Source organism: Rhinoderma darwinii, chromosome 8, assembly GCF_050947455.1.
Source record: "Rhinoderma darwinii isolate aRhiDar2 chromosome 8, aRhiDar2.hap1, whole genome shotgun sequence".
Lineage (NCBI taxonomy): Eukaryota > Metazoa > Chordata > Amphibia > Anura > Rhinodermatidae > Rhinoderma > Rhinoderma darwinii.
Window position 1 is genome coordinate 94,314,891 of NC_134694.1, and position 72,089 is coordinate 94,386,979.

Below are 72,089 nucleotides of genomic sequence, written 5' to 3' on the forward strand. Positions count from 1 at the left end.
AGTGTCCAGAGATGCTAATTGTCAGCAAATTTACTGACAGTAAATCTAATGCCTAAGTAAATATAGTGGTCAATAATATGAGACCATTTACCCCAATTACAATGATGCATTTGTTTAAAAATAATATTTCTAAAACTGTGTAATATTGCCATTCCCTTATCATTGTTTTCTACCTGGTTGCTTTTATTTAGGCATCTTGGTGATAGATATTGGTAATATATATAATCAGATTTATTTTAGAAAATGGTCAGCAAATTTGTAAGCATTGGTAACAGAGAGGAACCCAAAATTGCATATCTCTGTTGTGTAGAATTCAGGCTGCTTTTGTATGCACTTTATACTAGAACTAAAGGGTTAACCCTAGAGGACAAATATCTATTTGTACTGAATTATTCAATAAACAAAACATTTGATTTACCAAAAAATGTAAAAGTTTTATTCACAACAATTTCCAATTTATGACAAGTTTTTTTTATTTTTTATGATTATGTCTCAATCACCATCAATTGTGGTTTTTTTTTAAGCTAAAACCAGAAACGGAACCCAAACAGAAGAACTAAATAAAGGAAGGTCTTATAAGTCTGCTATCCTGGATCCAATCCTGGTTTTGGCTTTAAAAATGCATGCAAAATCTGCCGCAAATTTGCACTGTGTGAACAAGGCCTTAGGGTGTAAAATTCTGAGACTGAAAATCAATTCAAGTTATGTGAACAGGATTGATTCTGCAGCATGCACAAGTTCCATTCAAATAAATGGGACAGCCTCAGAAATTTCTGCAACAGATCTGCTTAATATACCCTTATTCTACTGGAGAAATGTGTGGAAAATTCTCGTAAAGGGGTTGTCCAGGATTAATAAAAAATAAATTAAAAAAAAGGTTTTTTTACCATATGTTGCCATGTTAAAGGGAATTAAGCAGCTTTATCATTCTTTTTGATGAAAAATTCTATCATCTTTAGAGCATGTTCACCCAGGGCGGATACACAGCGTAAAAGCACACAGCGTATCCACCCTGGGCGCCACTGGGAATTTCGGCCAAAAAACGCACCAGATTGTAGTGCAGTTTTTCGGCCGGAATGTCCGTTGCAGAAAACTGCACATAAAAAAAGTTTGATATTTACACAGCCACGGCGACTTGTCCATCTGTCGTCCTGCAGGGCGGCCTCCTGGGATGTCGTTTAATCCCATGTGACCACTGCAGCCTGTGATTGGCTGCAGCAGTCACATGGAATGAAACGTGATCCCAGGAGGCCGCCCTGCAGGACGAAGAAACAGAATTCTGGGTAAGTATAAGTTTTTTGTTTTTACGCTGCTTTTTTGCCATCTGCTATTTGTTGTAGGTTTTACCTCCCCATTGAATTCAATGGGGAACACCCGCAACAAATAAGTGGCGATTACACAAATACAAGACAAGCTTCGGATTAAAAAAACGCACCGCAGGTCAATTTCTGAGCGTTTTTTTCCGCTTATCATTTACGCAGCACTTGCTAATGTATTATGCTGCGGATTTTCGGCAACGAAATTCATTGCGGAAAATCCTCAGCATTTGCGCTATGTGTGAACCTGCCCTTATTGTTGCAAATGCTTCCCCTACCTTCCCCTTAGGGTATGTTCACACGGCAGCGTCCAGTACGCCTGAAATTACGGAGCTGTTTTCAGGCGAAAACAGCTCCTGAATTTCAGACGTAATTGCTCGTACTCGCGTTTTTCGCGGCGTCAATTACGGACGTAACTGGAGCTGTTTTTCAATGGAGTCAATGAAAAACGGCTCCAATTACATCTCAAGAAGTGACATGCACTTCTTTGACGCGGGCGTCTTATTACGTGCCGTCTTTTGATAGCGGCGCGTAAAAAAAAAGCCTGTGTGCACAGAACATCGTAACCCCATTGATTTCAATGGGCAGATGTTTGCCGGCGGTTTGGAGCCGTATTTTCGGACATAATTCGAGGCGTAAGACGACCGAATTACGTCCGTAAATAGGGCGTGTGAATATACCCTAACAGGCCACTTATGGCCAATTTACAAATCTATCCCGAGCATCAACTTTGAGGTACAAACAAAATGGGATTTACACATAAAAATAAAAAAATTGGGGATATTAAACATGGCTTGTATGACATTAAAATTAAAATCCGCTATTTTTCCAGAATGAGCGCCACTCTTATGCCAGCCATGGCAGCTGTGCTGCATTCACTTAAATGGGTCGGAGTTGTAATACCAGATGCATCCTATGGAAAGGAGTGGCGCTGTTTCTGAAAGGAAAAACAGTAGATCTTTTTTTTTTTTAATCTCATACAACCACTTTAATTTTCTAAACATCTAGAATGTAAAATACTATCACACAATGTTGCACCCTATTGAGTGGTCTGTAAGGGATTTGTATAAATAACATGTCATGTAAGTATGTCACTCACATTTATTCCACAGATCTTGTTAAATACTGTGAACAGCAACTGGGCCATCTGGAGAAGTCTCTGTAGTAATCCCTTTGAATTATCACCTGTAACCCTCGTGTCCGTGATTAAGTCACGGTCACGCCACATTTCCATGAAGTGTAAGGTTGGAAGGTTGCGGTAGGTTTCAGATGATAATAAAAATGAAAACACTCTGGTCAGATATAACGTAGAGACTTTCACACTATATTTCCCACAACCAGCGGGACAGCACTGAGAAAAGAGCATGTAACTCCCGCTGTTCTTGTGCGGAGCAAAAAGCGTTTGCGTGACACCAGCCTCATTGTTGCTCGCCAAGATCCATTGTAGCGAACGAAGGAAAAAAAAAACAGGGACGTGAGGGGCCAGGCTAATATCTTATTCCAACTTACTAAAAAAAAAAAAAGCTAAACCTTACCAAAGATTTTAATCAAATTCCCAAAATTAGGAGTCAGAGTTTAATGGTCATACTGGTGCAATAAGGTAAAAACAAAACCATATTCTATATTAGGCTGGGGTTAAACAGCGACATTTGTGACTTGTGGTATAATCACAGGATTGCCGTGACGCAACTTCAATATTTTCATATAGGAAAGTGGTCCGCGACTTTGTTTCCGATGGGGAATTTTTTTAAGTCATGATGCGGTAATTCCGCGATTTTACAGGCACTCATGTGAACGAATGTCCCCATGTAGCCACAGCCTCACATTTGTGTATTCGGAATTAAACCATATGCAAAGAAAACCTCAGAACTTACTCCCAAAAACAGGATGCCTCAGTTGCATAGTTAACTGTGAATATAGAGAAGATGCTCAATTGGGGCTACGTAGAAAATCTTGAGGCTATAGGGCCGGTATATTAGGTATAAGAGCAGAGATCAGTTATGATCCACTTGGCAAAATGCAGCGTTAGCGCTTTTCGTGGTGTTTTTATTTATTTATTTTTTTAATGCAGTTTTAAGTGTGACCAGAACTCTATAGTAAAATATAAAATGCACTACACACAACTGCGTTTTGGTTTGTGGTGTTTTTGAGGCAATTTTCCCATAGGCTTCTCTATAGGACTTTATATACGCCAGAAAAAAGCATGCACAAAATGACATCATATGAAAGACGCCACAAAACCGCATGTTACATTTGAAAACTAGCAGCGTTATTAGAAAAGTGTTTTTGATGCAGTTTAAGACGCCTGAAAATTTGTGTGTGTGGAGGATGCAGCCTATTTTGGGCTTTCAGGACTAAACATTTTGGGGGGGGGGGGGTTCATTGCTGCATTCCCACTTTTTTTAATGTTCCCAGCGATGTAGCTGTATGAGGGCTTGTTTTTTGCGACGCGAGTTGTAGTTTTTATTGCCACCATTTTGGGGTAGATCTAATTTATTGCACAAGTTTTATTTATTTATATTGTGGGGGGGAATGGAAAAAAACACTTTTTTTTAATAAACTGTTTACCATGCGGTATAAATAACACTTTTTCTTTATTCTTCTGGTTGGTAGGAATACGGTGATACCAAATTTATATAAGTAGTTATTTTACTGTCGGGGCTTTCCAAGAGCCATAATGGTTTTCATTTTCATCAAGGACATGAAGCTATATGAGGGATTGATTTTTTTCGGAATGAGCTTTGGTTTGTATTGCTATTTTGGGCTATACATAATGTATTTTTATTGAGGTGGTTTATCTTTTTATCGAGAGGATGGCCTGGGTCTGCCAAAGCAAGAGCCACCCTTTGTGTGTCTCTCCCTCTGGCTTATAAAGGGGGCTCGGGGCCCAGGTCCCAGCTTTATGTCTATATGCCTTAATATGGCATATGAAAATAGGTTGTGCTCATGAGACATCTGCTAATATTTCATCACCATTTACCATGATCTCAGTATCCACCAGGACCAGAAAATAAAGAGCTATTTTTGGAATAGATATTTAATTACTATCAACAATGCTGTATTCTAGGCTCTGTTCACATCTGTGTTGGAGGCTCCGTTAGTGGCCTCAGTCAAGGACTCAGCAGAAATTACCGGAAACAATATTGCAGCATGCTGCGCTGTTGTGGTTTCCGGTAAAAGTACGGACACCCGATGGAAAGCCAACGGAACCCATTAAAGTCATTGGTGTCCGTGTTGCACTTCCGGTTTCCCCTTGTGCTGTTCCTCTGACGGAGCAGAACAACTAAAAGCAGTGACGCAGGTTGGAACTCTAAGGGTATGTTCACACACACTAATTACGGACGTCAATCGGGCGTTTTTGTCCCGAATTACGTCCGAAAAATGCAGCTTGAAAGCGCTGACAAACATCTGCCCATTGAAAGCAATGGGCTGACGTTTGTCTGTTCACACGAGGCGTATATTTACGCGCCGCTGTCAAATGACGGCGCGTAAATAGACGCCCGCGTCAAAGAAGTGACCTGTCACTTCTTGGGGCGTAATTGGAGCCGTTATTCATTGACTCCAATGAAAAGCAGCGCCAATTACGTCCGTAATGGACGCGGCGTTCAAGCGCCTACACATGCCGTTACGGCTGAAATTACAGGGATGTTTTCTCCTGAAAACATCCCCGTAATTTCAGCCGTTACGGACGCGGTCGTGTGAACATACCCTAAAGGGTATGTTCACACAGCTTATTTTCAGCTGTTTTTCGGGGACTAAACTCCTTGAAAACGGCTGAAAATACGGAAACCGAAAAACTGAACACCTCCAAATATCTGGCCATTGTTTTCAATGAGAAAAACAGCGTTTCGTTCCGACAGGGCGTTTTTTTTATGCGGCTGCTTGAAAAAAAAAAGTTGCGTACAAAATGCCCCGTAAAAAGAAGAGCATGTCACTTCTTGAGCAGTTTTTCATTGGGTCAATCGAAAAACAGCTCCAAAAACGGCCAAAAAAAACGTTGAAGTTTAGGAACAGCTGAAAATCAGAGGCCATTTTCCCTTGAAACCAGCTCCGTATTTTACAGCCGTTTTTCATGTGAACATCCCCTAACAGTATATAGGATGGAATAAATGGGAAGAAGGAAAGAGGCTGGCACTGCCAAAACCGCACAGTCGGAATAGGAGTTGAAATATGGCTTGCTTACTGTTGGATGATTGCAGGTAAATTGCCACGGAGTTGCTCTTCGAAAGAATAGCACAAAAAGCTGGATATATATATAGTAGAGGAATGATCGAGGCACTCACCGAAACTGGCAAAAAATTCGTTCTTTATTACAAAAGAGGATCTAGGTCAGGATGTGGAAATGCCTACGGCCGTTTCACGTGCTGGTACACGCTTTCTCAAGGCCCTAGCGTCACTTCCTTCACCTGCCTTTTTATACACAAATTAGTACACATTGTTACATAACAAAAAATTAAAAAAAGACAGGGAAATGCACAGTATACTTTGATGGTTAATACAACTGGTGCATTCTAATCTTAGAATATCAAAATTACAATACCAAATACTCTAAAAACAAATAAGGTTCATGTTAAAAACGAACTCAGATCATTCCGATCATTAAGACCGAGCGGTCCTAGTGCACCTGTCAGAGAAATAATCTCTGCCTCTCTCTGCAGCAAAGATTTGTGTCTGTCTCCTCCTAACACCAATGGCTGAATGTGAACAATACCCACAAATCGCATACATCGAGCGTTATTTTCATGTTTCTCCTGCATATGTTGTATCAACCTAGGGCATCCCTCACATGTATTTAGTGATCTTATATGTTCACGAAATCTTACATACATAGGTCGTATAGTTTTTCCTATATAAAATCTACCACAATCGCAGATTACTGCATAAACAACATATTGAGTCCTACAGGTTATTAATCCATTAATTTCAAACGTAATGCCCCCTAAATTCAGGTTCCTTGTACGTATTATGGAATTGCAATAATTGCATTGACCACATCTGTGGTTACCCTTTGGACTATTAGCTGTCAACCAATTCTCTTTGCACTTCTCTTTTTGGGAAAAACGTCCCCTGACTAAAATATCTTTTAAATTTTTACATCTACGAAAGGATACAATTGGTTTCCTAATTGCGACTTCCATAAGTAATGGATCATTCTCAATTAGGTGCCAATTGTTTCGAATACTTGTTCGGATAACATCACTCATTGGGCTATAACCGAAGGATAGAACAAATCTCTGATCTTTTTTCATAGGAGTTTTTCGACTATGTTTTTTATGATGGAATAACGATGTTTGTTTAATTTCACTAGCTCTATTTAAAGCATCTTTTACCAATTGTACCGGATAACCTCTTGCTTCCAACTTTTGACTCATCTCATCTGCCTGTTTATAAAATGTCAAGTCACTACTATTAATTCGTCTTAGACGTAAAAATTGAGCATAAGGTAAAGATTTAGTTATATGTCTAGGGTGATAACTATCATACCGCAACAATGTATTAGTGGCTGTTGGTTTTCGATAACCTTTAGTCTGAATTACTCCCTCCTCTATTGTTACATATACATCCAAAAACTCAATTTCTTGATTACCAAATTTATGTGTAAAACTCATATTTGACGAATTTGCATTCAGGTATTTTACAAAGTCTAGAAACTCCTGCTGGGTACCAGACCACACTACAAAAATGTCGTCTATATAACGTAGGTATAACTGTAGGTATTTGGCATAGGGATTAGAAAGATTGTATATCATTTGTTCTTCAAAGTCCGCTAAAAATAAATTCGCAAAAGTCGGAGCTACGGGAGTACCCATCGCCGTTCCTGACTTTTGTCGATACCAGATGTCATCAAATTGAAAGGAATTGTGACTCAACACATACTGTAATGCCTCACATATGAAGTCAATAAACGCATGATCACTTTTAGTATACTGCAATTGACGTCTAACGGCCTGTACACCGGCATCCTGAGGGATACGGGTGTATAGGCTTTCGACGTCAATACTAGCCAATTTGAATCCTTTTTGCCAACCAAAGTCCATAATTATTGACAAGAAATCTTGTGTATCCTGTAAATAGGAAGGAATATTTTTTAATAATGGGCGCATAACCCAATCCAAATAGCGTGAAAGTGGCTCAGTAACTGATCCAATTCCCGCTATAATGGGGCGGCCCGGGGGAAATTCCATTGATTTATGTACCTTTGGGATGAAATACCAGTATGGTCTATTGGGAAATGGTATAATTAATTTCTCTCCGAATTTTTCAGAAAAGAAACCACCCTCAACCCCCTTTCTCAATAGTGATCTCAATAACCTTAGGTATAATGAAGTTGGTTCCTGTTTGAGGATTTCATAGACCGAATCGTCATCTAACTGACGATGGGCCTCCTGAATATAATATTCTTTGGACAGTAACACTATATTCCCTCCTTTATCTGCCGGTTAATTTTTTAATTTTTTGTTATGTAACAATGTGTACTAATTTGTGTATAAAAAGGCAGGTGAAGGAAGTGACGCTAGGGCCTTGAGAAAGCGTGTACCAGCACGTGAAACGGCCGTAGGCATTTCCACATCCTGACCTAGATCCTCTTTTGTAATAAAGAACGAATTTTTTGCCAGTTTCGGTGAGTGCCTCGATCATTCCTCTACTATATATATATCCAGCTTTTTGTGCTATTCTTTCGAAGAGCAACTCCGTGGCAATTTACCTGCAATCATCCAACAGTAAGCAAGCCATATTTCAACTCCTATTCCGACTGTGCGGTTTTGGCAGTGCCAGCCTCTTTCCTTCTTCCCATTTATTATATCCAGTGTATTTGGGCTAGAGCACGCCGATAGAACCAGCCATGGAAAATAATCCAGTGGATCATGTGGAGCCTTTGGCTACTTTGGATTCAGCAGCGCTGATCGCAGGTCGTATGGATGTGGATGCGTTTTTTGCACAATGCAATCTCCAAGATGAGTTGCAGGTGATGGGCACAAAAGCTCTTGAAAATAAGGTCATGTTTTTGTCCGAAAAAGAAGTCAAGTTGTTTTGGACTGTTAACTCCTTACAATCTTACAAGGACTGTAATAGATCACCTAGAGGCTTGCGTATATATAAAGAAATTTCGCAATATCATGATGATATGGAATTTGCTGCACAGTGGAAACAGCTGCATGTACAACATTCACTCAATTTAACTGAGTTAATACTGACCCGCACTGAAAAAGAATATACATCTATAAAGGAACAACTTGGTAAAGCCAAAATGGAATTAAAAACGAGATTAACCGAAACACAATTCCAAATGTTTATTAAGAAAGTTGATAAGAAGGTTATTCCTATCCAGTCAGAAACAAAAGAAAGGAAAAAAGATAAATTTATCCGAGATAAAGGCGATTTTGATACCGGTCATATCTTCAGTTGGGGTAATCGGAGGATACGAAAATTTAGACGTCAAAGGATCCAGCATAAATCAACTGATTACTGGACTACTGATTCGGGATCGGATTCTAGTTATGGAGAAGAGGTGACCAGGCATGGTCCGTTGATGGACATTTCTACCAGTTCTGTAATTGAGGGGAATAATAACCCTTTAGGAGGAGCATCAGAAGGGGTCGTCAAAGGCAGAAGAGGCAATTATGCAGGAGTCAAGCGAAAGCAGGTCTCTTGGAGACAGTAAGAGACTGTTCTTCTAATAATGCAGTTTCTATATCTGATTTCGATGTACCTGTTTCTACCAATGTAACAACTGTGATTAATCTGTCCGATCTTATTTTGACTCCAGATTGTTTGTCTCTGCTTTCAAAGGGCTTTAACTACTGTATCAATTCTGAATTTGATTATACTAAATTTGAAATAGATCTTTACAAATCAATACGTAAGATGAATTTGCATCGGGTTTTTTCTGGTCATGTTTCTGAAAAGGTGCCTCCTATTGGAGAAAGGAAAGTTACTGTAGGTAATCTTGGCTTTAGTTTAAATGATAATTTTTCTGCTGAAGATAGAAAAATGTTACATATTTTAATGGATGTCCCTATTGAAGAAGTGGACTGTGAATCACAATCGTACAATATTGAGAAGTTTCAGGGTGGGAGACCATCCACCTTCAACCCTCCTTTACCTGCCGGTTCACAATTAGATTTATTTCAAAAAGAGGTTTTACGTGATGTAAAATGCCTCATCTATCCTTCAGCCATTCCTAATCTATCAGTAGAGGAAAGAAAGGCATTGAAATGGTTAAGTTCTAATAATAATAATATTATTTTAAAACCGGCAGATAAAGGAGGGAATATAGTGTTACTGTCCAAAGAATATTATATTCAGGAGGCCCATCGTCAGTTAGATGACGATTCGGTCTATGAAATCCTCAAACAGGAACCAACTTCATTATACCTAAGGTTATTGAGATCACTATTGAGAAAGGGGGTTGAGGGTGGTTTCTTTTCTGAAAAATTCGGAGAGAAATTAATTATACCATTTCCCAATAGACCATACTGGTATTTCATCCCAAAGGTACATAAATCAATGGAATTTCCCCCGGGCCGCCCCATTATAGCGGGAATTGGATCAGTTACTGAGCCACTTTCACGCTATTTGGATTGGGTTATGCGCCCATTATTAAAAAATATTCCTTCCTATTTACAGGATACACAAGATTTCTTGTCAATAATTATGGACTTTGGTTGGCAAAAAGGATTCAAATTGGCTAGTATTGACGTCGAAAGCCTATACACCCGTATCCCTCAGGATGCCGGTGTACAGGCCGTTAGACGTCAATTGCAGTATACTAAAAGTGATCATGCGTTTATTGACTTCATATGTGAGGCATTACAGTATGTGTTGAGTCACAATTCCTTTCAATTTGATGACATCTGGTATCGACAAAAGTCAGGAACGGCGATGGGTACTCCCGTAGCTCCGACTTTTGCGAATTTATTTTTAGCGGACTTTGAAGAACAAATGATATACAATCTTTCTAATCCCTATGCCAAATACCTACAGTTATACCTACGTTATATAGACGACATTTTTGTAGTGTGGTCTGGTACCCAGCAGGAGTTTCTAGACTTTGTAAAATACCTGAATGCAAATTCGTCAAATATGAGTTTTACACATAAATTTGGTAATCAAGAAATTGAGTTTTTGGATGTATATGTAACAATAGAGGAGGGAGTAATTCAGACTAAAGGTTATCGAAAACCAACAGCCACTAATACATTGTTGCGGTATGATAGTTATCACCCTAGACATATAACTAAATCTTTACCTTATGCTCAATTTTTACGTCTAAGACGAATTAATAGTAGTGACTTGACATTTTATAAACAGGCAGATGAGATGAGTCAAAAGTTGGAAGCAAGAGGTTATCCGGTACAATTGGTAAAAGATGCTTTAAATAGAGCTAGTGAAATTAAACAAACATCGTTATTCCATCATAAAAAACATAGTCGAAAAACTCCTATGAAAAAAGATCAGAGATTTGTTCTATCCTTCGGTTATAGCCCAATGAGTGATGTTATCCGAACAAGTATTCGAAACAATTGGCACCTAATTGAGAATGATCCATTACTTATGGAAGTCGCAATTAGGAAACCAATTGTATCCTTTCGTAGATGTAAAAATTTAAAAGATATTTTAGTCAGGGGACGTTTTTCCCAAAAAGAGAAGTGCAAAGAGAATTGGTTGACAGCTAATAGTCCAAAGGGTAACCACAGATGTGGTCAATGCAATTATTGCAATTCCATAATACGTACAAGGAACCTGAATTTAGGGGGCATTACGTTTGAAATTAATGGATTAATAACCTGTAGGACTCAATATGTTGTTTATGCAGTAATCTGCGATTGTGGTAGATTTTATATAGGAAAAACTATACGACCTATGTATGTAAGATTTCGTGAACATATAAGATCACTAAATACATGTGAGGGATGCCCTAGGTTGATACAACATATGCAGGAGAAACATGAAAATAACGCTCGATGTATGCGATTTGTGGGTATTGTTCACATTCAGCCATTGGTGTTAGGAGGAGACAGACACAAATCTTTGCTGCAGAGAGAGGCAGAGATTATTTCTCTGACAGGTGCACTAGGACCGCTCGGTCTTAATGATCGGAATGATCTGAGTTCGTTTTTAACATGAACCTTATTTGTTTTTAGAGTATTTGGTATTGTAATTTTGATATTCTAAGATTAGAATGCACCAGTTGTATTAACCATCAAAGTATACTGTGCATTTCCCTGTCTTTTTTTAATTTTTTGTTATGTAACAATGTGTACTAATTTGTGTATAAAAAGGCAGGTGAAGGAAGTGACGCTAGGGCCTTGAGAAAGCGTGTACCAGCACGTGAAACGGCCGTAGGCATTTCCACATCCTGACCTAGATCCTCTTTTGTAATAAAGAACGAATTTTTTGCCAGTTTCGGTGAGTGCCTCGATCATTCCTCTACTATAAGTATATAGGATGGTTTGGATATTTGGCTTCTGTCCCAGAAGAACTGTTGCTTTTCAATTATTTTATGCTATTTTATATCTATTCAATACTCATCCCCACCCATCTCTGCGGTGATAAGTCCAGTATAAGACTATGACGCACCGACATTTGCATGCGCTGTGTATTCAGCTTCCAATAAAATGTTCAGTCACTGGACATCTTGCCCAAAGTGTAATGTTAATCTGTGTTCCTGGCAAATCAAACACAAATCAATCACTATTTACTCCGACGTGTCAAGTGCACTTTCCACATTACATCTGGAAAATATTTTTTTTGGCAGTCTTCCATTTTAATATCATGTATATCCATGTCTCCACAAACATAATCTGATACACGTTTCCTTTACAGACAGCGGACATAGGGGAGAAGAGAATTCAGAAATAATTTTGTGGGGATTAAAATTAATCTGTGAGCTAAACATGCAGCAATATGGCCGATAAGAAACAGACTAAGATCAATAAAACTTGTGAAATGACATTTGTCATCATTGCTTTTGCTAAAACAACATTGTACACGGATTCTTCATACATTGTAACATAATATCCCAGCAGATATTGGGCAACAAACCTCATGTAGTCATGTAAAAAAAAAAAAATAATCCCTCAGCACGGAGATCACATTAAACAGGATAATTTTTTTATTTTTTTTTTGTCCAATTCAGACATTAATCCTGGGATATTGTAGTCTTAGGACCTGTTGACATCAGCATTGCTTTCAGTTGGTGGTTTTTCCGGCCAGAATTCCCTGCGTGGACCAGGGCGGATATGCGGCGTCCTTTTATGCAGAATATCCGCACTGTGTGAACATACCCTCACCATTATTCCTATACTTTCCCATTTTTGTATGCTGTACACCTGTTTTTTGCTTCGGTGTACGTTATGATCTGCCTTTAAATATTTTTTATGTATCGTATGTTCTTAAGTGAATCAATAAAAAGATTTCATTACGTACTTCGCCTGATCGCACCAATGTGGTTGTGTAGTTTCACATTTTTGCATGGCTGCAGTCTAATGCCACATTCACATCATAAACGTATCCCACTGTGTGGCATACGTGGCCAGGGACTGGCCCTGGGAAAAATCTTGCCGTCGCTGTCTATATATGTACAGCGACGTCAGGAGCTTTCCCAGGCCAGAGTCCTTGGTACCGCATCTACTAGTGCTCCGTTCAGGGAATACTCCAGCCAGAGATTCCGGACCCGAAAAACCCCGACATCACTGTCCACATATAGACGGCGATGTCGGGAGCTCCCCGAGGCTTACATTTAATGTTTACTTGTGAAGGATACCATAGAGTAGCATCGGTCACTCTTGGGCTCACATATTAAAAAATGCATACCATGTACGCATTACATTACAGTACGGGACAGTTGTCCCGCAGCGAGGTAGGGACTCCTAGCGTCGTACATAACTATGCTGCTAGGACCCCGGCTCCCTGCAGTGTGTTCTGTCCGGGACTTGCAGCCGAAATACGTTCCGTCCTTTACGGACCGAACATGCTCGTGTGAATCCAGCCTAACCATTATCTATAACCACATACATGCAAAGATATCCTGATAGAATGTGAATGATTTTCTCATGGAAAGAATATGGTCATCTAGCAATTCAATTTTAACATTACCCTTGCCTCATATAGGAAATTCTATGTAAGGAACACTACAGCAGTACAAGTTCAATGTATCCATGACAACCAGCTCATGAATGTATAGGATCCAGTCCACATGCTTCATTACCCTACTAGAAACAATCAGGGCGTGCAAACTGCAGTAGTGACAATTCACCAACTACTAGTATAAAAGAAGAGATTCCCCAAATTCAGAGAATCCCCTTTCAAGATTTTGATAGGGAAGAATATGGCATGGACCAGAATAATCCTTTATTATACTACATAACTCCCATTCTCTTCAAAGCGGAGACCAATGTTTATTTTGATGTCATGTAAAGAATGCTGGGCCTAAACTTTTTGTATTATACAGATCTATGCCTTATATAAAATATGCATGTTCCCTATGATTTAAAAAAAAACAAAAAAAACAAAACTTACAGGACATTGACATTCTTGAAATCCACAATGGAGGGCGCGCGCGCGCGCGCACGCACGCACACACACACACACACACACACAGACACACACACCTGCTGGTTCAGATAAAAATCCATATGTGATTGCACCAACGATGAGATCAACTGATCATAATTATTTAAATTATGGCCCCCGTTTGTAAAGTCCATCCGGTAAAAGGTAGGGCAGGTCATCATCTTACCAGGCGCTGTGTTGCCGAAATATCCGGGATGCAATTATGTCATGTGATCGCACTGTGATTGGCCGATTCTTACAGCGTCTGTGTGGATCGGTAGTCTCTTGTCACTATGCATTTCTATGAGATGTTCCAAAAAGGTTTGCTGCACAGAGTTGCATATGTGAAGTCATGCCCCTTCCCGCTGGACCATGCCCCCTTTCTAGCTAAGCTACACCTCGTCAAGCCTGGCATAAAGTGTCTAAAACAGGCTCAATTTAAGCCAGAAATCGAGCGCATTTTGAACAGTAAATCTGCCCCATTGATTTCAGTAGGCACGGTGTTGTGCAACGATGTCCCACCCTTCAAGTGCTCCTATATAAAATGATCAGAACTGTGCTCTGCCCTAAAGAACAGAAGAGTTCCTCTTTTCTCCTGTTATGGGGCACTGTGGTATCATTCACATCTCCATAAAGTTATGAAAAAGTATGTGCCATGGCAAATCATAACCATGGTAAAGACCAAACGTTCCATGGGACACTTGAATGATTATGCTCTGGCATATAACAATTCATAGTGGCTTTCGAGGTAGAGGAGCAGATATCAATTATTTAGATCAGTGGTGGTCAATCAGCCGCACATGAGCCCACATAATGTCATCGGTTCACCCCCACCGATTTAGATGCAGCATAACTTGGCATATCAATCACCAAGACAAAAGTCAAGTTGTACTTTCATAAAAGATTTTAAGAAAGGTTATTGGTCTTAGTAATTTTATTGCACAAAACAAGACATAGGCAAAAGTCTGGAAAATACATGCCACCGGTTTTTGGTATGTTATCCCTAGAAAACTTGGGATTTGTATCTTGCTCTTCCCCGGGGTTTCTCGACAAGAGCATGAAAGCATCATTTCTTTTTGTATATACATGGGAGATGCTTTCTAAACAATACAATAAGAAGACAAAACATTGAAACACTGAGCAGCTAGTGCAGACTTGCTAGAAAGGGTTAAAAAGAATAAAAATGAACGGATCTTCTTAAATAAGAAAAATTCAACTTTTCCCAGAACACAGAACGCATGGAGAACATAATGAAACTTTATACATCAGAGGTTTAGTTGTACAATGTCTGGAAGGCACGGTAGCAAAAATGATATATGGCCTTGAAAGCATTGCGGGATATCAAACAACATCATGGTCAGCCATGACTTACTACCGGTCATGGATAAAAGAGGAAACACGCCCAGTCATTGCTGAATGAATCCGTCAACGGCTCACGCTTGTGTATTTACAAGAACTGGTGATTAAAAAAAAATGCTAATAATAATAATGAATATAAGCACATGACGGAACGTTGTAAACAGTCTCCCAAAGTGCTCGCCCAAGCAGGTCTCCATATTGTGCCACCCCCAATATGCTGCTATTCCAAGTCTTTAAACGGTAGCATCTTCTTATTCTTGGAGTCATATGTTGTGACCGTATCTGTGCAAATTTCATTGCAAGTCTTGATTAATCCACCTTTACCACACTGTATATCTTCCTGACAAACCAGTAGCAGGCAAAGAAACCAATGGTGCCTGCAGAGGGAAAAAAATTATAATTCCTGTTATTCCCAATCATTAAACTTGCAAAATACAAACATATCCTGAACATATAGTGTGCAGACTACAATGTCTCCATGGTTACAGACTACAAGCAGACCCTGGGTGTAGTCAGAACCTACAGTCATGTGTTATTCCTTTCCATTTGCCCCTCTATCTTTAGCAAGAAGAGGGCAAAGTGACACATGACCGCAATATCAGACTACATAGGGTTTGTTTGTAGTCTGTAACCATGGATACACGTAGGTCTGCAAAATCGCTCTCCTCTCCTGGACCCTAAACCAACACCACTAGGGCCGGATCCTGCATGTAGAGGAAATGCACAAGTCTGCACGAAAAATCTTCAGCATAAAATTTTTTTGTAGAAATCTCATCCACACGCTGCAGAAATTTTCCACACAGAAAATACCTGCCAAATTGTACTGCGGATTTCACCTGTCAATGTAGAAAGGTAAAAGCCATAGCAAAATGTGGACACATGTGGATTTTGCTACAGATTAACCACGGACTTGGGACAATATCCGGAGGTGGATTTGTGGTAGATTTTTGCGCCACGTGTGGAACTGGCCATAAAGAAGTTTTCCCCACAAATGACAGTTATATCCACTAGAATGGGGGTCCCACATCACCCATTTCTACTTACCAAACGACTGGGAGGAGGAGATTAAATGGAGCGGCGGTCATAGATGGAGTTGAAACAGTCGAGCACTGTACTCAGCTGTCTGTCAGTCATTTGTGAGGAAAACCCCTTTAACCCCTTAACGCATTATCATGTAACTGTACATAAGCTGAGCATGCTCCATACACAGCGGGTGACATTTCACTCCACAAATAATTTTTTTTTTACCTTCCCAGTACAATTATGCGGTACAATAAATGGTGCCATGAAAAACTACAACTTGTCCTGCAAAAAACAAGCCCTCATATGGTTATATAGACGGAAAAATAAAAAAATGATAGCTTTTGGAAGGTGGGGAGGAAACAAAAAAAATATATAAAAATCCGGAAAATGGCAGAGGAGGGAAGGGGTTAACTACACGTATCAACATACTATGGTGGGAATAGATCTGTACTGGATTTCTGCCTTTGAATGTAAACAGGAAGCAGAGATCTTGAAAAGTTAGCGAGAGGGACGCATTAGGCTATGTTCACACGGAGTATTTTGCAGGTGGAATTTCTGCCTCAGAATTCCGTTTGGAAGTTTGAGGCAGATTTTCCTCTCCCTGCACGTCGATTTTTGTGCGCTTCTCGCAGCGTTTTTTGCTCATGGCCATTGAGCGCCGCGGGCATAACACGCAGCGAAATAGGCTCTCTCTGCCTCCCTTGATGTCAGTGGGAGGTCAGAGGCGTAAACGCCCGAAGATGGGGAACGTCCCTTCTTTCTCCCGGGAGACGGTTTTACCGCTCGCGGGAAAGAGACGCCTCCGCCGCCCATTGAAATCAATGGGAGGCCTTTTCGTGCCGTTTTTTGCAGCGCAGTTTCCGTGTCAAAAAACTCTGTGTGAACATAGCCTTAGGCCCCATGCACACGACCGTAAAAACTCCCGTAATTACGGGCCCATAGACTTCTATTGGCCACGGGTACCTCCCTGTATGCTTACCGGATGGTGCCTGTGCCGTTGAAAAAGATAGAACATGTCCTATTTCAGGCCGTAATTACGGCACGGGCAGCCCATAGAAGTCTATGGGGCTCCCGTAATTACGGGTGACTACGTCTGTGCACCCCTGTAATTACGGGAGCGTTGCTAGGCGACGTCAGTAAATGGTCACTGTCCATAGTGCTAAAAGAGTTAAACGATCAGCAGTAACTGTTTCAGCACCCTGGACAGTGGCTTCCGATCACAATATAGATAAAGCTGTAAAAAAAAAAACAAAAAAAAAAAAAAACAGACGTTCATACTTACCCAGAACTCCCTGCTTCTTCCTCCAGTCCGGCCTCCGTGGATGACGTTACAGCCCATGGACTGCCGTTTCATCCAGGGAGGTCGGACTGGATGTCAAAAGAGGGACGCGTCACCAAGACAACGGCCGGGGTACGTATGAACTTCTTTTACTTACAATCGCTGCGTTCCGCTGCGGAAACTCTGCCCGAAATGGCTGCCCCTTCTCTCTATCCACCATTGATAGAGAGAAGGAGCTGCCGATTAGTGCAATGCAATTTTGCATAAAAAAAGGGTCACATGGACTGCCGCGTCATCCAGGGAGGTCGGACTGGATGTCGAGAGGGGGACGTGTCACCAAAACAACGGCCGGGTAAGTATGAATTTCTTTTACTTTTATTACGGAAAGGGCTGTCCCTTCTCTCTATCCTGCACTGATAGAGAGAAGGGCTGCCGATTACTGCAGTGCAATTTTGCAGCCAAAAACGTGCCCGTAAATACTGGTGCCATACGGGTCGAATACGTGTGACCAAGGACCCGTATTTACGGGTGGACAAATATATGGTCGTGTGCATGGGGCCTTAGAGTGATATTTGTAGTAACACCTGAATTTAAAGTAAAACTCCACTCAAAACTGTTAAATCTGTAAAGATGACTTATTAGCTCTCCTGACATGTCCGTTTTAGTAAATACGTGTATTCCCCATGAAACAATTCTGGAGCATATTATCTCTGTTATTCCTCCTGGGAATGTATGTATAAATATCGACTGGACATTACTATTCCCCTTATCAATAGGGTGTGTCTCTACACAGTGAGGCCTCATGCAAACGAACGTATTTTTTTCCTCTCGTAAATACGGGTCCTTTGTCCCACGTATTCGACCCGTATTTACGGACCCTTTTTTTATGCAAAATTGCATTGCACTAATCGGCATCTCCTTCTCTCTATCAGTGGTGGATAGAGAAAGGGGGCAGCCATTTCGGGCAGAGTTTCCGCAGCGGAACGCAGCGCTTGTAAGTAAAGGAAGTTCATACGTACCCCGGCCGTTGTCTTGGTGACGCGTCCCTCTTTTGACATCCAGTCCGACCTCCCTGGATGAAACGGCAGTCCATGTGACCGCTGCAGCGGTCACATGGGATGAAACGTCATCCCGGGAGGTCGGACTGGAGGAACAAGCAGGTAAGTTAACTTTTAATACTATTAACTCCAGCGGTAGTCACTGTCCCAGGTGCTGAAAGAGTTACTGCCGATCAGTTAACTCTTTCAGCACCCTGGACAGGGACTATCCCCTGCCGTCGCCTAGCAACGCTCCGGTTATTACGGGTGCACACACGTAGCAACCCGTAATTACGGGAGCCCTAGACTTCTATGGGCCTGCCCGTGCCGTTATTACGGCCTGAAATAGGACATCTTCCATATTTTTCAGCGGCACGGGCACCTTCCCGTAAGCATACGGGAAGGTACCCGTGGTCAATAGAAGTCTATGGCCCCATAATTACGGGTCGTAATTACGTGCGTTTTTACGTTCATGTGAATGAGGCCTGACTGTCAGCATGGATTGGCTGCGCCCGAGTGTGTAGGGATACAGCCAATTGCCAACCGGAATGGTAACCCCCAGTTTTCGATTTATTCATACATTTCCTGGAAGAATAAAAGAGAAATGGTACATTGCAGCACTCTGAGGAAAGGTAAGAAAATTTACATACTATTGACATCAGTTCAGCAGTTTTTTTTATTAATATAATCAGAGGGGTCTTTAAATCAAAAGAACCAAGAAAACAAAAAAAACGCATCAAATGTCAGTGCAATATATACACAGCAAAGAATAGCTTAAAACCAAGGAAAATGCCTTTAAGTGCAGAATTTCAGTAAAAACAGGCAAATGCAGTAATCTACACGCGTTTGCAGTAATAAAAAGAAAATTCTGTAAATGTTTCCCACTCAATTTGAAACGCTGGCAGAATGAGCAATAAATTAGCAGAGCTTAAGGTTGGATCTGTCTAAACATACATTAGGAAAGTGAAAACATACACTTGCAGACAACTGCCTCGCTGCATTAATCGGAGCAGATTGGAATTCATTCATTTACATTTTTTTTCCATGAAGTGGGCTTTCTCGTACTCCACAAGACAGGCGGCAATTTTTTACAGGCAGCTACAAAGACAAAATTGGCTGTGTATGCAAATATTTACCGTGCTTCTAAATAAGAACCAGTAGTCACAGCAACTAAAGCAATTTAACCAGCTTGCTCGCTTTTATATAAACACCCTGCTATAGAAACAGAGCGGTTGATGGAGAGTACGAAAAAAGGAAATCTTCCCATTGTCATCAATGACACGCCAGCACGAAAGAAAAGCAAAATATATAAAACCGCGTTCTGCATATGTGGCGGAAACATTAATAAAACAATGAATTAAGTTAAGCCTCAATAGAGTGCTGGAAGGGGCGGCAGCGAAGAGAAAGTGCTGGAAGGGGCGGCAGCGAAGAGAAAGTGCTGGAAGGGGCGGCAGCGAAGAGAAAGTGCTGGAAGGGGCGGCAGCGAAGAGAAAGTGCTGGAAGGGGCGGCAGCGAAGAGAAAGTGCTGGAAGGGGCGGCAGCGAAGAGAAAGTGCTGGAAGGGGCGGCAGCGAAGAGAAAGTGCTGGAAGGGGCGGCAGCGAAGAGAAAGTGCTGGAAGGGGCGGCAGCGAAGAGAAAGTGCTGGAAGGGGTGGCAGCGAAGAGAGTGCTGGAAGGGGTGGCAGCGAAGAGAGTGCTGGAAGGGGTGGCAGCGAAGAGAAAGTGCTGGAAGGGGAGGCAGCGAAGAGAGTGCTGGAAGGGGTGGCAGCGAAGAGAGTGCTGGAAGGGGAGGCAGCGAAGAGAGTGCTGGAATGGGAGGCAGCGAAGAGAGTGCTGGAAGGGGAGGATCTGCATCTCGTAAGCAGGCATTTGCTGGCCACCCCTCCACTTAGTCCCCGCCTGGAATTGGCGGCCCCTGCTCTCAAAGTAGGTGTGGGTCCCAAAGGTGTGACACGCTTCTATCAGACATTTATGGCATATCCTGTGCATATGCTATAAATATTGGAGATGGGAATAACACCTTTAAGGAATTTACCCCTCTAAAATCTATGGTAAAAACAGAAGCTGGTATTAATGATATTATGTATTCAAAGTGAGGCATTTAAAGACGACTTGCCACTTTGCACTATTTAGGGCAATTAACCAGTTCAACTTATATGACAATCTCGTCGATACCAGCGCTGTTTTTCTTTTTTCTGGACCCCCTATTCCAGAGATATGGCCCACGGTTGTGTTGGCTCCCTATATGCAAATTTACAATAGTTAGGCAACAGGGTGGAACTAGCTTCTCTGCCTCTGACGAATCAGGATGAGACAGCTTGAGAGTAGTTCACACCCTGTTGGCTAACTACAGCAAATTAGCATATAGGGAGCCAACACAACAGTGGATCATATTTCTATAACATTGGGGTCTAGGTAAAAAAAAAACGAAAAAAAAACAAAACAGGGCCGGAATCAGGGAGACAGCGGCATTCAAGTCAGTTAAATAGTTCAACTTATATGACCTAGTGACAGGTCCTATTTAAAGTTCATCCAGAGCATGTGCTTCTAGAGTCAACGGTTTTGGAATCAACCATCTGAGGTGCTGCATGTCAGTCAGAAAGCAGCACTAAAGCAAATAGCAATTGCAGCCAGTGATTGGCTGCAGCGGTCACATGGGATGCAAAGTAATCCCAGGAGGACAGACTGCAGGAAGGAGGGCGCTCTGGGTAAGTATGATTTTTATTTTTTCTATAGTTGCGATTTTTGCAGCGAAATAGCTGCGGATACGCCGCAAAAGTCGCAGCACTTTGCTTTCTGTTGCGGGTTGTGCATTCCCATTGAATTCAACGGGGAAAACCCGCAACGGAAAAACAAAATTGCAGCATAAATTGACATGCTGCGGAATTAAACTCTGCACCGCAGGTCAATTTACCAACGTTTACGCTGCGTTTTTTCCCCGCAGCGTGGGCATGAGATCTTCTGAATCTCATCCACTTTGCCGCTACTGTAAACGCTGCGGAATTTCCACACAATTCCGTTGTAGAATTTCCACAGCATTTACACTATGTGGGAACCCGGCCTAAGAAGCATACAAGTTTTCCATCAGACTTCTCTCTAGGAGATCAGTTCCTTGGTTTCACCATACATGTTGCAACTGTGCTGCAGAGATCCCGCTTTACTCCTGTACATAGAAATCTCTGGTAGGAAGAATGAAACATTGTTGTCTGAGATACAGTTACTATATCCCTCTGTATGGTTCATTTTCCAAGCAGCAGCAGTTTTTGAGAACATGAACCCCAGATACTGAAGGGCAGATTTTCCATTGGTGTTGCGCCAGAATTCTGGCCTAAGTTGCACTGTATTTTTGGCGGAAAAAAAATTCTGACAAATTCATAAATGAAATGCACCAAAAAGAACAGACTGGACCGACAAGGCATGTGACGTAGTGAAAAGGGATATGGCTTAAGATGTGACAAATATTGGCAACAGAAAAATTAATAAATGGAAAAAAATAAAATAAAAATAAAAAAAGAGGTCTCAAGTAAGTCAACAAGAGGTGGTATGAAGTTAGACTGAAGTGTATAAAGATGCACCAAATTTATCATTTCACTGTGATAAATTTGGCGCATCTTGCCGCATTCTAAGCAGATTTACCAATAGCATCTTAAGTTCAAAGTTTCAGATGTATGGTGTGCAGGGGTCCTCCAAAACAAGGGCGGTGAAAAGGTTAACACCAATTCTAGAGCGCACACATTTTTGACTATCCCCTGCACATCCCATTATTTTGCAAACCAGAACACGGAGATTAGACAAACAGTTCTGGTAATTATCTGTATAATTGCTACTTACCTGTAAACAGGAAAAAAATTAAAACCATGATCATCGTGTACCAAAAGAACAAAATGGTGCTAGCAGTTCCTGTGATTTTAAGCTTAGAGAAGAAATCATAAATCGCATAGATAAGAAGGTAAACAGCGGTGAATCCACTCGTTAGGAAGGATCGCCACCACCAATGGTAATCCTGCAAGGAAATGGAAAAAAACAGGAGTTCTAGAGACAAATTTGTGGCATGTGCGCTGTTTACAGGTTTGAGATACACACACATACATACAAATACACAAGTTTTTTACGTCCATGGTGCCCCCGTGCGGTTCCCGTTTTTACTGATCACCATAGGCTTGAGCCTAAGGAGGGATTCATAAAAACGGAAGATAATAGGACAGGTTCTATTTTTCAACGGACCTTTAACACATTTAAAAACATGTATATACAGTATATACCGAACAAAACATAACCAAATACATGTAGGGCACCGTATATAAGGGGAAATCATCTAGATATGAAACTGGATCAACAAACCAGTCAGAGAGCCACCTGACTCATAAGAGCCGTCTGTGATACAGATGAACACAAAGGCTAAAAGAATCAAAAAATTAGAATATAAAAAAAAACAAAAAACCTGTAATATGAGAATACAAACCTAAACTCACCAGCAACAAAGCAATTAGTCAAAGGAAAAGGAGTGGACATTGAGCGTGCACACCTGTATAGAAAGTTGTAACAAACACATTGGGGGTAGACTTAACAGTTAAAAGCCCCCCCCTCCCCCATCTTAAAAAGGGATGGCATATCGCCAGGATATCCCATTAAGATCGGTGGGAGGTCCAACCTCTGGGACCCTCACTGAACCTAAAAATAAAAATTGGAGGGGGCCACAGGTTTTAAGTGATGCGCCCTCTTCACTGTTTTTTCCCCGCACAGCATCCCCCGACATCCACTGTGCAGGGAACTCCGGCACAGCCCCAGATGCAGTTCCCTGCACAGCAGTGTGGCTAAGAGTACTACAGAGCAGGAAAAACAGAGAAAAGGACGCAGCACTGAAAAAGGGTTGTGGCACCTTCATTCTCAGGATCGGTGGGGGCCTAAAAGTCAGACCCCACCGATCATAAAGTAACGTGCTAGGGATACACCTTCACTTTATAAAGATGGGAATAACCCCCTAAAACCCTTTAGGCTGAGTTCACACGGGGCTAATACACTGCATAAAAGCAAGCAGCGTATCCACCCTGTGTGCCGCAGGGAATTTCGGGCGAAACACCGCACCAAATTGTGTAGAAGTTTTTCGCCCAGAATGTTCGCTATGGAAAACTGCAGCATTTCGATGTCCTGCTAGTAGGCCGGCCTCCTGGGATGACGTTTCATCCTGGGATTGGCTGCAGCGGTCACAAGGGTTGAAACTTCATCCCAGGACGCCAGCCTGGAGGAAGAAACACAGACTTCTGTGTAAGTACAAGATTTTTAATTTTTTTCTGAGTCACTGCAAATCCTCTGCCAAAAACGCAACATCTATATGTTGCAGGTTTTTAAAGCCCACAACAAATAAGCAGCATTTACGCATATACAATGTTCATGCTGCGGGTTAAAAAAAAAACTTTTTTTTCGTTCAGTATTTATGCAGCATGTGGACGAGACTTGTTCCATCTCATCCACTTTGTTGCTACTATATTATGCTGCTGATTTTACGGGAAAAAAAACAACGCAGTATTTACGCAAAAGTGTGAACTGAACCTTAAACTCTTTTCAGAACCGAATACTTTCTTGTATTTTTTTGGCACACTTAATACTTTTGCTGTGATGAGTAAGTCAACTTTGCTTTTTATAGCATTGCTTTCACTAGTGTTGCAAATCATCTCCTTTCAGTGTGTCTACTATCTGCTTTTCACTGGTGGTGTGCTGGTAAGGCCCTGTTCACACGGCGGAACCCGCCACAAAATTCCACCTCCCATTCATTTCAACGTGAGTCGGAAGCTTCTTTTTTCCCCCCTCTAGATGATTTTTTTTCAGCTAGCAGGAAAAAGAAACATCCTGCTCAATCTTTGGACAGATTCTGCCCAAACCTCCCATTGAAGTCAATGGGGGATGAATCTTCCGCAGCAGATTTTGCGACGGGACCCGCCACACATAATCCATCGTGTGAACATAGCCTAAGCATGCTATCCAGTCATCGGTGGCTTCTTAGTTGCTTGTGAGAGCAGCCGCCGAGCATGTGCAATGGCATCCTCAGCTTCCCCGAGCAGCGAGTGAAGAGCACAGAAGGTGGAATCGCTAAAAGAGTATAAGCAGCCAAAGGACTCCGATAAATATATTCCAAAATCAGGCAGTCCTCCAGGGTATAAATGAAAAAAAAGTGTGGTACTTTATTTCTCCATATGCCCAATGCAACGTTTCAGCTCTACCATAGAGACTTTCGCTTGAGAATGGATAAAGTACCACACCTTCTGTCATTTATACCCTGGAGTGAAGCTTGATTTTGGAATATATTAGGTATTGCAAGTTCTGACATCCTAATTACCAACTGATTAAAAAGGGAATAGTAGCGTCTCAATAATAGTAGTGTCCGATTCAACAATGTTTATTACAACTTCCCATAAGATCTTACACTCCAAGGAGTCAACTCACGTTTCCCTAGGATGACTAATTGCAGAGATTAATTTCAAGGGCTGAGAAGTAACACGCCGGGGGGCTCCTTTAGGTAAAAAAAATATATACATATTGGAGCGGTTATGTGCATTAGCAGCAGCCGCAAGCAGCGGAAACCATGCCCATATGCGGTGGCCAACGGCCGCAGGATTTTGCTGGCAAAGCCAAAGTATTACTGGAAAAATCACAAGGCCATTGACCACCGAACGTAGGCATGGCTTTGTCTGAATGTGGCCCAAATATAGCAAAAAAAACAAAAAGGCCCCACCCAGCTTTCATTTGCCATATGATAAAAAAAAATAAAAAAATTTGCTTAGCTTGGCGTAGTTCGGCTTTGTTCACATCTGCGTCAGGGCTCCATTTGTGACGGACACAAACGGAAACCATAGGTTTCCATCACCATTGATTTAAATAGTAACGGATCCGATGCCAATTGTTTCCGTTTGTCTCCGTTGTGCAAGGGTTCCGTCGTTTTGACGGAATCAATAGCGTAGTCGTCAGAAAACTCAGACGGAACGGGACCCTGGCGCAGACGTGAACGAAGCCTTAGTCTGTCTGGCACCTTGGCACATAACAGAGGAAGGCTAGATTTGGCAAGGCCCTTTTAACCATATATAAGTGAGCTCTAATTGTATAAATACCTCTGCACATAGATGAAAGTAACAAAGCAAGATAGTAGCCTCTGAACAAGTGATCAGGAGTATTATGAATACCAGAAACAGGAAACCGAACATATAGTACATTTGATGAGACCTACAAAACAAAATACACACAAGAACATTTAACATCGCACTAATAATGATGTTCATATTCCTAGCATGATGAGAAGCAGACGGAACATCGCACATCCATATAACGCAGCTACACTGAATACTGTCGTCTGGGATAGAGCAAGTGACAGCCATGAAACTTTGCTGCCACTTTTTTCCATTAAAAAAACCCAAACACATTTAGGGTGACAAATCATTACAGGAAATTGCCCCTACATGAAAGAGTTAAGCTACATTTAACCAGTCAGCACAATTCACTAGAATTCAAGCAGGCTGCATGAGAACTGGATCTGATGGCTCCACTGATACGTGTGGGCATCCTGCTGTGCCCAGGAATGAATCAGGGAATGCGTGGCAGAATGATCCTAGTATTATCACAGCTATGCTCCATTACAAATACTAGATTAATAAAGATATGCATGAGTGGCTGTTTATTACATATTGACGGCTGTAGAGTGTAGTTCGTTACGGCACGCTGACTGCATGGACGTACCCAGGATCTATGCAGTCCTGCAGGACATTAAACATCAAATCTAAGTCTCGCAGAAAATAAAATGCTAGATGAACTTTTATCATTCTAAAAGATATAAGGCTGGGTTCTCAACAGCGTTGTGTTTCCGTCTGAGCTTTCCGTAGGGGGAACCCCTCAATGGAAAGGCAAACGGAAACCTTAGCTTCCGTTTGTCACCGTTGTGAAAGGATTCCATTGTTTTAAACTGAATAAATAGGGCAGTCAACGAAAAGCTCCCCCATCGGAAAGCTCCGACAGAACCCCTCAACGTAAAGACAATGCTGATGTGATATATAGTCCTTGGTATCAATAGACCGGGACCAAGGTTGGGTATATAAGGCTCTGTTCACATTGCTGTCCATCGGTTTCTGGCGATTTGACAGATAGGACAAAGCAGAATGCAGCGCTACTATCCACATCAAATCTAACTGAATCTGCAACGAAGGCTCCGAACCAATGTGAACAGAGATCTAAGGAATATAAAGCATTACACACTTTCCATTCTTTTCAACAATATTTATATCAAATTACAGAATCCCTGAAGAACTAGGAAAAAAAACAGTGTGGTAGATGTGATGAAAAGGTTAATTAACCCAAAGTACCAAGATATTTCAGTTAAACATGCAGCGCTTAGATCTCAGCAGAAGATGCCCAGATAAATTTGGTCAAGGTGGTTGGAGACTCTAGAAACTTCGGTCTAATTGTTACTTATTTGAAGGACAGTGGTTTGGGGGGTGGGAAGGTCAGAGCACTAGGACAAATGTGAGCGAAGTCAGAGCACTAGGACGAATGTGAGTGGAGGCAGAGCACTAGGACGAATGTGAGTGAAGGCAGAGCACTAGGACGAATGTGAGTGGAGGCAGAGCACTAGGACGAATGTGAGTGAAGTCAGAGCACTAGGATGAATGTGAGTGAAGGCAGAGCACTAGGACAAATGTGAGTGAAGTCAGAGCACTAGGATGAATGTGAGTGAAGGCAGAGCACTAGGACGAATGTGAGTGAAGTCAGAGCACTAGGATGAATGTGAGTGAAGGCAGAGCACTAGGACAAATGTGAGTGAAGTCAGAGCACTAGGATGAATGTGAGCGAATATTAGTTGGTCTCAGTCAGGCATTAACTGATGATATTTTTTTATGTCCTGTGTATGCAATTTATCTGCTTTGGATTGATTTTTATTCATTGTGATGATGCCTTTCTGAATGTCTTGTTTGGTATTACTGTATATTGTACAACAAAAGTGTTGAAAATAAAGCCTTTAAAGAAAAAAAATAATAATAAAAAAAACAAAAAAAAAAAAACATGCAGTGCTCAGTTCCCTACATGGGCTCCCGCCTCTCACTCTCTTGTACAACTTACAGGACACTCGTACATTGCACAGCAAGTGTGTTCCCCGCTGTGGCTGTGTCACAAAGTGACAGTATGTGACACGGCTGCAGTTAGGACACTCCCTGTGCAATGTAGGGGTGTCCCATGAAGGGGGGTTTGGGGCATGTACGAATCTGAACTGCAATGTTAACATTTTATTTATTTTTTTTAAATGAAAAATATATTTTTCCATATGAATAAGGGGGCTAGCTTAAAAAAAAAAAAGAAAAAAAAAAAAAGAACCAGACAAACACTTTAAGGCTATGTTCACACGGGGTATTTTGCCGAGTTTTTGGACGCGGAAACCGCGTCGCAAAACTCGGCAGAAACGGCCCGAGAACGCCTCCCATTGATTTCAATGGGAGGCGTCGGTGTCTTTTTCCCGCGAGCAGTAAAACTGCCTCGCGGGAAAAAGAAGCGACATGCCCTATCTTCGGGCACTTCCGCCTCGGACCTCCCATTGACTTCAATGGGAGGCAGGAGAAAGCGTATATCTCGCTGTTTTATGCCCGCGGCGCTCAATGGCCGCGGGCGAAAAACGGCGCGATAATTGCCGCGAAAATCGGCGTGCAGGGAGAGGAATATCTGCCTCAAAGTTCCAAACGGAATTTTGAGGCAGATATTCCTCCCCCAAAATACTCCGTGTGAACATAGCCTAATACTGCTTGGTATTGGAGAAAGAATAGATATCCAAGAATTTTGTGCCTTCAAGTCAATATCTTTTCCATCACATTTTTTTCTCCATAAAATTTCCCAGAAGACCCCACAAAATGTTGAAAACAAATAATTACAACAAGACACTTACCAAATGCTGTTGAGAATGAAAAATAGCTGAATAAAAATACACCCAAATGGCAAAATGCCTCCCATGATGATACCCGGCAATGGTTTAGTAAAAAACGACTGCGTGGGAATCTGACGAGGAATCTGATTTGTGCGAACAGGGTGTTCAATTGCCTAAAAACAAGGTAGGTAGGAAATCAGCGAAGTCTTTAACTATAAGCCGATACTTTGTTACTAGACAACTTACCTTCATCCACAACCTTTTATTTTATTTGTAATAATTCTGCCTAAAAATATTCTCACAGTAATAGGTAAAGATTTACCAGCAACTGTGTGATCGTCTGTATTTATAAAGGACACAAGAAAGACAACATGCCCATAAATTGCCAAAAGAACAATGACATCTAGTGTCCAAATCAATAAACTCCTACAAAAAGCAAACCTTTCAAAAGTCAGGATCACACACACAGTTTTGATACAGTTTTAAGAAAGGAGATGAATCAGTCTCTTCTTTATACCTTTCCTTCCTTTTGGATCCACTTCTGGCTTTGTTTATAAAAAAAAAACAAAAAAAAAACACCCAAAATCTGCACCAAAACTGCATGTTTGATGCTGGCCTAAGGCCTCATGCACACAACCGTAGGCATGTGCACGGCCGTGATTTTCGTGTCACCCGCAAGCCGTGCACATGGCCGCGTCCATTATTTGCGGCCCCATTCATTCCTATGGGGCCATCCACACGACCGTGGTTTCCACGGTCCATGCATGGCCCAGGAGCTTGGACCGCAAAAAGAACGGACATGCCTTATTACGGCCGTGTTCTGCGGTCCAGGCTAATAGCCGCGGTTATTATTTCCTATGTGCACAGCCCACGATATGCGGGTGGCTCGCGGGTGACACTCCGCCCCCGGCCGACCCGAAAATCACGGCCGTGCACATGGCTACGGTTGTGTGAGTGAGGCCTTACTGTAGCAGCATAAACGAGTAGGAGAATTTTCCTAATAGGCTTGGTAAGGCTACACTACTCCATATAACCTCATTTTCTCTTTGGGAAAAAAGGACTACAAGAAGTCTGCCGCCAAAAGAGAAAATTGTAGCTGCCAGTGAAACAAATATATAGATGTTTTGCTATAAAATGAAAAATTCTTCAATGCATACTTATTACACTTTATAGAAGGGGAGGGGGATAAGAAAAAATAGAAAAAATGTGGAATTTTAATGGTCTGCGGACGCAACATTTTCCACTTCAGATGACTGTTTGATTCTGGGTGTTTATTTAATTTTGCAAAGATCTTTCACTTGCATAGTTACAGGAGTGAATACAATCCAAAATGCACAAAAAAAAAAAAAAAAAAAAAATGCAGATCACCTCCTAGCAGCAGATTACAGGGCATGGGACAGTGCTCTGTACTAAAGAAGCAAAAAGCACCAGAGTTTTTGTTTTGTTTTTTGAAAAAAAAAAAAAAAAAGGATTTTAGGAAGATATTTCAAATCATTTATGCTGCTTGGAGAAAAAAATCTATAAAATAAAAAAAACAATCGTATCTATACTTGAAAAAAAAATATGCACTGGTGTCTGTTGGTGACCTAAAATCACATACAAAATATTAATTTTCCCTATAGGACGAAGAAGAAAAAAAACAAAAAAAAAAACCCTACGGCTCAAGAGTATATCAAAAATGTCCAATGAGTTACCATGTACAGTGATAATAAAAGCTTTGACAGCATTTCAATATCAAACAAACTGGATATTGGAGTGCTGACAAAGCTTCTGTTATGATTGCGGAATTGGCTTTGGATTAGGTATCCACCACCGAGCAAACTTATAAGGGAGTTCTCCAGTTTGGGAGCTGTTTTTTTATACTAATGACCTATCCACAGGATAGGTTATCCATATATGATTGGTGTGGGTCCGACACACAGACTCCGCACCGATCAGCGGTTCCGGCTGCATCTGGGCACCAGAAGTTATGCAGGGTCAGTGCTGGAAGCAGAAGGCTCCGTACACCGTATAGTGGCCGTGATGCAGTACTGCAGCTCATGACCTATTCAAGTGAATAGGAGATCAGTATAAAAAAAAAAAAAAAAACATCTCCCAGTCTGGACAACCCCTTCAGGCCACATCACATAGGAGGTGAGCTGATCGCTTTCTGGTCTGTTTTTATTCACCATGTAGACCTAGTGTTATATAGTAACCTATGGCATATAGAAATGGTTAATTGTAAAACTTACTCGCTCTTTGAATCCAAAATATGCACCAAGGAACGTTAGTGGGACAGAGATGCCAAACCACATAGCTAGCATAGCGAGCTGTGTCCCGAATGGAACTGCTGCTGAAGAACCTTCTGCCCATAAAATGACATTCATGACAAAGAAGTCCGCAAAAATCACCCTGAAACAAGAAAAAGAAAGTGAAGCGGTTGTTGCCATCCACCCCATTACAGCATTCAACCAGTGCTATCCTTTAACTGGATATTACAGAAGCACCATACTAAGGCCTCGCACACACGGACGTGTTTTTCGTCAGTGTGCTATCCGCATTTTTTGTGGCTAGAGCTCTGACTCATTCAATTCTATGGGGCCATGCACACAAGTGTTTTTTGTGAATCAGTGGTTCTATTCCAGAGATTATAAAACTTGTCCTATCCCGATCTGTTTTTGCCATTCATATGCTGTACGCATTTGGTGGATACGTTGCTAGAAAACGCCTAGGAAATCAATCACGTGACCTTCCAAGGCTGTGGGACAAGATAGTGACAATTTCCACCTTTCGTTATATTTGGCGGACTGCGAAATACAGATGACACATGAAAACACACTCGTAAAATACGGACATGCGGATTTCTTGCGGACGCAACTTGGAGGCACTACGGACCTAAATACAGACACTAGGATACAAATTTTGAGGCCCGGTCAACAGCAACAGTCAGGTGCATGAGGCATAAGGGTTACAGTTCGTTTCATTGTGATTAACTCACGGTTTTATAATAAAACTATGAAAAACAGACAACTTACCCAGGACAAAGAAGCGCTGTCAGTAACACATTGGATTTCCATCTCTCTCCACCAAATGCTGAAACATGTAATACAAATATTTTTTTAAAATGTGTGTGTGTATATATATATATATATATCCAAGAAGAAAATTCAGCAGCACTCCAATGATCAAGGTGAAAAAAAAGTGAAATTTATTGTGCCAACATGGCAATGCAACGTTTCCGTCCCACCTTGGGACCTTTCTCAAGCATGGGACGGAAACGTTGCATTGCCATGTTGGCACAATAAATTTCACTTTTTTTTCACCTTGATCATTGGAGTGCTGCTGAATTTTCTTCTTGGATATGCGTATGGTCTTTGGATCGGGACTATCAGCTGGCACCCTTCATTACTGGAATCTGTACATTGAATTAGAGTGCTGCCGTTTTTTCTACTGGTGTATATATATATATATATATATATATACATACATACATACATACATATACATACACACACACATACACTAAAGCTGGCCATGACACATGGGTGGATTCATCAAAAATTTAAGGTCCAGGGTGCCTGCATGTTGATACCCTGACGAGAAAGAAGGGTTGGGCAAGGCATATTTTAACGTTCCTGATTCTTTCTTCCACCTGAACAAAATTGGTCAGATGTGTCTTGCTTTAACCTACACCTTTTCCCTGCTGAAATCTTTACCAGAAAAATTACGCATTATTTAAATCTGCTATTTAGATAAAAACATTTAAAAATATAACTACATACTTTAAGTGACTATCCATAGAAAAATAATCCATTAGACTACTTAAAATTTATTTTTTAAGCATTTTCCCCTCTGCAGGCTCAAGACCCTGGGTCTAACGGCCATCATGTTTTCTATACAAAGCACATAGAGGTAGGAGAGCATGATTTCTATCACATATATAGAAGCTACAGCAGCATGGAGGAGATTACACAGTAGTACTCAGCAGTGTAGCTGAGAATCCAGCATTGGGGTGTCTGTCTCTCTGCTCCTGCTCCCCTCTCCATAGACTTGCATAGACAGCACATCTGACTCACTGCGCTCCTCCTCCTGCTCCACCCACCCTTCTCCACAGACTTCTATTGGCAGGCAGTGAAGAGACACACCCTCACTTCCTGTAGACCATCTCCTCTGCTCTGTAACTAGGACATATTTGGCTTGACCACAGGGGGTGGACAGCAGATTACAGGGAGACATCTAGTGGAAGAAAACTTACACAGAATTTGCATGGATAAGTAAATTACAAGGTTGATATATATCAGGTATACTACTAGATTAGAATAAGTTGTTTAAAAAGTTACTGTCCATTTAATGACAGATCTATAGTACAGATGTGGGCCTAGAAGTGTAAGTGTGTGTGTGTGTGTGTGTGTGTGTGTGTGTGTGTGTACTTTTCCTTATGCCACCTCGTGGCTGGTGTACGTTACATCAATATTTTGCACTGCATACTAATGCCACATGCTGTTACATTTGCCATCATGTATGACACTTTTTTTGTCCCGATTTGCATATTATTTCTCTTCTATAGACTTAAATCTAGTAAAACTAAAATTAAATACATGAGACACTACCTTTTTAAGTTTCAAGCCTGTAAGGTTTGCCTAAAGGAGTTAAATAGCTCATTAATTAATTTTTACAAGGATCTAAACTGTAAATGAACAGCTAGGCAGAAAACATATTGTCGTTTGTGAAATCAACAGATCTTCTCTATACGTATTAATACAGAATGTCCCATAGAAGGGTCACTTACTTTTATACATCCGGGCAGACACATAACCTGCAGGTGTTCCCAACAAGACCCACAACACAACAGCACAGGTCATCAACGCTCCTCTGTTGGCAGGTGACAGAAATCCCAGACAAGCTAGGACTTGAGAGAAAATGCATGAGCAGAGTTATTACAGTTCCACTATAGTGAACTAATCATATAAAAAGGGTCAATGCAATATAACTTTGCTACCAGTCTTGCATCCATTTTAAAAGTGGAACTCTTGGCAAAAACTAACAAAGCAACTCTTGCCTAGAGTTTAGGAGCCCCTAACCAGGTTAGATTGGGGGAATCTTGGAGTCATAGGATCAGTGGGGGTGGGAGAGTGTAGCGGACAGGGCTCCTGATCGCTTAATTTAGCTAGCCTCTGCTCTATTATTAAAGAATAATGTAGAGGCTCCTGTGTATAACCATTTTACTGAATGTGTCATTTATGGGATGACTGCCATCTTGGTCCCTTATTCTCCACTGATATAGTTTAATGTAGCCTACATTTCCCATGATGCCCCTGGCTTTGTAGGGGGGGGTGGAATCCTATATAAGTGCAGCAAGTGATAGATCAGTAACAGAGAACTTCTGTGCCCTAACACTGCAGAGTCTCATTGTATCGCTATGTGATGCCACTTCAGCCTGTCCCCTGCTAGTGATCGATTTCTCCATGTAAGCCCTTACAAGCAGGAGAGATAGTGAGGAGCAGCATCTTGCAGAAATACACTGGAGTAACCATGGGTAGTTATACAACACACAACGGTTGGACAATTCTTTTCCAGAAGTAGAATACTTACATAATGTAATAAATGTCATAATTAAAATCTGTGTTCCTTGGCCCAGAAGGACAGACAGCAGCATTCCCTTCTTTGGTGGTCTAAATATATCCCCATGTACCAACTTCCAGCCAAACTCCTCCTGAGCATCTTCCTGTAGAAATTAAAATGATTCGAATCAATAAAGTATGTCACATGTACGTTTTCGGAGACAGTGCCCGAGAAAGTAGGTTTTTAATTTTGGTTTTACTATATGCAATTAGGGTGTCACGATACCAGAATTTGGACTTGGATACCGATACTTTGTGTAGTTTTGTGATTTCGATACCAAAACAATACTTTGCCAACAGTAATTAAAAAAAAAAAAGAAGTTCTTCCATTTTCTGATATGAGGCGCGAGGTGTGATGAATTTTGAATGTGCCTTTCATGAATAGTAATTAACCCCATCATGTTCCATATTGAACAACATTGGGTTAATGTGTGAGGTACATGATGGGGTTAATTACTATTAATATGAGGCACATGGAGGTTAAATTGATCACACCTCGTGCCTCACAATAAGGCCTTATTTACACGAATGTCTTTAACGTCAGTGATACGCGCGTGAAAGTCACACGCGTCGCACGGACCTATGTTAGTCAATGGGGCCGTTCAGACAGTCTGATTTTCACGCAGCGTATGTGTGCTGCGTAAAACTCACGACATGTCCTATACTTGGCCGTTTTTCGCGCATCACGCGCCTATTGACGTCAACGGGTGCGTGAAAATCGCGCACGGCACATGGACGCTCTTCCGTGTGTCACGCGTGATTCGCGCAACAGTAGATAAAGATATTTAGGAAAAAATAAAAGAACTTCCTTCATTTCTTTTTCTAAACTTCAAAACCGCGTGCCATAAGGATGGCATCTGCGTGAAAATCACGCAGCCACGCAGCAAACACTGATGACACACAGAACTGCAACGCAGCGTTTTTTGCGCGCGCATAATGCACACGTTCGTGTGAATAAGGCCTAAGTGAAAAAAAGAAGTTTTTATTTTACAGCATACACATCATAGACACAAAAAAATTGTTGTGCAGGTTATTACGGCTGCGCCAATACCGAATGTGTATATTTTAATGTTTATTGTAAAAAAATGTGTATGTGTATTTTTTTATTTAACATTACTTTATTTTTAATCTTTAATGTACTGGCATATATCTATATTACAGTACATTAGCCTGTGTACTGATATTACACAGGCAGTTGTTAGGACATACCTAATTATGCCCTAACAGGAAATATGGTCAGACAGCCCTGGGGTCCTTCAATGGATCCTGGGCTGTCTGCCCATATATGGTATGTCCCTCAATCACGTCACAGGGATTCCGGTGATGCGATCCAAGGGGCATTCCCCCTCCTCATTTTCCCCTTGAATGCTGCGGTCAGCTATGATTGCAGCATACAGGAGAATAGTGGACGGAGATGAGGTTTCTCTGATCTCTGCCGTTATAGCGGGACTGCGGCTGTGTAATACAGCCATTGTCCCGTTCCTGACAATAAGTGAGCGCGGTCAGCATGAGGTGATGCGGCTGGCGCTGGACTAATGAGCGGCAGTTCAGGCACTGAAGACAGAACATGGGGGTGTTTTGCAGTTTGTCTGCCATGTTCTGTCTTCAGTGCCGCACCAGCCGCTTCACCTCATGCTGACCGCGTGCACTTGTCAGGACTCAGGAGCGGGGCAATTGCTGTATTACACAGCCGCAGCCCCCTTCTCATACATTACTATACTAAGCTGTGCGGCCACACAGCTTAGTATCGCAATACATGAAATAACGGTATCGAACTGTTTTAGGGTGCACGGCATTGAAACCGTATCGAAGTTCCGATGCATCGTGCATCCATATATGCAACACCAGGTATATTGATGGGAACAGAGACGGTCTGGTTTAAAGCTTTCAGGAAGCCCCAGGCAAAAAACGATTACTAAAGATCCAAATAACTTTTGATATCAACAGTAACACAAACACAACATGCAGCTTCTATGTGAACACGAAGGCCAGGATGGATCGATATCACACACACACACTTTTTATGCCGTTTTTGGCTCTTTTTAGCCAAAGCCAGAAGTGGATCCAAAAGGAAAGAAAGGTATTAGGAAAATAAAATGCATCTCCTTTACTTTATGTCCACTTCTGTGTTTGGGTAAAAAAAAAACGGATCGTGTGATCCTGGCCTTAGGGTGTATTTACATTACAATTATTATTTTTTTTTTTCTTTTTATGTAAATACACCCGTGTGAATACAGCATAAGAACACCGGGTACTCACTGAAGAATCTATTTGGTTGTATCTGGCAATATCCTTGTGAAGGGTTCGCAACATAATCATGGCCACCATACCAGAGAGGAAGAGGACAATTACCAGGGAGTTCATGATACTGATGAAAGGAAAAAGCAAAGAGGGTAAAATAAAGTGACAACTGAAACATTTAATTACACAGCGATGAACTCTATATAAAATAGATCTGTCATTACTATAGAAGTCACTACACAGAATATTATAATGAACGGACCTATGTGCCTTTAGGATAATAGATCAGCAGAATATAGTGGAGTCCTAGTTATATCCGCTGCATTCAGTAACCTGGCGATCCCCACACAAATGATTGACAGCGGTTGATGTATATGCCTGTACATAACAGCAGCTATCAACCATTAGTGAGGAAGGAGGGAGAGCGCCAGGCTCATGAATACAGAAGACACTAAATCGCTTCTCTACTTGTTCCAAAATTAAATGCGATCAATTGTTCATGTTAATCAGCCACTTCAGAAGAGAATGACTGGTATTCTTGAATTAGATCACGAACATGCAATTCAGAAAATAGGTCTATCTAACTTACTCATATATGGACGCTGCATCGGTGAGATGCGCCAGTCACATGACCACATGAGCGCCCGCAGTTCATTAATAGTCAGTTGTCACGTCTACCTGTCCCTTAAAGAGGCTCTGTCACCAGATTTTGCAACCCCTATCTCCTATTGCAGCAGATCGGCGCTGCAATGGAGATAAGGGCAGGAAGTGAGTGACGTCACAGCGTGATCTCTCGAGAACACGGCTGTGTCTGCACTGCCAGAAGCTGGGCGTTCTGAAGAGAAGTGGATGATACTTCTCGTCAGAACGCCCAGCTAGTAAAATAAGTAAAAACGCCCGATGTACGCACATAAAACACGCCCAGTTGTACTTTTGCAAGCCTCATTTACATAAATATAAAAATGGTCATAACTTGCCCAAAAATGCTCGTTTTTAAAAAAAACAAAAACGTTACCCTTATCTCCATTGCAGCGCCTATCTGCTGCAATAGGAGATAGGGGTTGCAAAATCTGGTGACAGAGCCTCTTTAAGGCTACATTTCACACGAGCGTATCAGATTCACCCGTGTGAAAAACACTCGTGAATCTGGTCCGTGTGCGCTGCGTTATGCATCAGTGTGCTTTGCGAGTGGCATGCGTTATTCACGCACTCGCAAAGCACATGACTTTAATGGGTGCGTAAAAACGCACCAATATAGGACATGCAGTGGAGTTTCACTCAGCGGACTCCTGCTGCGTGAAAACTCATGCATGTGTGAACGGCCCCATTGAAATCAATGAGTCCGTGTGCTGCGCGTGATTTCCATGCACAGCACACGGACGTTATTCACGTTCGTGTGAATGGGCCCTAAGTCACTGGACTAAACATGCCCCCAGTGGTCGGCCAGTCACAATAGCATGTGACCTTAATACATCCCCCTACTTGTGGTCTTCACATCCATGCACTGTGCAGTCAAGTAGAATGTAGATATAGAGGAGAGGTATAGGAAAAAAAAAAAAAGCTCCCAGTCAACTACCCACTTCATTGGTCCAACACGAAGTTCTGTGGTCACGTGACTGCCACTGAAAATGGTGGAACGGCGTGCTTTTGACATTTGGCATTTTTTGCCCAGAAAACACCTAGTGGCTAGATACAATGGGTTGTCAGTGGGTTACTACAGCAGGCAGCAACACATGAGAGTTATCTGCAGTCATGTAAAACAAAGATCAGACTGGTTAGATTTCAACCATCACGGTCCTTTGGGTCACTTGATGACAAGCAGTGTCCGATCGCTGCAGATCTCACCAGCGCTATTAACGTAACACGTTCTGCTGAAGTGAATGTACAAGTTCATGGGGGAGTTAGGGAGGTAACAACCAGCCAAGTGATCGACAGCTTTCCACCTCCATGGTCTACATAACATACTTTGACAGTACTAGTAAGAACCATTGCATGCTAATTGTCTATTGTAAATTGCGTTCATTCACGATACAGGAAAATATATACGTGTAAGGAGGCTTCTCAAGCTGCATGTCTAGTGGTGGATTATTCAAGCCCACGAACAACTCAAAACGTCATTTTTGACAGCTGCTTGGAGTTTATATACTAGTAAATTTATAGCTCCATAGTTTGTTTTTCCATTAACCTCTTCCCGCGCCACAATGTACTATTGCGTGGTGGTGGGGGAGGTAATGTTCGGAGCGGGCTCACTTCGTACGCAGCGGGTGTCAGCTGTGTTTTACAGCGGACGCCCGGGAATAACAGCCAGGAACAGCTATCACGCAGTTGCTGGCTGTTTAACCCCTTAGATGCTGCGATCAAGCACAATCACAGCATCTAAGACGTTACAAACAAGGGGGCGACCCCCTCTGACAGCGCATCGCCCACCTGCAAAGCGATCGTGGGGCGCCAATGGTGGTCATAGCAGCCCAGGATCCTAATGAAGGTCCCAGTACTGTCTTTCTTCATCTCCTGTTAAGCCTGGTCTCTGGCACGACTTAACAGCAGTCTGTAAAAACGACAATACACTGCAATACATTAGTGACTTAAGTCCCCTAGAGGGACTAATAAAATGTGTAAAAAAAAAAAAACAAAAAAAAAAACCTGGTACTGCTGCGTCCGTAAAAGTCTGAACTATCACACTATAGCATTATATAAGGTGCACGGTGAATGCCCGTAAAAATAAAATATAAAAACGCCACAGTCGCTGTTTTTTGGTCACTTGAGGGCTCACAAAAAATTAAATTTAAAAAAAAAAGTGATCGAAAACGCTCATGTAGCAATAGAAACTACAGCTCGCCCCGAAAAAAATAAGCCCCAATACCGCTCAGTCGATGGAAAAATAAATAAGTTATGGCTCTCAGAATGTGGCGACAAAACACAATTTATTTATTTTTAACAATTAGTTTCTTCCTTGTAAAACAAAAAAAAAAAGCTATATAAGTTTGGGATCGCCGTAATTGTATTGACCGGTAGAATAAAGTTAATGCACCATTTTTACCGCACGGTGAACGGCGTAAAAAATATAGCCTTCCAAAAGAATGAGGAAGTCGCCGGTTTTTCCCTATTCTACCCCACAAATACGTTTTTTTTCCAGTTTCCTAATACATTATATGGTACAATATACGGGTGCTGCGAAAATCTACAACTCCTATGGCTATATCAACGGAAAAAAATAAATAAAAAGTTAGAGCTTTTTAAAGACTAGGAGGAAAAACTGAAAACGAAAATCCAAAAAATGTCTGGGTCCCGAAGGGGTTAAGGAGTATCCAAAAAGCTTAGATCTTGGAAGGTAATGATTCTCCTTGTGGAGAAGGGAATCCTAAGGGTATGTTCACACGGCGGGGGTCCGTAACGGCTGAAATTACGGGGATGTTTCAGCCTGAAAACATCCCCGTAATTTCAGCCGTACCGGCATGTGCAGGCGCTTGAACGCCGCGTCAATTACGGCCGTAATTAGCGCCGCTATTCATTGGAGTCAATGAATAGCGGCTCCAATTACGGCCAAAGAAGTGACAGGTCACTTCTTCTACGCGGGCGTCTATTTACGCGCCGTCATTTGACAGCGGCGCGTAAATTTACGCCTCGTGTGAACAGACAAACGTCTGCCCATTGCTTTCAATGGGCAGATGTTTGTCAGCGCTATTGAGGCGCTATTTTCGGGCGTAATTCGGGGCAAAAACGCCCGATTTACGTCCGTAAATAGGCCGTGTGAACATACCCTTAAGGGCAATGCTCCCAGGGAAAAAGTATGCAAAATAGCAGAAGGTAGAACACGGACTCACTAGCGCCACCTAGATAACCTATAGGTGGCACTAGAGAGAACGTTTTCTTCCTTCTGGAGGACAGCTATTTTTCAAAAAGTTTTGATGAGCACCTCTAGTTGCTGGACTTCTTTTCCAAAGAGTAATAACAAAAGTTAGATGAACAAGTGTTTTTTATTACAAACCCACACACATAGAACAACATTTCAGGTCAATGAAATGTCTACAATTATATGAATCTCTGTGATATCTATAATGTATTTTCGCACATTCTTACCTGAACCACTGAATATTTGTTTGCGGCATGGATTCCAGAATATAATTCCAACGAGATGCCCATTTAATAGTATTGTTTTCCTACATTAAAAAATTAAATAAAAATACACACATTTAACCCCTTAAGGTAGAAGCTTATTTTGGCCTTAAAAGGGCTGTCAGGTATGGAAAACTTATTTTCAAATAACTTAAGGAATTAGTTAAAAGAGGAAGGGGTCCACTATTCAGGACATTCAGCCATTATCCACACGGGAGCTTTGGGAGACCCAGCAAGACCATGAATCCCGCTGTTATCACATCTAAGTTTATGAACTTATATACGGTAGCTATTGGCTGGACCCCGCGTGTCACTCGAGAGGTCAATGCAGCGCACCTGACGGAATCCGCTTTGACGGCAGGACGCAGCTTCTATGAAGAAGCTGTATCATAAAAAATAAATAAAAAAATTAAAATGTAAATTTAAAAAGTTGCTTAAAAATCACATAAAACATCGTTTTATATAGAAAAAATAAATAAATAAATAAATAAGTCATTTGAGTTCAAAATGTGTAAATAGCCTTGAAGAACAAGAAGATTATTGCAGTCTCTGTATTGTAACGGCTATAACTTTATTTCTATGTCAATGCAGCTGTATGAGACGTTAGTCAAGTTCTATTTTTCATTTAAACAAATGAAAGGCTTACCTGAAACTTCACAGAGTAGGAGTAAATGACCGTCAGTTTGCTTGTGACCTCTTTGGGGATTTCCATTGGATGGCCATCACATTTTAGGTCCTTATCACCAGTGTGTTTAATACTATAAATGATACACAGTTTACATACAAAAAGGTATCGGCAGTGTTATATAATTCAGGCTTCATTTGCAAAGAATTCTCAGACTATGACTACACTAATAGGAGGTAAAAAACATTTTTTTTAAAAATTCACTTTAAAGGGCAAATGCACACCATGCGTATCACATGCAAACTTGCCGCACATATTTTCATGCTGCAAACCCGCAGTGTAATACAGGGCCAGCAAAGTTAATTAGATCTCAAGTAACCTCATCCACATGTTACAGAATTTTTCTGCACATAAACTGACTTGCGTTGCATATTTTAAAGTCCTCCAGCAGGTCAATTTATCTTGCGTTTCCACCTTAGAATTGTATAAGATTTTTTTTTTTCTGGCTTTGGTTCAGACAACAGAGCAAAAAACCGCATCAAATTTGTGTGTGTGATCCTGGCGTAATAAATCAGTGGCAATAGCAGTACGTGAGATTTGTCTGTACAAAGCAGGCGATCCACTTTTTCATTGGCATACGGCGCTATTCTTGCTGCAGCCGCGTTACCCGACACCCTCGCTGTAATTCACTTGATGACAGAGGACTGAAAATAGATTAGTCAACTACACACAACGTACAATTCCTTTTTGGAAGAGTTAGGCTTGTACGAATATAGCTTTACAATCAAATCGTATAGATCTGCTCTGGGTAATAAAAGGCACATTGCTACTTTTTAAAGAAATGCTTAGCATTAAAACTATTACAGTTGAAACACATTAGGATCACATCACTTTCAGGTAGAAGTATGTTGAGCTTTTTAAAACTCTTAGGGGGTGACAGACACGTATAAATTTGCAGTCACAGGCGTTCCCGCACCTATATACACGTTTTGTTGGAATGTGATGTTCAAACTTGTGTGTTGTTTATGTGATTAATATATGTGGGGTTAGTGACTACCTTCATTTTTGATCTTGCACTCCTCCCATTCTGCCCTGGGTGATTTAAAATTTGTTAATTGCTGGATCCTACCATCCCCAAGTATATGTAAGGTTAGTCCCAGTTCTGGGTGTATGTGCAGCGTAGGTTCCCACCTTATAGGTGTCACCCTGTCGTGGCAGGAGGGCTCACACAATTTGATTAAAATGTGTGCGAAGAACCTCCCTATTGTAAGTAGGGGTGCACGATGCATCGAAACTTCGATACGGTTTCGATACGTGCACTCCGAAACGGTTCAATACTGTTATTTCATGTATTTCGATACTAAGCTGTGCGACCGCACAGCTTAGAATCGTAATACATAAATGTTGTTGGAGCGGGGCTGCGGCTGTGTAATACAGCCATGGCCCCACTCCTAATTCCTGACAAGTGTGCGCTGACCGCAGCATTCAAGGGCTAAATGAGAAGGGGGGGATGCTCTTTGGATCGCGTCATGGGGAATCCCTGTAACGCGATCGAGGGACATACCATATATGGGCAGACAGCCCAGGGTGTGTGTGTGTGTGTGTGTATATATATATATATATATATATATATATACACACACACACACACACACACACACACACACACACTGGATATAAAAACAAAAACTCTAAAATGTCAGGTTTTTGTCATGTCAAAAAATCTGTACAAGATTAATCATTTCAGAACTTTTTCCCATCTTTAGGCTATGTTCACACGGTTTATTTTCAGCAGTTTTTAGGGCCGTAAACGCCCCCGAAAAACGTCTGAAGAAACGGAAGCTGAACGCCTGCAAACATCTGCCCGTTTCAATAGGAAAAATGGCGTCTCATTCTGACAGGGTGTTTTTTTTTACGCGGCCGTTTGAAAAAAAACCGTTGCGTATAAAAACGCCCCGTAAAAAGTAGTGCATGTCACTTCTTGAGCAAGCTTTGGAGCAGTTTTTCATTGTGTCAATATGTCAAATGTGGAAATGTGACCTGGCCTCTGCAAACCATTCCTGCTACATGTGATCTCCAAAAGCCAAAATAGCTCACTCTCCCTTCCAAGCCATGCCGTATGTCCAAACAGCGGTTTATGACCACATGTGGGGTATTGGTTTACGCGGGAGAAATTGCTTTACAAATTTTATGGTGGTTTTTCCCCCTTTAGCCCTTGTGGAAATTAGAAAAAAATTAGCTAAATCTACATTTTGTTTAAAAAATAAAAAAAAAAAATAAAAAAAATTGGATTTTTATTTTTACAGCCTACTTCCAATAATTTCTGCAAAAAACATGTGTGGTCAAAATGCTCACTATACCTCTAGATAATTTCCTCAATGGGTGGTTTCCAAAATGGAGTCACTTTTGGGGATTTCCACCGTTTTGGCACCGCAAGAGCCCTTCAAACCTGACATGGTGCCTAAAATATATTCTAATAAAAAGAAGGCCCAAAATCCTCTAGGTGCTCCTTTGCTTCTGCGGCCGGTGCTTCAGTCCATTAGGACACCAGGGCCACATGTGGGATATTTCCTAAATCTGCAGAATCTGGGCAATAAATATTGAGCTGCATTTCCCAGGTAAAACTTTGTGTTACAAAAAAATTTCTGCAAAAAATAAGAAAATCTACATTTCACCTTTAGGGTATATGTTCCCACGCAAACTCCAAAACATTTTTTAAGCCACTCACGATCTTCGCTGCGTTTTTTACGTCCGTTTCTGGAGCCATTTTCAATAGAGTCTATGAAAAACGGCTCCAAAAACGTCCCAAGAAGTGACCTGCACTTTTTTCACTGCTTTTTTTACACGGCCGTTTTTTAAAACGGCCGCGTAAAAAAACGGCCCGTCGGAACAGAACGCAGTTTTTCCCATTGAAAATCAATGGGCAAATGTTTGGAGGCGTTCTGCTTCTGATTTTTCGGCCCGAAAGACGGACGAAAATAAGCCGTGTGAACATATCCTCACATTGATTTAATTCCTGTGAAACGTCTAAAAGGGTTAAGAAACTTTCTAAATGCTGTTTTGAATACTTTGAGGGGTGAAGTTTTGTAAAATGGGGTGACTTATTGGGGGTTTCTAATATATAAGGCCCTCAAAGCCACTTCACAACTGAAATGGCCCCTGTAAAAATAGCCTTTTGAAATTTTCTTGAAAATATGAGAAATTGCTGCTAAAGTTCTAAGCCTTGTAACGTCCTAGAAAAATAAAATGATGTTCAAAAAACGATGCCAATCTAAAGTTGACATATGGGGGATGTTAGTTAGCATTTATTTTGTGTGTGTTATAACTGCCTGTCTTACAAGCAGATACATTTAAACGTAGAAAAATGATAATTTTTGCAATATTTCGCCAAATGTTGGTGTTTTTCCACAATTAAATACTGAATGTATCGAGCAAATTTTGCCAGTAACAAAGTCCAATGTGTCACGAGAAAACAATCTCAGAATCGCTTGGCCTTTTCTAATATCGAAAAACATACAAGCCCGGCTAGGTTTTGCAAAGACCTACATCAAGTCTGCCAAAAGCATATGGGAAAACGTGTTATGGTCGGAGGAGACCAAGGTTGGACTTTTTGGGAATGATTCCAGAAGTTATGTTTGGTGCAAAGCCAACACTGCACATCACCAAAAGAACACCATACCCACAGTGAAGCAAGGTGGAGGCAGCATTATGCTTTGGGGCTGTTTTTCTGCAGTCAAGGTGGAGGGAATTATGAACAGTTTCAAATATCAGGCAATATTGGCACAAAACCTGCAGGCCTCTGCTAAAAAGCTGAAGATGAATTTCACTTTTCAGCACGACAACGACCCAAAGCAAAACCTCCAAATCAACAAAAGAATGACTTCTCCAGAAGATGCTCAAAGTTTTGGAATGGCAAAGACAGAGGTCAGACCTGAATCCCATTGAAAATCCGTGGGGTGACCTGAAGAGGGATGTACACAGGAGATGCCCTCACAATCTGACAGATTTGGAGCACTTTTGCAAGGAAGAGTGGGGAACAACTGCCAAGTCAAGATGTGCCATGCTGATAGACTTCTACCCAAAAAGACTGAATGCGGTCATAAAGTCAAAAGGGTAATTCAACAAAACTATTAGTTTATGCAACCACATTATTTTTGTTCTTTATTTTCATTTTTCCACTTGAAAAGACTTAAGTTTGTTTTTCAATACAAATCTTACAGATTATAGGCGACATGAAAAGGCGGAAAAAGCTCTGAAATGATTCAACTTGGACTTATTTTGTAAAATGACAAAACACACACACACACACACACACACACACACACACACACACACACACACACACACACAGTAGAATATGTAATAGTAGTTTAAAAAAACAAAAAAAAACTAAACTAGAACAATTACCTTTTTGGCTCAAGTCTTGCTGTAACCAGACGAACTCCATCCCAATTTTCTCCTTTACCACTGTGGTATGTGATTATTATATCAACGTGGTTGAACAGGTAAAATGTATCTTTCTTGTTAAATTCACTCTGAAACAATAAACAATAGTTTCATATCACAGGAAAAGGAAACAAATAGGGAAACGGAATTGTAAATGTAACTGTATTGCATTCATTGAGCAATAAACCTCATGTCCTTGAACGTAAACCATTAAGGCCGGCAAACAAATTGTACACCAGTCTGACGAACGCATGCAGCAGGTGTCATGTTGGGGAATGCAGCGCAGAACACGAAGGCTTCATGCCCACTTCAGTCTTTCTTCAGGGTGCTAGCCGTTTTTCTGACGGCTAGCACCCTGACCCATTCATTTCAATGGGGCCATGCACACTTCGGGTTTTTTTGACGGTCCCGTTGCTCCGTTCCAACAAAAATAGAGCATGTCCTACTTTGGTCCGAGATTCCGTGACCGTGAGGCCCATGCAAGTCAATGGGGCCGTCAAAAAAACTGAAGGCATACGTTGCCTAGCCACGGGCGGGCGGGCAGAAGTACATTAGAGATATTACACTAATCGGCAGCCACTTCTCTCTATACATCACGGATAGGCTGGGTTCACAAGACTTATTTTCAGGCGTAAACGAGGCGTGTGTGGTGGCTTCTGAATGGCAGCTGGTTTATACTGTAAGTGATGAGGATCTCTTACCAAACACATGATACGGAAGTGATGATTTTACAAACGTTACTTACATTTCTATTAACGTTTATTATATGTTTACCAGTATATAGATATAAAGGTCATTAGATATGTACATCAATAACTTACATTAATAACGCAGGCATCTTTCACTCTCCCATCTGATGTGACTGAACATCCTATTGGAAATCCTGGGCTGCAGTACTTCTGTCCATCCTCGACATCATAACACCAGGTCACCGGCATGTTATCAATAATCCTAATAAAGAACGGGACAACAGGCTCAGCTTTACATTACAAAACATCTTCTTGACAATTAGGGTATGTTCACACAGTTAACCAAATACGACTGAAAACACGGCGCTGTTTTCAAGCGAAAAAAAGCTCCTGATTCTCAGGCGTTTTTTAATCAAACTCGCGTTTTCACAGCCGTTTTTGGAGCTGTTTTTCTATCGAGTCAATGAAAAACGGCTCCAAAAACGGCTCAAGAAGTGACATGCACTTCTTTTTACGGGGCGTCTTTACGTGCCGCTTTTCGAAAATAAGCCGTAAAAAAAAACAACCAGTCGGAACAGAACGCCATATTTCCCATTGAAATCAATGGGCAGATGTTTGTAGGCGCTCTGCTTCCGAATTCTCAGACGTTTTTAGGGACGTTTACTGCCCCAAAAACTGCTGAAATTAGCCCGTGTGAACATACACTTTCTAAGAACAGACATAATGGGATTCTAGGAGGATGAGCAACAGCAAACATTTCAACTTTTTATCACGTAAATAATTGTAAACACGATGAGTCCCAAAATCAAAGTTTTCTGGATGAAATGGTCAATAAAATTATGAACTTTGCATAAGCAGAATCTCATGACACACGCAACAGAAGTCACAGACACGGCACAGTTCTCTGTAAGGTGCCTTCACACAGCATTTTTAGCAAAATGGGCCATTTTTGGGCCATAAAAAAACCCATTATAGCCAGATGGAAATCAATAAGGCATTGTTAAACGCATTGAAGTGCGGTTTTTTTGTGTGTGTGTCAGGGGCATTTTTTTTTTCTTTGCAATTGTAACATGGGGTTGGTTTGGCAGTTTTTTGTTTTTTTTTAGCCTGTTAGGTGTTTTTCTCCCATAGACCTCCATTTTTTTGCCTGACCCAAAAAAAAAAAAACGCATTCGTAAAGGAGTCGTGTCTTTTTCAGGTGTTGCACGATTTAAGTCCTTCTGCTTCAATCGGAACATAAAAGTGAAGACTACAGAGACCTTATATGATCCACAAATCAAGGACAAAAGCAGTCCCATACCAAATTACCAGGATTTTGCCTGACAGCACCACGGTGGCTATGGGATATCATGGTGAAGGGTCATCCATGGCACTGGTGTCAGAGGACTGGTGTATGTGCGGAGGCTGCACCGATAAAACTCCTGCATGTGCTCAATGACGCCAGCGTGAGAACCGGGACTTCACCATGCTCTACAGGAGCAGATAAATTTAGATTGCTACGTACAACAGGACAGGATTAAAGAAAGAATCATAGGAAGTTTTATTTTTTTTAACACACATTTAATAGGCCCTGTCGTCTGTTTCCGATTCCCAGTATGCAGTCTGAACCCATTAACGAAAAGAACGGGTCACCATCAACTCTGTTCCAAATTACTGATTGGGAAGAGCCTGTACCATCAACGCACCTTAGAGGGTCGTTTCATGTGACCTTTCAGCATAAGCCACCATGTGTGTGTACATGAGTAGCACTATTTCTGGCCATTATAGGACGTTGCCATTTTTAGTAGTTTTGCTATATCTGTAGTTTGCATTTCTCCCCGAGCTGGGGGATGGAGAATGGTAGCCATACACTAGACACAGTAAAGGTATGTTCACACAGCCTATTTACGGACGTAATTCGGGCGTTTTTGCCCCGAATTACGTCCGAAAATAGCGCCTCAATAGCGCTGACAAACATCTGCCCATTGAAAGCAATAGGCAGACGTTTGTCTGTTCACACGAGGCGTAATTTACGCGCCGCTGTCAAAAAACGCCGCGTAAATAGACGCCCGCGTCAAAGAAGTGACCTGTCACTTCTTTGGCCGTAATTGGAGCCGTTATTCATTGACTCCAATGAATAGCAGCGCCAATTACGCCCGTAATTGACGCGGCGTTCAAGCGCCTGCACATGCCGTTGCGGCTGATTTTACGGGGATGTTTTCAGGCTGAAACATCCCCGTAATTTCAGCCGGTACGGACGCCCTCGTGTGAACATACCCTAAGAAGTGGAGAATCTACTCCATAACCTTCTCCCTCACTCAGGATCCTGTAGGATATACAGAGAAGTACTGACCTATAAGTGTTTTAGTTGATCATTTCTATGCCTGTCTTCCGCTCTTATCTCCTGCACACTCTTCCCCCTCCCCTCTCCATAGACATGTGTAATCTGACACATGCGAGTTGCAGCCCAACTCGAGATGAATAGAGCTGAATTTTCAGAGAGTGAAAGTCAGTTTAACAGAGGGAGGGGGAGCAGGAAAACAGCCGGATAAGAGCAGAAAGAAGAAAGAGGCTAGTCACTCTGATAAGATACATTATAAGAAACTTTATAATCGCCTGTACTATTCATTTATGCAAGGTTTGTTAAAATGACAGCGCCCATTTAACTATACGGCGGTTTGCGAAAAAACTCCTACACAACAGTGCCATATATTAAATATGTATGATGTCGGGAAGGGGTGAAGCAGAACAGTATAAAAATGTTTGTACGTACCAGTGATGCTGATAATTAAACAATATGCCTTTTTTAATGAAATCAAGTAGATCGATATTAGATTTAGGATCATATTCCTTTCGGCAAACTTCTTCACAGCTTTGATTCTTGTTAAATGTAAACTGAAAAGAAAATATGTCGAATGTACTGTTACAAAATGGCAGAAAAAAAAAATAGAGATTTAGATTCTACTTAAAGATTTTAATCCTTTTACTTTGTAGAAGACAATACTTCGCACAATAGTACAAACCTTGTATGGCGATGATGCAATTCTTTCTCCAAAAAGAACTTGGCCAAGATTTTCTGAAGGATGCCTCTCATCTTTATCCTTGCAAAAATCAAAGCTGTAGTAGAAAGAATCAATAAATGTATACATATTGTCTAAACCTTCATAAACATCAGTGGTTGAGAGGTCTTCATGGTTGTTCTCTTTAGGTAAGAGCAGAGCACAAGAAACACTGGATGAGGAGATGTACTTACGAATCATACTCATACGGTAGAATAGATTCCACTGTGTCAAGTCGGTTCACATAGAGTTCAATTAGAGACTAAAAAAACAAAAAATAAATGGAGAAAAATTTAAAAACACATGTACCAAACACTTATTTTTTTGTAAACATAAACAAGCTGAAGACGACCTTATTATTAAATCAAGACGGCCCAGCGATCAGCTGATCACTGCGGGTCCAGATTCTGAAACCCCAAGTGATCAGCGGTTATCACGAGGGTATCCGCATGTGGCCAGGTATTTCCCTTGCAGCATAAGGGTTTGTTCACACGCAGTAGCAAAATACGTCTGAAATTACGGAGCTGTTTTCGCCTGAAAACAGCTCCTGATTTTCAGACTTTAACAACTCGCGTTTTTCGCTGCATATTTTACGGACATTATTGGAGCTGTTTTTCAATGGAGTCCATGAAAAACGGCTCCAAAAACGTCCCAAGAAGTGACATGCACTTCTTTTTCGCGGGCGTCTTTTCGCGTGCCGTATTTTGACAGCGACGCGTAAAATTACACCTCATGGGAACAGAACATCGTAAATCCCATTGCAGGCAATGGGCAGATGTTTGTAGGCGTAATGGAGCCGTTTTTTCAGGCGTAATTCGAGGCGTAAACACAGTGCGTGTGAACATACCCTTACATGGATGACCGACCACTTAACACATGGACAGACAGTTTTTGTCGCAAGATGAACTTCCAGCTGGCCATACATTTCCCCTGCTGTGGCCACTGCAGATCAATGACCACTCCAATGACTTCATGTAATACAGGATGGGCCGGGACCACCAGAGTAAGAGTCATTGTATGCAGCAGTTTTCTGCTCTGGCTCATAGAGAGGGGAAGTCATGAAAGTCGATAACCCCGTTTTAGCTTTGTCGTTCAATATACAACTGTGAACGATGTCTTGCTTATTTTGTACCGGTCCGGACACACAGCCTATACTATAGAGTCACCATTTGATATTGGAGACCATCAGTCAACTTGACAACAGATGTCACCAACAACTGAGCAGAGCTCCTGTGATGCCTTGGGACCATGTTGGATTTCAACGTGGATTTTTGGGCTATTCTGCTGTTATCCAAGTGCAGGGTTTTCAATGAGAACAGGAAAAAATGAAAATGGAGGAGGCACAGACCTCTAGTATGTATGAAGCCTAACCTGGCATGTCTGCTCTAGCCATAGGTAACTAGAATAAGCAGCACAAGGTAAGACCGAACATAATGCAACGGCACACACAAAGCCAGCGAGTGATGACACCACTACACGAACCTGAGAGCAGGGAATTTATGAGCCACTTACGTCCGTAATAAACTGATATAACCTCACCCCATATACAGGTGAACTCCAACTAATCCATCTAGCGCACATACCTGTCCTGTGAATCAGGTCATCACTTCACTATCTAACTCAGAGATACACTTTCAAATGTCCTTCCTGGTATAGGAAAGTTGAAATAGCTCGCGACTAAGAAAGAATCATGGCAAAATGGGGGGGGGGGGGCTCATAAGTGGGGGAACAATGGGATCTGCACTGATCTGTCCATCTACGTGTGGCTTCTGCTACCAGTTTGCTTTATTCCTAAAGTTATGTTGATGGCAGTTCCATTGAGTGCCGAGGCTACTCTGGGCTCAAAGACAAAGGGATACAGAGGTTTAGTGCCTCGAGTGGAGGTCCAAGCACATTGACACAGAGAAACCATCATCTAAAACATCTGAAGATAGTTAAAGGGATTTTCCAAGAATCATAAAATTATCACTTATCCACAGGATAGGTATTCTGAACGCTGAGGGCGCTACTGCTGGGACCCCCACAGATCGTGAGAATGGGAGTCTGAACCCCCCTTTTCCTCACTGCAGTGAGGACGACATTGAATGAACCGGTGGTCCAGCATGCATACTGCCAGTCTATTCAAAGTCTACAGGAATGATAGACACAACGGGAGTACAGCGCTCAACTCTTTCACTCATTCTCATAGACCGTGCATAGAGTGGCGGGCGCAGGTTCAACCAGCGCTCCATCAAGCTTCTCCTCATTACAAGGGGTGCAGTGAAGAGGATCTGGGGGGTTTGGGACCCCCATTCTCAAATTCGGCAGGGCTACCATTGGTGGGGTCCCCAGTGATCAGTAAATTATCACCTATCCTGTGGACGATTGATAATTTATGGTTCTGGGAAAACCCCTTTAAGGCCTCATTTACACGAGCGTAATATACGCACGTGCGACGCGCGTGCTTTTCACGCGTGTCGTACGCACCTATATTACTCTATGGGGCAGTGCAGACAATGCGTGAATTTTGCGCAGCGCGAGTGCGTTGCGTAAAACTCACGACATGTTCTATAATCGTGCGTTTTTCGCGCATCACGCACCCATTGAAGTCAATGGGTGCGTGAAAACCACGAAGGTCACACGGAAGCACTTCCGTGCGAACTGCGTGATTCGCGCAAGAGCTGTCAAACTGAATGTAAACAGAAAAGCACCACGTGCTTTTCTGTTTACAAACATCCGAACGGAGTGTCTTAGAGATGAGCGAACCGAACTTCACCGGGTTCGGCCGCACTCGTTTTGACCGAACCCGGCAGGAGACAGTCACTGTCCAGGGTGCTGAAAGAGTTAAACTGGTTCAGCACCCTGGACAGTGACTTCCGATCCCAATATACGTGAATGTGTAAAAAAAAAAAAAGTTCTGACTTACCGATAACTCCCGGCTTCTTCCTCCAGTCTGACCTCCCGGGATGACAATTCAGTCCAAGTGACAGCTGCAGCCAATCACAGGCCAAGCACAGGCTGCAGCGGTCACATGGACTGCCGCGTCATCCAGGGAGGTGGGGCCCGATGTCAAGAGAGGCGCGTCACCAAGGACGCGTCACCAAGGCAACGGCCGGGAAGTTCTTGGTAAGTACGAACCTCTTTTTTATTTAAACAGGTTACTCGATATGGTGATCGGAATTCACTGTCGAGGGTGCTGAAAGAGTTACTGCCGATCAGTTAACTCTTTCAGCACCCTGGACAGTGACTGACGTCGACTAGCCTCATCTCTATGATGGCGGCTGCGCGAAAATCACGCAGCCGCGCATCATACACGGATGACACACGGAGCTGTCAAGTGCCTTTTACACACGCAAAACGCTGCGTTTTTTTGCGTGCGCAAAACGCACACGCTCGTGTAAATGAGGCCTAAAGGGAAGGTGTCATGGGACCGGTCACGTTGAACATGCAGTCCTCCGATCTGTGGGCAGTATGTTATAGGGAGGGAAGAGCTGAGCAGAATGATATATAGGTTTGTGGGGAACAATTCAGGATAACCTGTATAATAATATAATCCATGCTCTTTCTATGCTTAAGAGTCCAGCGGGTGGTCCTATTCAGTGATTGACAATACAAGGATAGCGGTCAATAACTAATACCACCCACTGGACTCCTAAGCCCAGAATTAGCAGAGGTTTAGATCAATAAACTAGAACTTTTTCTAAACTTTTCCCCACAAAAATATATATTAAAGAGGCTCTGTCACCAGATTTTGCAACCCCTATCTGCTATTGCAGCAGATCGGCGCTGCAATGTAGATTACAGTAACGTTTTTATTTTTAAAAAACGAGCATTTTTGGCCAAGTTATGACCATTTTCGTATTTATGCAACTGAGGCTTGCAAAAGTACAACTGGGCGTGTTGAAAAGTAAAAGTACAACTGGGCGTGTATTATGTGCGTACATCGGGGCGTGTTTACTACTTTTACTAGCTGGGCGTTCTGATGAGAAGTAACATCCACTTCTCTTCACAACGCCCAGCTTCTGGCAGTGCAGACACACAGCGTGTTCTCGAGAGATCACGCTGTGACGTCACTCAGGTCCTGCATCGTGTCAGACGAGCGAGGACACATCGGCACCAGAGGCTACAGATGATTCTGCAGCAGCATCGGCGTTTGCAGGTAAGTCGATGTAGCTACTTACCTGCAAACGCTGATGCTGCTGCAGAATCAACTGTAGCCTCTGGTGCCGACACGATGCAGGACCTGTGAGTGACGTCACAGATCTGCACTGCCAGAAGCTGGGCGTTGTGAAGAGAAGTGGATGATACTTCTCGGCAGAAAGCCCAGCTAGTAAAAGTAGTAAACACGCCCCGATGTACGCACATAATACACGCCCAGTTGTACTTTTACTTTTCAACACGCCCAGTTGTACTTTTGCAAGCCTCATTTGCATAAATACGAAAATGGTCATAACTTGGCCAAAAATGCTCGTTTTTTTTAAAATAAAAACGTTACTGTAATCTACATTGCAGCGCCTATCTGCTGCAATTGCAGATAGGGGTTGCAAAATCTGGTGACAGAGCCTCTTTAATCTGCTCAGCTCTTCCTGCTCCATTACACACTGCCTGCAGATCGGCCAGCAAGTACCATGTGACAGGTTCCCTTTAAAGTAGGTACTCTATACACTTATCAAGTCTCAACTTCAATCATCTAAGGCCGCTTGCACACGACCGTGTGCCACTCGGGCCGTTTTTGACGGCATCCGAGTGGCACCCGATCGTCTTCACGGACCCATTCACTTTGACGGGTGAATCAGGTCCGTGAAAAATGGTCCGAGTCTCCGATCCGAGGAAAGATAGAACATGTCCCATCTTTCCTCGGATCACTGACGGGACTCAGACGGCACACACGGTCGTGTGCATGAGCTGTCAAGATTTTTAAAATATAAATCCAGAACTACAAAAAACTTAAAAAGGGGTAGTTCAGGATTAGAAAATCGCGGAAACCACGTCGGAAGTTTTTGCCCACGGTGCTCAATGGCAAAAAGCGCTAAGAAAATCGTGTCAAGAGTTTGAAGGCAGATTTATCAGCCTGCAAAAAAACTGTGTGGACAGGGGCTAAGGCTTATTCAGTCGAGCGTGTCCGTTTTGCATCCACAAAAAAGGACCGCATTTCATGCATTTTAGTTCCGTGTGGCATCAGTTTTTCACATCCGTGTTTCTGCACTTCCTGGTTTGTTTTTTTTCTCAGCATCTCTTTAGCAACTGGTGCAAGAAACATGGACAGCACACGAACGTCATCCGCGTTTTATCACTGCGCTATTCATTCCATCAAAATAACGAAACCCTTACACAACTGCCACAAACGGAAACCATTTGCACCAGATCCATCACCAATGAAATCAATGGTGATTCAAACAGAAACCTATGATTTCAGGTGTGGATTCCGTTAATGGGTTGTCCTGAAGAAAAGTTCTGCCGGAACCCATGAACGGAGTCCCGACGCAGATGTGAACGGAGCCTTATTCACGTGATACGCGCGTGAAACTCACACGTGTCGCACGAACCTATGTTAGTGAATGGGCCCGTTTCAGACAGTCCGTATGTCCACTGTGTGAAACTCACGACATGTCCTATACTTGGCCGTTTTTCGCGCATCACACACCCATTGAAGTCAATGAGTGCATGAAAATCGCGCACGGAAACACTGCCGTGTCGCTCGTGATTCACGCAATAGTAGATAAAGAAGTGAAGGAAAAAATAAAAGCACTTCCTTATTTTTTTTAAACATCAAAACCGCCTGTCATAAGGATGGCATAGGTGTTAAAATCACACAGCAAACACACGGAAGTGCAAGGCGCAAAAAACGCACACGTTCGTGTGAATAAGGCCTTAGACTCACAAATTTATCTGTGACAGTAATGAATGGAGAAACGGACTTCCTGTCTACACACGAGACGCTGTGGCAGTTGGTCTCCTATTTCTGGTCACATGACACAGCTGAGGACCAGAAGAGGGGATAACGCACACCTACAGGCACCGGTAAGAAGATCACCTTCCCACAGTTTACATAATGCGCCTCTCTAACGAGCCAGAGAATAAACACTTTGCGGGAGTGCTTCTATAAACTAAAACTTCTGTGTAAACTTCATAGTAATCAATAGACATGGCATCGTAAGTCACAACTCTAATCACAGAAAACCTAGAAGTCACAGGGTCCACCACACTATGCCCAGCACTGGCCGGTTAGAGAATTGTCACTTTTTATATTTCCTATTTCCAGTAACATTTGCATTGAGCTCTCAGGAGGTACAAGAGCGGATTGGTCACACACATCAGGTGACTCTAAGGCAGAGGCTGTAAAGTTGACCGTGGATGTCATACGTCACTCCATGTCAAAAGTAAAGTGATGCTTGGCCACCAGGGTCTGTGCGCTAAATTGCCAACCACAGACATTACACGCCGCACACCTATAACATATAAAACCAGATGTAGGCAGTGTACCTGCACTCCGCCCTCTCCACCACACTCACCTTGCAGTTATCCTTCTCCTTTCCCTCCTCACAGAAACTTACAGGAGCCATACCCGGAAGATAAAAAGCCGAGCACCAGCCCGAACACAGGAGAAGCGCAAGAAATGCCGGTAAACGGAGCTTCTTCGGTAACGACGCCTCCATCCTGCTCCACTGGACCGAGCGCACACAGGAAAAGTCAGAAGATGACGGTAGTTACCCCGTGACGCCGTGCCGCTGCTAGGTGTTCTACTCTACGCAAGGTGTGACGCCATGACGTGGCGTGCGCGTCCCCGTTCTCTCCGAACGTGCGCTTGTGGCAGAAGGCGTTGCGTCTACGGGGGTTTCCCCTGGTCGGGTCTCCCGGCAGCAGATCCAGTCGGGACAGTTCAGTAGTGAGGTGACGAGTGACTGGTTCTAGCAGGAGCCGCTCCATTCTAACCCCCTCACTACGGAACTTTTGCTCGCTCCCTCCTGTAGCAGCTCCAGTCTAAACCGTTCGAACAGCATCCAAAAAGCATGTGGTCTTAGGGTAATTTACGGACGTATTTCGGCCGCAAGTACCGGACCGAACACAGTGCAGGGAGCCGGGCTCCTAGCATCATACTTATATACGATGCTAGGAGTCCCTGCCTCTCTGCAGGACAACTGTCCCGTACTGTAATCATGTTTTCAGTACGGGACAGTAGTTCCACGGAGAGGCAGGGACTCCTAGCATCGTACATAACTATGATGCTAGGAGCCCGGCTCCCTGCACTGTGTTCGGTCCGGGACTTGCGGCCGAAATACGTCCGTCAATTACGGACGTAATTAGTGTGTGTGCACATACCCTTATAGCGATGTTGTGCGTGTTTTGATGCAGTTCCATTAAAAACGCAACCGCATCTGAAAACGTACCAAATTGTGGTAAAAAACGCATTATGATTTTTCAATATGATTCTAACCTGAACCATAACGTGTGAATAGACCCCCCTATCTGGAGTAATCTGAATACTGCATGCATTTAAGGGCCTGTTCACATCAGCGTTGGCTTTCCGTTTATCTGTTCCGTCAGAGGAACAGATGAATGGAAAGACAAATGGAAAGTATTGTTTTCGTTTGCGATACCATTGATTTCAGTGGTATTTTTTTTTTGTTTGAATTTGCCTCCGTTCTGCTAGGTTTCCGTTTTTGCACGGAAACCGTAGCACAGCGCACTACGCTGTTGTTTCTGTGAAAAAAACCTGAAATCTAAGGGTGTGTTCACACGGCAGCGTCCGTTACGGCTGAAATTATGGAGCTGTTTTCAGGAGAAAACAGCTCCGCATTTCAGACGTAATGGCATGTGCAGGCGCTTTTCGCTGTGTCCATTACGGACGTAATCGGAGCTGTTTTTCCATGGAGTCAATGGAAAACCTCCAATTACGTCTCAAGAAGTGACATGCACTTCTTTGACACGGGCGTCTTTTTTACGCATCGTCATTTGACAGCGGCGCGTAAAAAAAATGACCGTCGGCACAGAACATCGTAAAGCCCATTCAAATGAATGAGCAGATGTGTGCCAACGCTTTGGAGCCGTATTTTCGGACGTAATTCGGGGCTAAAACGCCCGAATTACGTCCGTAAATAGGGTGTGTGAACATACCCTAATGCAAACGTAAACTAAGGGAAGGCCAGCGCTGATGTGAATGGCCTTTACCACGATTTGTTGCGATTTTGATGCGGCTACATTTCTTACCGCAACCGCATAGAAAAATGTATCAAATCACAGTACAAACGCAGGTGGTTTTTGGATGCGGTTTTTTCATAACCGTACTAACCTCACTCCAACCACAACGTTTGAATCGACACTAACAAATATATTTCACACATCTGTCATATTTATACACAGAGAGATTTATTAAAACTAGTGCACCAGTTTCTCGCGTCACGTTCGGACCTTTGTTTTCCTGTCAATTTTCTAACTAGAAAATGAACGCAAAATTTTTAAAGATTAATTTGTATTTGTCGGGGAGGAACAGGTGCAGGGGTTAAATAAAGATGTCGTTTGGCCATGCCATAGTTATGCTTTATCATCCCACGTGGAACATTTTGATACTTTTGGTGCAATTTGCAACAGGTTCAGCACTTTGTAAGGTCATGTTCACATCTGCGCTGCAATCCTCGATCGGGGTCCCGTCACTTTTGACAGCAAGAACGGCCCAGCAGCCAGCGATAGTGTTGACTTCAAAATGACAGAAACTTTAACGGACCCGATAAGTACATGGGGAGAACTTACCGATCACTCTTAGGGGGGATTCACACGAGAGTGTATTGGGTCCATGCGGGCCGCGTGGTTTTCACGCGCCACGCACAGACCAATCCAAGTCTATGGGGCAGTACAGACAGTCTGTGCTTTTTGCGCAGCGTTTGTCAGCTGCGCAAAAAGCGCGACATGCTCAATATCTCCGTGTATTTCGCGCATCACGCACCCATTGAAGTCAATGGGTGCGTGAAAACCACGCAGGTCGCACGGAAGCACTTCCGTGCGAACCGACTGAAACAGCGCACCAGCTGTCAAAAGGATGAATGTAAACAGAAAAGCACCACGTGCTTTTCTGTTTCCAAACATCCAAACAGAGTGTCTTTGAGATGAGCGAACCCGGACAACCGAACCGAACTCGGCAAAAAAATTTCCGGTACGCGACGTCAGGAGATAGTCACTGTCCAGGGTGCTGAAAGAGTCAAACTGTTTCAGCACCATGGACAGTGACTTCCGATCCCAATATACATGAACCTGTAAAAAAAAAACGAAGTTCTGACTTACCGATAACTCCCGGCGTCTTCCTCCAGTCTGACCTCCCGGGATGACAATTCAGTCCAAGTGACAGCTCCAGCCAATCACAGGCCAATCACAGGCTGCAGCGGTCACATGGACTGCCGCGTCATCCAGGGAGGTGGGGCCCGATGTCAAGAGAGGCGCGTCACCAAGGACGCGTCACCAAGGCAACGGCCGGGAGGGAAGTTCTCGGTAAGTACGAACTTTTTCTTTTTTTTTAACAGGTTTCTCGATATTGTGTTCGGCATTCACTGTCGAGGGTGCTGAAAGAGTTACTGCCGATCAGTTAGCTCTTTCAGCACCTTGGACAGTGACGGGCGTCGACTTGCCTCATCTCTATGATGGCGGCTGCTCGAAAATCACGCAGCCGCGCATCATACACGGATGACACACGCAGCTGTCAAGTTGTTTTTGCGCGCAACAGTAGATAAAGAAATGAAGGAAAAAATAAAAGCACTTCCTTCATTTCTTTTTCTAAACATCAAAACCGCGTGTCATAAGGATGGCATATGCATGAAAATCACGTAGCCACGCAGCAAACACTGATGACACAGGGAACTGCAACGAGCAAAAAACGCAGCGTTTTTTGCGCGCGCAAAACGCACGTTCGTGTGAATAAGGCCTTAGGCCCAGTTCACACTGAGTTTTTTGATGCGAAAACCATGTCGGAAAACACGGCAAAAAATGTCTGAAAATTCGCGAGCGGAAAAAAATGCTTGCGGGAAAAAGAAGCGACATGCCCTATCTTCGGGCGTTTACGTCTCTGACCTCCCATTCACTTCAATGGGAGGCAGAGAAAGCGTATTTCGCTGCATTTTTGCCTATGGCGCTCAATTGGCGCGAGCGATAAAACGCCGTGAAAAACGTGGCAAACGGCTTGCAGGCAGATCAAAATCGGCCTCAAAATTCCAAACAGAATGAGCGTTTACGCGTTCATCTGCTCAACGCTGCCCTGTTTACACAGGGCAATTATTGCCAACGAGCGTTCTATAAACGCTTGTCTGCCCGATAGTTGCCCAGTGTAAGGGTATATTCACACGCCCTATTTATGGACGTAATTCGGGCGTTTTAGCCCCGAATTATGTCTGAAAATACAGCTCCAAAGCGTCGGCAAACATCTGCCCTTTCATTAGAATGGGCTTTACGATGTTCTGTGCCGACGGTCATTTTTGTTACGCGCCGCTGTCAAAAGACGGCGCGTAAAAAAGACGCCCGCGTCAAAGAAGTGCCTGTCACTTCATGGGACGTAATTGGAGCCGTTTTCCATTAACTCCATAGAAAAACAGCTCCAATTACGTCCGTAATGGACGCAGCGAAAAGCGCCTGCACATGCCATTACGGCTGAAATTGCGGAGCTGTTTTCTCCTAAAAACAGCTCCGTGATTTCAGCCGTAACGGACGTGTACGTGTGAACATACCCTTAGGCTGGGTTCACACGACCTATTTTCAGACGTAAACGAGGCGTATTTAAGTCTGAAAATACGGCTCCAATACGTCGGCAAACATCTGCCCATTCATTTGAATGGGTTTGTTGACGTACTGTGCCGACGACCTGTCATTTACGCGTCGTCGTTTGACAGCTGTCAAACGACGACGCGTAAAATGACTGCCTCATCAAAGAAGTGCAGGAACATACCTAAGGGTATGTTCACACGGCAGCGTCCGTTACGGCTGAAATTACGGGGCTGTTTTCAGGAGAAAACAGCTCCGTAATTTCAGGCGTAATGGCATGTTGAGGCGCTTTTTCGCTGCGTCAATTACGGACGTAAATTGAGCTGTTTTTCCATGGAGTCAATGGAAAACGGCTCCATTTAACGTCTGAAGAAGTGACAGGCACTTCTTTGACGCGGGCGTCTATTTACGCCCCGCCTTTTGACAGCGGGGCATAAAAAAAAATGACCGTCGGAACAGAACATCGTAAGACCCATTCAAATGAATGGGCAGATGTTTGCCGACGCTATCGAGCCGCATTTTTGGACGTAAATCGAGGCGGAAAACGCCCGAATTATGTCCGTAAATAAGCCGTGTGAACATACCCTGAAAGTGGTTTCCCAGTGGTTTTCCGCCACCTTCTAACAATAAATGTTAATTGCTCTTCCACAGAAGTGTGATTGCTGGGGGCCACTTAGATCACTAGAACACGGATCCCAAGTCAGAAGTTCGTCCTCATCCGCTAGTTTCAAACGCTATGGGAGTGATAGCAGACAAGCAGATCTCTCACAGTTCCTAGGACCCCAGCTGTTTATTATAATCCATTTTTATCCCACGCCATAGCCTGAGGTTTGTTTAGGGTATGTTCACACGGCCTATTTTCGGAAGCAGAACGCCTCCAAACATCTGCCCATTGATTTCAATGGAAAAAACGGCGTTCTGTTCTGACTGGCCTTTTTTTACGCGGGCGTCTTGAAAAACGGCTGTGTAAAAAAACAGCCACGAAAAAGAAGTGCAGGTCATTTCTTGGGATGTTTTTGGAGCCGTTTTTTCATAGACTCTATTGAAAACCGCTCCAAAAACAGCCGCGAAAAACGCCTCGCAAATCGCGAGTGGCTTAAAAAAACGTCTGAAAATCAGGAGCTGTTTTCCCTTGAAAACAGCTCCGTATTTTCAGACATTTTTGACTGAGCGTGTGAACATACCCTTATAGACATAAGGTTCTTTTTTTTTCTTTCTTATTAATTTGCAGTAAAGATGAGTTTGCATCTATTTAGTGCATTGCATCCTACTGATTTCCTGAAAATGTACTCCCTAAGGGGGGATTCACACGAGCGTGTATTGGGTCCGTGCGGGCCGCGTGGTTTTCACGCGCCACGCACAGACCAATCCAAGTCTATGGGGCAGTACAGACAGTCCGTGCTTTTTGTGCAGCGTTTGTCCGCTGCGCAAAAAGCGCGACATGCTCAATATCTCCGCGTATTTCGCGCATCACGCACCCATTGAAGTCAATGGGTGCGTGAAAACCACGCAGGTCGCACGGAAGCACTTCCGTGCGAACCGACTGAAACAGCGCACCAGCTGTCAAAAGGATGAATGTAAACAGAAAAGCACCACGTGCTTTTCTGTTTCCAAACATCCAAGTGACAGCTCCAGCCAATCACAGGTCAATCACAGGCTGCAGCGGTCACATGGACTGCCGCGTCATCCAGGGAGGTGGGGCCCGATGTCAAGAGAGGCGCGTCACCAAGGCAACGGCCGGGAGGGAAGTTCTCGGTAAGTACGAACTTTTTCTTTTTTTTTAACAGGTTTCTCGATATTGTGTTCGCCATTCACTGTCGAGGGTGCTGAAAGAGTTACTGCCGATCAGTTAGCTCTTTCAGCACCTTGGACAGTGACGGGCGTCGACTAGCCTCATCTCTATGATGGCGGCTGCTCGAAAATCACGCAGCCGCGCATCATACACGGATGACACACGCAGCTGTCAAGTGGTTTTTGCGCGCGCAAAACGCCGCGTTGTTTGCGAGCGCAAAAACGCAACGTTCGTCTGAATCTGCCCTAAGGATCGGGCCACACATTGTCTTGGGACACACAATGGCGCACAGTTGATGAAAATGCATGACTGTCACAAGCATAGGAATGGTCTAGCTTGCATCTCTTCGGCCCTGTTCACATCACTTTTTTCTCCTACATCTAAGGGCGGATTCACACGAACGTGATTTGCGTCCGTGCAGCCCGCGTTGGTTTCACGCACCACGCACAGACCAATAGAAGTCTATGGGGCAGTGCAGACAGTCCGTGAGTTTTGCGCAGCGTTTGTCCGCTGCGTAAAAAGCGCGACTAGTTCTATATCTCTGCGTTTTTCGCTCATCACGCACCCATTGAAGTCAATGGGTGCGTGAAAATCGCGCATGCCCCACGGAAGCACTTACGTGGGACAAGCGTTATTAGCGCAATAACAGTAAAAGAATGAATGTAAACATTTACAAACATCCAAACGGAGTGTCATAAAGATGGCGGCTTGCGTGAAAAGCACGCAGCCACGCATTCATATGAACATGACACACGGAGCTGTCAAGTGCCTTTTGCGCACGCAAAACGCGGTGGTTTTTGGGTGCGCAAAATGCACACGCTCGTCTGAATCTGGCCTAAGATGTATGTTTAATGTATACATAAGGAGCTTTCCTTGGCTTATACGTTAAACGTAGGCCAAAAAAAAGCGATGTGAACATAGCTTAATTAAAACTGACCATAGACTTGGGGCTGATTCAGACGAACGTGAATTGCGTCCGTGCAGGCCGCGTGGTTTTCACGCGGCTCGCATGGACCAATAGAAGTCTATGGGGCAGTACAGACAGTCCGTGCTTTTTGCGCAGAGTTTGCCCGCTCCGTAAAAAGGGCGACATGTTCAATATCTCTGCGTTTTTCGCGCATCACGCACCCATTGAAGTCAATGGGTGTGTGAAAACCACGCATGCCGCACGGAAGCACTTCCGTGCGAACTGGCTGTTTCGCGCAACAGCTGTCAAAAGGATGAATGTAAACAGAAAAGCACCACGTGGTACGTACACACTTGGTGTTGAACTGAGCCTGACCCCCCTAACATTGTTTAGACGGTCTGCAACCTTATGTCTACTTCATAAGGCAGTGGTTACGAAACCCAAAACCGACTACAGACCCTACTGAGGACCCCTGTTGTAGAGGAAATTATAAATAATGCTATAAATAAAAGAAACCAAAATACAAATGGGGTTACAATCCTACATGGAATAAGTTGTTTTTCTTAAATGGTTTCTACACAATGTTACATTTCAGACTCTTGTATTATGTGTTTTCGTTGCTGCTTTTGTCTGTTCTGTATAGAAACGATCCTTTTTGTTCTGAGATAATAGGCCTGATAAAGTGAGTCGTCCACACTGCGTACAGCTCCTGTTCTTCACGTATGCAAGCACCATAGTTGTATTAAAACAGTGTCTTTCACGCCCACATTTGTATTCAGGGTGTGAACAGTCGCTACACCCAGACCAAGGCATCTGTTATCACTTCTGTCAACAGTATTAGTTACAAATCCAGAATCATCACTGCAGATTCACATAGGATTATGTTTAGTTACGTAAGAAATTGTATTAAAAGAAAGGTGTCGCGAAAAATTAATTTTTTATATAAATTTGCTTTTAGTATGTTATTTAAATAAATTTTATTTGTGTTTTTGTGTTGTACTTTTTACTTTCTTTTACATCTCTATGGGGGCTACCATTTTTTTTTCATCTCTGTGTCGATTAACGACACATACAGAGATGGAATTCGGCCCAGACATCCCCATAGTGAATGCGAACGGGAGCCGTTCCATTCACTATAGGGTACGCCGTCTGTGTGGGAACGGCGCATGCGCCGCTCCCACACAGTCCAAAAGGAAGGTCTTTGGCCGAGCGACATCCGGCATCATTTTCATGTGGAACGGAAGCCGCGGCCGGACAGTAAGATGACTACTTCCAGTCGCGGCTTCCGGACATATGTTCCAGGCAGCGAAGACGCGAGGAGTAGGAGCAGAGTCAGCAGCGGCGGCAGGAGTAGGAAAGTTATGCTGGTGTATGTGATGTGTGTATTATGTTCGTGTTATACTGTCTGATTACCACTGTATCTAATCCTCCTACACTGTGTGCTGCCATTTTCTGAGCGAATGCACAGTGTAGGAGGGTTAGAAGATTCAACCACCTCCTTCTCCTGGCACTAGCCAGGATAAAGGAGGGGGGATTCTGTGAGCCCACTAGAGTGTGTGTGTCTACACCAAATTTGCAGCATAAAGCAATGAGGTTGCTTTACCACATTGCAATGCTGCAATTTCGGAATTGCTCCCTCTAGTGACCAGCACATGGAAATGTTATAAATTAGAATCTAATTTATAATATTTCCTGACAAAATTTAAAAAATTAAAACCATGTTTAATCACTTAAATACTAACTGTTTAACTGAAAAAAATAAATTTCTAGCTACACATTCCCTTTAAGATCGGGAAAAAGTTGTGGGTTGCAGTCTGCCCAATAGAATGTGTTGCATATATAGGAGCCCTGTAGTAATCAGAATGGGGCTCCCCCTCCTAGTACAGCCCTCCGACAGTATCCAACACAGACTATGACAAATCTGTAACAGGGCCCCAAACATGATGCGTCATTTATAGTACTGGTCCTCATATGGGACAAGGGACCTTTTGAGCCCCCTCAGGCTCCTGTGCCCCCCCCTATAGCTGCACCCCTGGTTGCTATCACCACACCCAACAACACAGTTGATCAGAGATCAGCAGCACTGTGTTAGGCCTCATGCACACAAACGTTTTTACGTCCCCAATTCATCTGCAAAAATGCGGATGAATTTCGGACCCATTCAATTCTATGGGCCCACGCACACGACTGTGGTTTCCACGGTCCGTGCATTGGTCCGGGAGCCCAGACCGCAAAAAAATAGGACAAGTCAACCGGTCCGGGCTCATTAAAATAAATGTGTGCACAGTCCGCGAATTGACGTTTTTTAAACAAACTCGCGTTTTTTGCTACGTTTTTTTTTTACGGCCGTTTTTGGAGCTGTTTTTCTATAGAGTCAATGAAAAACGGCTCAAGAAGTGACATGCACTTCTTTTTTTGCGGGCGGAAAAAAAACTTCCCGTCAGAACAGAACGCCGTTTTTCCCATTGAAATCAATGGGCAGATGTTTGGAGGCGTTCTGCCTCCGAGTTTACGGCCCGAAAAACAGTCGGAAATAAGCCGTGTGAACATACCCTTATGCTGACCACGCCTCCTGTACTTATGAGCACCTCCATCACTGTTGAAAGTGATCAATGGTAAGAAAGTTAGGCTATGTTCACACGGAGTATTTTGCAGGAGGAATATCTGCCTCAAAATTCCGTTTGGAAGTTTGAGGCAGATTTTCCTCTCCCTGCACACCGATTTTCGCTGAGTTTTTCGCTGCGTTTTTTGCCCGCGGTCATTGAGCGCCGCGGGCGTAAAACACTGCAAAATACGCTTTCTTTGCCTCCCATTGAAGTCAATGGGAGGTCAGAGGCGGAAACGCCCGAACATAGGGCATGTCGCTTCTTTTTCTTGCGAGGCAGTTTTACTGCTCGCGGGAAAAAGACGCCGACGCCTCACATTGAGATCAATGGGAGGCATTTTCGGGCCGTTTTTGACGAGTTTTGTGACGCGGTTCCCGCGTCAAAAAAATCGTCAAGATACTCCGTGTGAACATAGCCTTAAAGGGTTTTCCGAGATCTAAAAATTGTTTTTCTTAATAGTCTGACGCTTTGTTTAGGCATAAATAAACTCACAAAAAAAACTTTTGTTAGTTTTCCTTTTCCTCCCATGAAGTAAACGTTGTCTGTTTACATCGTTCAATTTCTTTACATGCCTCCCTTCTGACAGTTTCCGGTCCGCTGCCAGGGAAGAGAAAACTACGCGCAGGTGCTGTGATATCGCAGAAGAGGGCATGCGTGGTAAACACTTTTAGGGTATGTGCACACGGCTTATTTTCGGCCTTAGACGGACGAAAAATGGCTGAAAAATCGGAAGCAGAACGCCTCCAAACATCTGCCCATTGATTTCAATGGGAAATACGGCGTTCTGTTACGACTGGCCGTTTTTTAAACGGCCATTTTGAAAAACGGCTGTCTAAAAAACCGCATACGAAAAACAATAAAAAATATGGAGACACAAAAACAATTAATTTTGAAAAAAAAAAGTTTTTACTGTGTAAAAGTGGTAAAACATACAAAATCTATACAACTTGTCCCACAAAAAACAAGACCTTATAGAGCTGTGTCGACGCAAAAATATAAAAGTTATAGCTCTTGGAATGCGACAATGGAAAAACGGGAAAAAATTGCTTGATCATTAAGGTTTCAAATGGACTGGTTAAGGGGTGCAACGCCACAATCTCTCACCTGTGGCAAGGTGGTACCCTAGGCGAGCACTTACCCCTCTCCAGAAGGCAAAAATGAGGCAGTCACAAACCCCACATTTATGAATCACATAAACACAAAAAATTGAACAGCACATTCCAAGAAAATGAAACAAAACGCGTATACAGGTGCAATAGGGAATGGTTAGTAGATTTAGCAGTAATGCATATTATATTTAGTGGCTTAGGCGGCATTGGTGTTCGCAGTTTGCTGTCGCCATTTTCTTGTGAGCTGTATAAATTAGCAGTCACGGGCGTTCTTGCACCTGCATACAGTTGTTTCATTTTGTTAGAATGTGCTGTTCATGTGATTGACATGTAGTCACAGGATCACTCGCACAGCTATGGGGGAGATTAGTAATACCACCGACTTGCTATAGTACAGAGGGTGCGTGTAACGTATGACTATATCCAGCATACTGTACTACACATCTCCACCAATAACATGGGGCCGCAGTCCCCGCCCCCTGAGACACGACACATCCATATTGATTAGCGTACACTAAACAAATTTCGGCGCTGAACGCCAGACCGTCACGTGACTCCACTACGTGACCTCCTTCTATTCGCCTTACTGAACATCCGGGAACTGGAGCCTCGCTTTGACTTGGTGACGTCAGATCTATTTAAACGGCACACGGTCTTTGTCCGCGGTCATTTTCTTTAAGGAGCGGTGTGAGGAAGGATTATACTCTGGTGAGTGGCTGGTTGCGGCCTCGTGTGTAGCGCCGGTGCGTGCATGGAGTGTATATGCTTATAATCTGTGAAGCGTGGCTATCGCGTTTACTCCGCCTGTGTGAGCGGGATTCATAGTAAGAGATTGTGGGATTGAGCCGCCATTTTGTGACGAAGCGTGGTGACCATTTTAGCTCCGCTGCTTCAGCTTGTGACTGTCGCGTTAACGCTAAATATAGAGTAATAGCGATTTATTGTTGCATGAACGGCTGCTCGGGGGTGCCGTTTTCGTCAGGCTGGGGATTTTTCGTGCAGCGCCCATTTGCTTCGACGCCATTTTGGACGTTGAGGTTCTTGTGCGCGCGTTCCGTCGCGGTTTCGGCCTGTGTGGGCTACTAGCCCCTTTTGCGCAGTTTTTTTTCTATGTTTGCGGTCGCCATTTTTCGGTTGGGTGTAGACCTCCGTCTAGGCGTAGTACTTGTACGAGCTTCGCGCCCGTTGACCGGCAGCTGTGGGGTGTTACATTTCATGCCTCCTAATTACTAGGTTGGGTTTTATATACATAATTTAGATGAATATTGGCTCATTTAAGGGTTTACCACGTCCGGCTGGCTCTACATGTTGCCCTGCGGCAGTGGATTGGGTGGTTGTGGTATTAACCCCTTCAGTGAGGATCCCCCATGATAAAGTGCCGGCTCCTAACATTACACAAGTGTCTTCCTGCTGCATGAGGGAAACACAAGTCCCGTGAAATTCATCACATTCCTGCGGGGGAGGGGCTACTTATAGTCCTGGTCGCTTTTTCTCAGCTGGTCGGACTGACTTACGTGAGATCTGCCAACAACCTTACATCTGTGGGCAGAGCGAAACTGTCTCCTGCACAACACTGGGCATTATAGGCCAACATGTTCGCTATTCACCTATCCCCCCCCTCCCCCAGAGGTGTGCAGCACCAGGAGACAGGCAGCCGCTTATCTCGCCCATATAAAATTAACATGCATGTTTGTCAGCTTTACTGCTTACTTAGCTGGAGACCAAACAATGTGTGTGTATATAATATATATATTTGCTGGGACCCCCATCGATCGCAAGAACGGGGGTACTGAACTCTCCCATTACTCATCACTGTACCCCCTTCCCCCACACTGGGGAAGAGCCTCAAGCTCGCACCTGCTGCTCGGTCAGTGCCTGGGACTGACGGTTTCAGCAATTCCTATTAACTTTTCATAGAGCGGCAGCACCTGCTCAACCGCCCTCCATGTGATTAAGCAGGGAGCAGAAACGGTGTTTGGGGATCCACAATCAGACGATTGATTTTTTTTTTTTCTTCTGGGTATTTCCCTTTTGAACCAGGAGTCATTTATTTCTTGGCCGTCCTCTCTATACTTTAGACCAATTACTCTGTTACTTGTATGTATTTTCAGTTTTGTTTGTTTGGGATGAGTTGGTCATTGTGGTGGTTGACTATACTGACTTTTTTTTATATAACGTTTTGTCTTTAGGTTAGAAGATGTTTGAAGCGGACCGCCCCGGTAAACTCTTCATTGGTGGCTTGAACACGGAGACCACGGAGAAGGCTCTGGAAGGCGTGTTTGGGAAATATGGCCGCATTGTGGAAGGTAAATGGTCTCTGAATGTGGAAATGAGAATGCGGTGATGAACATTTGGCGTTGATTGAGCTGATAAAGCCTCACTTGTCCTCTAAGAAGTTCTGAGCATTTCTAGCTAAGATCTAGAAGGATTTCACAAAGTTGTTTGCCTAAGAGTGTATTGAAAGGATATGTTTATCTCTTATAGTTCTTCTGATGAAAGATCGTGAAACCAATAAGTCCAGAGGCTTTGCCTTTGTCACGTTTGAGAGCCCTGCAGATGCGAAGGATGCAGCACGGGAACTGAATGGGAAGGTATGTTTAAACTTGCGTTACAGAAAGTGTCTGACTATTGAGGTGCTGGATTATCGCATGGATAGGTAAACAGTATGAATATTTACCTGCACCAGAGCCGCTCTCCAGACTGTCTTTGATGTACTGCTTGTTTGGGAAATACGGCCGCATTGTGGAAGGTAAATGTTCTCTGAATGTGGGTCGTAAAGGAAATGAGAATGCTGTGATGAACATTTGGCGTTGATCAAGTATTGAGCTGATAAAGCCTCATTTGTCCTCTAAGAAGTTCTGAGCGTCTCTCTCCAAGATCTAGAAGTATTTCAGTGTATTGCGGTCCATGTCTAGTACGGCCAGTGCACATATTAATGCACCCCATGAGGTTTAACCCTGATCTTTAGGACCTGCCAAGTAACAACTATTGTATCATTTCCTTCTAACATTGTGCCAGATTTGGGGTTGTCATTAGAGAACACTGCTTTTAGTTTGGAGCCACCGTGTCGGGATGGCGGTGCCCCCCGGGTTTACAGCTGATTGCACTGGGGAAGCCGGTCAAGTTTATTTTAATGGAAGCAACTGCGAAAGCAACACCCTTATGTAAACTAGTGGGACCTAAGATGTAGCTTCGTTAAAGAGGCTCTGTCACCACATAAGTGGCCTATATTGTACATAATGTAATCGGCGCTGTAATGGAGATTACAGCTGTGTTTTTTTATTTAGAAAAACGATCATTTTTGACGGAGTTATGACCTATATTAGCTTTATGCTAATGAGTTTCTCAATGGACAACTGGGCGTGTTTTACTATATAACCAAGTGGGCGTTGTACAGAAGAGTGTATGACGCTGACCAATCAGCGTCATACACTTCTCCCCATTCATTCATTTATACATCACATAGCGATATAGCTATATTGCTATGTGCAGTCACATACACAAACACTAGCGTTACATCCTGACAATGAATATACATTACCTCCAGCCAGGACGTCATGTGTATTCATTCTCCTGACCACTTCTGTAGAGATTTAAGATTCGACAGGAAGAGTACAGAGTACATTCTTGCTGGTCATACATGTTAAATAACTGAAGGGGCAAATGCACAGCTATCTTCCCCTAACTTGTACATTAACGTGCATGATGGGCAGATTGTTCATGTTTGTTTTAATTGGAGAGGTTAATCTGCTAACCTTCCCATGTCCCACAGGTACATCAGCAGGCAGGATTAGTTTGATTTAATGAGCATGGTCAACTTTTGTCCTTATTATGGGTAGTTGTCTTACCAGTCTCGTTGATAATTCTAAGTACTGCAAGTGGCCAGTTACTCGGATAATAATTGGTCAGTAACACTGCATATTCTGACATACATTTTTTTTTTTTGTTTTTTCTCCCCGTTTTTAATTTCCAGGCTTTAGATGGAAAGCCAATTAAGGTTGAACAAGCCATTAAGCCATCTTTTGGAGCAGACAGTAGGAGAGGACCACCTCCACCTAAAAGCCGTGGCCCACCCAGGGGTCTTAGAGGATCTAGAGGTAAAAAACTAGTCTGGTCCATTACAACACTGCTTTATAAGGGTATGTTCACACAATGTGTGTTCAGATGTAATTCAGGCTCTTTATGCCTCGAATTACGCCTGAAAAAAAACGGCACCATTACGCCTACAAACATCTGCCCACTGCTTGCAATGGGAGTATATGGTGGTCTGTTCCCACGAGGCGTAATTTTACATGTAGTTTTCAAAATACGGCGCGTAAAAAAGTGCACGTCATTTCTTGGGACGTTTTTGGAGCCATTTTTCATTGACCACTGAAAAAATAGCTCCAATAACGGCCGTAAAATACGCAGCGAAAAACGGCAGTTGCTACCAAAATGTCTGAAAATCAGGTGCTGTTCGCTTGAAAACAGCTGCGTATTTTCAGATTTATTTTGCTTATCCGTGTGAACATACCCTAAGTTAGTCAAATATTTAGTGTAGACCTTTTATGTGAAAACTTGAAAGCCATGTTTCTCTTCCCCACAAGGCTGACTGGTTCCTGTATAAGAGGCTCTGTCACCACATTATAAGTGCCCTATCTTCTACATAATCTGATCGGCGCTATAATGTAGATAACAGTGGTTTTTATTTTGAAAGTCAATAATTTTTGCGCGAAGTTATGAGCAATTTTAGATTTATGCTAAAATGTTTCTTAATAGACAACTGGGCGTGTTTTACTTTTTATCAACTGGGTGTTGTACAGAGGAGTGTATGAGGCTGACCAATCAGTGACCAATCAGCGTCATACACTTCTCATTGTTCCAGCCCAGTGTGATTATGCAGTGAAAGAAGCTGGGCTGGAACAATGAGAAGTGTATGACGCTGATTGGTCACTGATTGGTCAGCCTCATACACTCCTCTGTACAACACCCAGTTGATAAAAAGTAAAACACGCCCAGTTGTCTATTAAGAAACTAATTAGCATAAATCTAAAATTGCTCAAAAATCGTTTTTCAAAATAAACACTTCTGTTATCTACATTATAGCGCCGATCACATTATGTAGGAGATAGAGCACTTATAATGTGACAGCCTCTAAATTACAAAAATTTCCACCATTTTAACTTCAGCTGAGGTTGCTATAAGGCTATGTTCACACGGAGTATTTTGGGGGAGGAATATCTGCCTCAAAATTCAGTTTGGAACTTTGAGGCAGATATTCCTCTCCCTGCACGCCGATTTTCGCGGCAATTATCGCGCCGTTTTTCGCCCGCGGCCATTGAGCGCCGCGGGCATAAAACAGCGAGAAATACGCTTTCTCCTGCCTCCCATTGAAGTCAATGGGAGGTCAGAGGTGGAAGCGCCCGAAGATAGGGCATGTCGCTGCTTTTTCCCGCGAGGCAGTTTTACTGCTCACGGGAAAAAGACGCCGACGCCTCCCATTGAAATCAATGGGAGGCGTTCTCAGGCCGTTTTTGCCGAGTTTTGCGACGCTGTTTCCGCGTCAAAAAACTCGGCAAAATACCCCGTGTGAACATAGCCTAAGCCTTTTTAATAAATATTTATGGTCTCTAGTTATGGGTTCTGTTATTTCCTCCCCACTTAAAATGGAGGTTCTTCATGATGGCTTTACTGAAATACGAAGACCTCTTTCAGACGGCTTATTAGATATAGACTGTTAAACATGGGTAGACCAGACCCAC

General features: G+C 42.9%; 2 protein-coding genes and 2 non-coding genes across 4 annotated transcripts in view; 3 read left to right on the forward strand and 1 right to left on the reverse strand.

Moving 5' to 3' along the window:
• Positions 1-14,787: 14,787 nt before the first annotated feature.
• Positions 14,788-55,963, reverse strand: LOC142659614 (transmembrane 9 superfamily member 2-like). The gene is made up of 17 exons (XM_075835908.1): positions 55,707-55,963; positions 49,410-49,477; positions 49,180-49,273; positions 48,930-49,051; positions 46,310-46,439; positions 45,450-45,577; positions 41,064-41,175; positions 40,382-40,461; positions 36,320-36,428; positions 34,032-34,164; positions 33,229-33,348; positions 31,475-31,532; positions 30,692-30,851; positions 28,482-28,633; positions 25,672-25,783; positions 22,400-22,571; positions 14,788-15,607 (listed from the first exon to the last, which is right to left on the reverse strand). Exons 1-17 carry the CDS (start codon positions 55,848-55,850, stop codon positions 15,540-15,542), a joined length of 1,962 nt encoding a protein of 653 aa, XP_075692023.1. The 5' UTR covers positions 55,851-55,963; the 3' UTR covers positions 14,788-15,539.
• A 10,988-nt stretch (positions 55,964-66,951) lies between these two features.
• The window catches only part of RBMX (RNA binding motif protein X-linked), a 7,192-nt gene continuing 2,054 nt past the window's right edge, over positions 66,952-72,089 (forward strand). The window contains exons 1-4 of the mRNA XM_075835909.1: positions 66,952-67,056; positions 68,538-68,654; positions 68,833-68,939; positions 70,322-70,445. Of these exons, the coding sequence (XP_075692024.1) occupies positions 68,546-68,654; positions 68,833-68,939; positions 70,322-70,445 (340 nt within the window). The 5' untranslated portion in view covers positions 66,952-67,056; positions 68,538-68,545. The remainder of the gene's footprint in view (positions 67,057-68,537; positions 68,655-68,832; positions 68,940-70,321; positions 70,446-72,089) is intronic.
• On the forward strand, positions 68,686-68,754 carry LOC142660103 (small nucleolar RNA SNORD61). Its single transcript, XR_012850419.1, has one exon. It is a non-coding gene; the product is annotated as a small nucleolar RNA SNORD61 (small nucleolar RNA).
• On the forward strand, positions 69,139-69,214 carry LOC142660102 (small nucleolar RNA SNORD61). Its single transcript, XR_012850418.1, has one exon. It is a non-coding gene; the product is annotated as a small nucleolar RNA SNORD61 (small nucleolar RNA).

What these genes read in the sequence shown, in the direction of transcription:
- LOC142659614 (XM_075835908.1), bottom strand. Translation starts at nt 55,850, where the DNA reads ATGGAGGCGTCGTTACCGAAGAAGCTCCGTTTACCGGCATTTCTTGCG. An exon ending in CTACCGTATGAGTATGATTC is followed by an intron (nt 49,274 to 49,409) that starts GTAAGTACATCT and finishes TTTCTACTACAG; the next exon opens with CTTTGATTTTTGCAAGGATA. An exon ending in AATTTTTTTCCTGTTTACAG is followed by an intron (nt 15,608 to 22,399) that starts GTAAGTAGCAAT and finishes TTCCCTCTGCAG; the next exon opens with GCACCATTGGTTTCTTTGCC.